Source organism: Pagrus pagrus (assembly GCF_965226575.1).
Source record: "Pagrus pagrus genome assembly, chromosome: 13".
In the NCBI taxonomy this organism is placed as follows: Eukaryota; Metazoa; Chordata; class Actinopteri; order Spariformes; family Sparidae; genus Pagrus; species Pagrus pagrus.
In genome coordinates, this window is record NC_140197.1 from 15919182 (window position 1) to 15981604 (window position 62423).

The following is a 62423-nucleotide window of genomic DNA, read 5'->3' on the forward strand; positions in this document are numbered from 1 at the left end:
AATGCAGGCCAAAGAAACTGGATTTGACATGTTTTCAATATGGAAAAAATAAATAGTATAACTATTAAATTCTAACAGCTAGCACTTGCTTATACCCCAGCCAGTCTGAACCATTAACATTGAGTTATACCACTTTAAAATGAGTATGAGCTTGTTGATTATCAATCTGGTTACTGGAAAAGCTTGAGTTTATCAACAAATCCTAAATCAAGGTTGAACCAGAGGAGCAAAGGGAGACAATGGTTGCAGCAGACTTGGGACCCAAGGACAGAGGCCTAGTCAGCCACTGGTGCAGTACCCAAAATAAATATTTGGCATTTAAAAAAAGAATTGGTTCCAGAAATATATCTGGTTAGAAGGATCAATTACAAAAGAGAATTTCGTTTAGCATGTATACGATTTGGCAATGTCCCAAATAGCCATACAGTAGGTCAGGTTTCAATAATTTGAAGAGGACACTTTTAAAGAAGATGACTGACAAAGACTGCATGATAGCATTGGCCTCTTTCAAGGGTAGTGGGGTTACAGTGAGATGCAATTCAAGAGCTCCACGCTAGACAGGAAATGTAAGTGTTAGAAGATTATATAGGGCATCTTGTCAGAGAAAGCTTTTTAGTAAAAGAAAACAAAAAACGATGACATTTCTTGGCCATAATGAAAGTGAGGCACATGAAAACAAAGGGAATTTCATAGAATGCATGAACTGGATAACTCAGTTTGCAGCAGCATCACATTATGCCCTCGAATGCCACACAAGAAATCTGTTCAATCTGAACTCGAGCTACATCCTGCACTGGAGACATTTTCACAAACAGGCTGGTGTCAAATAAGCTCAGTGCCCTCATTTTATGTTTCTCGAGCATAAAGTAGTCCACAGCTGTTGGTCTTTTAGAAACACTTTCAACTATACCTACTTCTGATTTTTCATATCATATTTGTAACTTTAAAGAGGCTAGATAGCACTCAGGAGGGGATGTAGACGACTGAGACTGCAGACAATTTCTATGAGAAAGCTCAGGCATGCTGCAGTAATGACACTGAAAAGACAACAACAACAGAAAGCAGCAGAAGAGAACGGAGGTCTATGTTGTGGAATCTCCCTGTGAGCGAATGCGACCCTTGGTACTGTACCTCCGAGCGCTGCAAAACAAAGCTGTTCTTGCTGCCTTGATTGTATGCTCAGCAAGCGATTTTCTTGTACAAAGGCTACGTTTATGAGTGGAATTCGAGCCTTCAGTTGACACAAAAAATCTCTGTCCGAGGAGTGCTTTGACGAAATCGCAAACCACTATATACACACATACACACATACAGTCATGTTCAGAAGATGGTTGCCAAGAACTACCTGATGCATAAAAACATTCCTGAAACACAAACTGTGTGTAAACTGCTTAATCCACTTATGTTCCCTTCCTAAAAAGAGTGTTAAGGCTGTACTAACAGTTCGCCGCTGCAGCTGTGAAAGCTCATTCAGTGCTCTGAGTCAGCTCCACAGCTGTTGAAGGAACACAAGTGTAGGCCGGTCACATTTTAGGAACGATGGTGATCCTCTCAATTGAAAAATGTGCTCTTGAGAAAACTGACAATGAGGCTCTTACTGACCTGTTGGTGAAGCTGCATCACAGACACTAACCCTTGGCCCAATACAGTAAGTTTATCTGGATAATGAACGTTGAAAACTAATACTGAAGAATTATACATCAAGCTATATAATTTTTAAAAAGCCACGTTAAAGTTCATATATGACCATTACCCTTTGCACAAGAGTGTACTGCCGAGCTACTGGCTCTGTGAGGCCGTATTTGGGCGAAGCGAAGCTTAACAATGTTCACCAGTGTGATAGCATGTTAGCATTTTGGACTGAGGTACATCCGTGACAGCTACTTTGCATGTGTTTATATGATTGGCCTTTAAAAGAGTTGTTTATTTAAGTATTTATTGGACTTAAAAAGCTAAGAGAGCTTGTTGAACATAGCAAAGTGGCTGCTCACACATCTCCGTGCTGGCCAGCAAGAGCTATAGGGCAGCTTGCTCTTGCTGGATTCTGCAATCCTACCAACCCCAGGTTTAATGAATAACATTATCTTATAGTGGAGAGGAGAGAAACAGGACACTGGGACTAGAAGACTAATGAAGCTGCTCTGATACTACCTCCTACTTAGACTGCCGGGGGAGATGGAGGTCCAGAGCCAGAATGGGCATCAGAACCAAGGGCGGGCGAGCCAGCAACAGAACCGCACTCAGCCTTCATGGTCATCATGACGCAGGGAAGGAGACTGAGGAGCACTTTGACGAGAAAAAGAAGAAAGAAGTAAGAGAAAATCGTGACAGTGACCGAGCGAGATGCTGGACAAGACCAAACCTCAGACTGGCTGTTAGTCTTTGTGGTAGCAAAGGTGTCAACTCATTGCTGATGTTAAGCCAAGTCAGCTCATTTTGACAGGTTAAGCCAGCAGCATGTCACAGCAAGGTGTCATTGTCTGTAGTTCAGGTTACGTTAGCTTGGCGTGCTGTTGCTGCTCTGAGTTGTGTGCAATGCTTGTACAAACTGATGACTGCCGTGTGGCAAAAATGCCTGAGCATTTTTACTTCAAGACATACGTTTTCAAGACATAACATTGCTGTGATGTGTAGAATTTTGTTTGTAGTAGCACGTAATGTTAGATTACATCAGATATATTGTTACAGACACCTGGAATTTGTATTTACGATAGTTGTGTTGCACTCAGAAATGGTCAGGGGCACCAAATCACACAAAATTCCTACATAATGTTCCTTAAATCAGCTGATCAGCTACATGTATAGAGGCTGGTTATCATAGCTATTAACTTACTGCCCTGTCATTCACCAAATAAGTTTTGCATATACAGTATTGTATTGACCTACATCCCTATGTTATCTATCTAAATCAACTTTAAATCAGGATTAAGGGTAGTGAGTTTCAGGAGAGCAATGAGAATCAAGCAATGACGTACACAAAAATGGGTTTCAGAAGCCAAAATTGAAAGGCGCGGCCCTAGTCCTAATACAAAGCAAGAGCTGAATGAGACACCTGCTAATGCGAGGACCAGCATGCCATCGAACAACAAAGGAGATGAGTTGTTGGAAAACAAGGTGAAAGGTGACGTGAGGTGACGTGAAGGGACGTGAGGTCACAATCCAAGAACTTATCAAGATGCTGATCAGACAATAACTGCATCACTGCAACCTTTGGCAAGATCTGTGCCATTTCACGGGTTTTGGAACAATTCCAGTGACTGTGGCATCAGTTGAATGATCCTTTTCCAGACTGAAGCTATGAAATCTTACCTGAGGAGCTCGATGGGACAGACCAGATCAAGAATGCTTGTGCTTGCCAGCTCGATTGAAAGAGTTACAGCAAAAAGCCTGAAGAGTGCACCAAGAGTGCACCAATGATAATGTAAAACATATTTTACTTGACTAGTCAATCAACTCTAATACTCTTATTTAGGGTTTATAAGGCCTATGTGCAGAGATTAATAATGCAGTCAGTATGCACTGTCAACAACAGGCTAATGCTTTCATATTTGAGAAGGTGCACTGTCACTAATTAACATTCAGTTTTCATCTGTGTCAAGGAAGGTCATTAAAGGTGCACTACGCAGTTTTGGGGAAAGTTCTTGACTGATGTTTTATGCCTAAACTCTTTTGTTTTCATCAACACAACAACAAACTGAATAAACTTTATAGGAAAACACAATTTCATACCGTTTTACTAGTGTATATTTGGCTTTCTAGCTTCAAACAGTGTTCTTGGGACCTTATTTTCCTCTGAGAACAGCTTGTTTATTCAGTTATGGAAAACATAAATATTCCTGAGATTACCTCATTAATATCGTATAGTATTAAAATTTTGTGTTTGAATTTTTTAATGTTATGTCTAATTGTGATTTGCTTTGGGATGATTTTCCTAAACTTCCCAAACTTGATTCTTGATTACGAAAAGGTATTAAAGAGATTACCATTATTAACTGCTTTTTGGAAATTTGTTGAATATTATTGTCACGTTGGGTTAGTTTTCAATTCATCTTGAGGTAATTATTGTGGGAATTGGTGGGTCATTTTAAAGAAAGGTCTACTACTTCTACTTACCACTAAATTTGCAGACCTGTAAAATGAAGTGTGATTTATTTTTTTGTCTAAATGTTAAAAACATGTTTCAAGCTTAACTGTAAGGTTGGCTGAATCAAGTGTATCTGGTTGTGTGAGATGCAGGAACTGGAGCTGACAGGAGGGTCTGGTAAAGAGGAAGTATTGTCTAACCGTCAGCAAACACACATAATTTTATGTAATCCAGACCACAGGAAATCTCAAGGGAAGTGGTTAATAAATAGTACAGTAGGAATTGCTTTGTCAGTGAAACATGTTTGCTTTTCTTGGTTTAAACAACACGTAGTATTTGTATTAGAGGCAGATTGTAATATATCACTGTGACGACTACTTTGACTACTGGGGAAAAGGGACACAAGTCACAGTAACTTCTGGTAAGTAATTATCATATATATTTTGAGTGAAGACAATTCAATATTTTTCTGTTTTATTATCAAAATTATCTTGGTTTATACTGCACTTAAACTAGGATGATATCTTAAGTATTAACAAAGATCAGGGTAAATGTTAGATTCACACCGTTGTTTAATAAAATAAATACGATTTACTAGAGGATACAAGCTGTAAACTATTTTTGTACGAAAGTGCTATTGAAACCTGTCACTGTGCTACTACTTTGACTACTGGGGAAAAGGGACAATGGTGACCGTCACATCAGGTAAAAAAGGCTTCTTTATTCTACATTTTGAAAATGTGATATTTAGTTTTTAATGTAGTATATTTAGACCTCAATGGCATCTTCAAGGTGGTTGTTTTTGTATGTTGGATGTGTTGACATAATACACTGTGACGTTGCTTTTGACTACTGGGGGAAAGGCACAATGGTCACGGTAACATCAGGTAAGCCAATCTTATTTGTATTTCTCTAATGTAAACATTTTGGTTTAAAACCAGTTTTAGTAGTTTTTAAGGATTCCAGTTCTGACTCAGTCGGTACATGTCTGGAATACTGTATGTTAAATGTGTTGTGTCTAGAAGACATTCAGGAAACAATTTTTAGTTCCATCTTCTGAATCCTTATTTGTTAAAGCCAATAAAAATGTGTCACAGAGTATATTGTCATAAAATCATCGACCACGGAAAGTGTAGATATCTGGGAACAGGTTTTTGTATGCAGCGGTTAATAGTTTGTTGAACTGTGACTACGCTTTTGACTACTGGGGGAAAGGCACAATGGTCACGGTAACATCAGGTAAGCCAATCTTATTTGTATTTCTCTAATGTAAACATTTTGGCTTAAAACCAGTTTTAGTAGTTTTTAAGGATTCCAGTTCTGACTCAGTCGGTACATGTCTGGAATACTGTATGTTAAATGTGTTGTGACTAGAAGACATTCAGGAAAACAATTTTTAGTTCCATCATCTGAATCCTTATTTGTTAAAGCCGATAAAAATGTGTCACAGAGTATATTGTCATAAAATCACCGACCACGGAAAGTGTAGATATCTGGGACCAGGTTTTTGTATGCAACGGTTAATAGTTTGTTGAACTGTGACTACGGTTTTGACTACTGGGGAAAAGGCACCATGGTCACCGTCACATCAGGTATGTAATTTTAACATTTATGATTCCAGAATAAAATTCCTTATCAAATTATGTTTATTTTATCATTTTCATGCAGTCAACTGTTGGTCATTGATAAGACGACCAACAATATTTTGTAGCCGGACAAGAAAGTTGTGAAAAGTGTAAAACTCCTTTCTATTAATTTCAGTTGGAAAGAAACTTTAACAATTGGTGTAAATTTTTGCTTGATTTTAACCGTCAGCAACCAAACCGAACTATATGACATGAAGTAATGGCATATTACAGTTACGAGTTTTTGTCAGAAGTTTCAATTGACTCTCTTAACTGTGACTACTGGGCTTTTGACTACTGGGGAAAAGGCACCATGGTAACAGTGACATCAGGTAAGATTTGAACAGTTTAAATTTTACAGCAGGCTACGTTTTGTACTGTGAAATGTCATGTTTAAGTCACTTCAAAAGTAAAGTGTTTTAATTCCACATGTAGTGTAAAAAGTCAAATAGCGCTATTCTCAGTTGGACTTACTGATTGATATTTATGGCCACTGTGTTCTGGGTCATTTAAACGGATTTTAAAACATTGGCTTGAATTAAATGTTTAGGAAGACATTGCGATTGACAGTAGCAGGTGTAGACTTTTCATACTAACAGTTAAGTAGATTCAACACTGTGCTACTACGATGCTTTTGACTACTGGGGAAAAGGCACCATGGTAACAGTGTCTTCAGGTAAGAATTGTCCGATTTAAAATTCACAACAGGCTACGTTTCATATTGTAAAATGTCATGTTTAGATTACTTCAAAAGTAAAGTGGTTTAATACAGTGTGTAGTGTAAAAAGTCAAACAGCAATATTCTTAGTTGGACTTGCTGGTTGATATTTATGGCCGCTGTGTTCTGGTTCATTTAAATGGATTTTAAAACATTGGCTTGAATTAAATGTTTAGGAAGACTTTGTGATTGACATTAGCAGGTGTAGACTTTTCATACTAACAGTTAAGTAGATTCAACACTGTGCTACTACGGTGCTTTTGACTACTGGGGGAAAGGCACCATGGTAACAGTGTCATCAGGTAAGAATTGTCCGATTTAAAATTTACAACAGGCTACGTTTCATATTGTAAAATGTCATGTTTAGGTTACTTCAAAAGTAAAGTGGTTTAATACAGTGGGTAGTGTAAAAAGTCAAACAGCAATACTCTCAGTTGGACTCATTGGTGAATATTGGCTCGTGTATTCTGGGTCATTTGACTCGGACTTATAATATAGTGGCGTTAATTAAATGTTGACACAGAGATTTGTGGCTGATTAACGGAAGACGTAGACTTTTAATACGAACAGTTAAGTAGATTCAGCACTGTGCTACGGTGCTGCTTTCGACTACTGGGGAAAAGGCACCATGGTAACAGTGTCATCAGGTAAGAATTGCACCGATTTAAAATTTACAACAGGCTACGTTTCATATTGTAAAATGTAACGTTTAAGTCACTTCTGAAGTAAAGACTTTAAATATAGTGTGTAGTGTAAGAAGTCAAAGTAATATTGTCAGGAGGACTCACTGGTGAATCTTTACTGTAGTCTGGTTAATATAAGTGGATTTTATAACAGTGGGTTTAATTAATTGTTAAGGTAAAGATTTTTCACTGCACACTGGAAGACGTAGACTTTTTATACTAACAGTTAAGTAGATTCAACACTGTGCTACTACAATGCTTTCGACTACTGGGGAAAAGTCACCATGGTAACAGTGTCATCGGGTAAGATTTGTACGATTTAAAATTTACAACAGGCGACGTTTCATATTGCAAAATGTAATCTTCGAGTTATATTGTTAGTTCTCAGTGTGTCAAGTGTCACTTCAAAAGTTAAGTCTTTTAATACAGTGTGTAGTGTAAAAAGTCAAATAGCGATACTCTCAGTAGGACTTACTGGTGAATATTTATGTCTACTGTATTTTGGGTAATTTAAACAGATTTTATAACATTAATTAAATGTTGAGGAAGACTTTGCGCTCGACATTAGTAGATGTAGACTTTTCATACTAACAGCCTAGTAGATTCAGCACTGTGCGGCTGGGCTGCTTTTGACTACTGGGGAAAGGGTACAATGGTAACTGTTTCATCAGGTAAGAATATTCTTTAACGTCATATATAATTGCCGATTTGACCAAAATAGTATGTTTTTCTTAGATTAACTTAAACCTTTGATCCTTCAATCTAAAAAAACCCACTAAATTACAAATGAATATTGTCAAAGATGTGCATTTACAGCAATTTACCGATATACATAGTATTACAAAAAAACTACCACAAATAATACTATTGAGGGAGGTTAACCTTTGTGCAACAAACATCAAAATAAATGGCAGAGGGAAACATAAAACTGCTTGTCTGGAGTGGACTTGAATTTCCCTCAGTCAGTGTATTATTACTTTATGTGTTCTGTTACAGTAATGATCAATTCAGTTGACTCTTCTCTATTTTGACAACTGCTTGGTAAATAATGTCTGTTGTATTTAATTTTTTGATTGATTTTTTTCTTTTGTGGTACTGTATTTACACTTGTTTTTCTTTTTTTAGCCACCTCAAAATCACCAACTGTGTTTCCCCTGATGCAATGTGGCTCTGGGACTGGAAATACGGTCACTCTTGGCTGTTTTGCAACTGACTTCACACCCTCCTCACTGACCTATGCATGGACCAAAAATGGGGCTGCCTTGACAAACTCCATTCAGTACCCTCCAGTACAGACAGGCAACTTCTATACGGGAATCAGTCAAATCCAAGTGCCGAAACAGGACTGGGATCAAAAACAGTCCTTCCAATGTGCCGTGACACATGCAGGAGGAAATCCACCAGCCGTTACTTTCCAAAAGCAAGACGAACCAGGTAAGACAGACTTATGATGATTATTTATTAATACCTTTTTAGTAGTTGATTTGAAATCTGCTTTTATAATTATTCAAAAATGTGAATGTTTTCAAATGAAATGTATTAATTATATTCAAATGTACAACAAGTTGGGTAATGATAACCGACAATAATGTCATATTTAATTGTATATTAGTAGAATACAGTTTTAAACAGGATACCCTCAGAAAGAAAGGTTACCAATTTACAATCCTATAAACAATGTACTACAAGGCTTCTTCTTGTCACTATTTATGATAATGATAAAATAAACCTCACTTGTTTGACTAATAGAGAAAAATTATTATATTCATTTGGCATGATTAATGTGAAATGCTTCATGCAAAAAAGGACAAAATGATGACATAATAATAATAGTAATAACAATAATAATAATAATACTAAGTATAAAGTTAATCTTGTAGGATTTTCTGACAAGTGTTATTAGAGGCAGATTTACCACACGTTGTATCCTGAGCTGCTGCTGATGAGTGAACTTAATGTAAAAGAAAGCAATAGGTCTAGCCATTCTGACACCGTTACACTTTATGTCTCATTTCAAGAGTATTAAAAATACAACTGTTACCAAATTAAAAAGTGTTACATATCCTTGAATATATTCAATTTCGCAGGGCTAGAAGGCAAACCAAAAAGTGAGGTGGAATAAGAAGGCTGAAGGCTTTCTCGTGTAAATTTGGCTGCTGACTCAGTGTATTTAATTCCTTACTAATGTACTGTATGTCCTCCGCACCTGTCCAAGAACAGATTATTGCAATGTGTTCTGCTTCTTTCCATCTATCTGCATACTCCTAGTTATGCAGATAGATGGAAACTTTATGTTGATCATTAACACTCAAGTTAAATCTGTGTTGCTTGCCCCGAGCAATTAATGTATATGCAGAAGCAAGCATTAAAGATCAGCTGTTCAATTATGTCATTTATTTTACTATGTAAATCTTATGTGAGGAGTATTTTATTTTTTTAATTCAAGGAGCATAATCATTAGGCATATGTGTGAGTGCAAGTCACATGACATAAAGAAGTACAGAAAAGTCATGAACTCAGTGATATTGTAGGTCTATAGTAAATGAAAATCACATGAACACTAGCAAATTGTTCACCTCTGCTTCTGCATATATATGTATTATTCCCTGCTTCCGCATACATATTTTCGTGTGTGTGTTTGTTTTTCAGAGGTGTATTATAAGCAGCCAACTCTCAGCGTGTTGGCCTCCTCTGATGAGGAAAACCAGGCTTCCTTCTCCTGCTTTGCCAAAGATTTTTCACCAAAAAGTTACAAGTTCAAATGGCTGAAAAATGATGCAGACATCACCAACAAAATAGACGAGATCGTGACACCATCTAAGGAAAGAGGGCTGGAGAATGGAACGAAAGTGTACAGTGCAGCAAGTTTTCTCTTGGTAGAGTCCAGTGAGTGGACCCCGGATACTACGTTTACATGTCTGTTTGAGGGGAAAGGTGAAAACAACCTTCCAGTATTCGTGAATTCATCTGTGACCCACAACAACCTAAGAGATCCCCCGGGTGAGTAAATTGTTCTTTAAAAATAGTTTGTAAAATTCAATTCCTATTTTTTTTTTGGCCATTTCTGTTTAATATTTGTACGTTTATTCTTTACTCAGCCGGTGGCGAATGTCCTGAAGCAGATGTGGAAATAACAATCATTGGCCCAACAATGGAGGACATGTTTTTAAACAGAAAGGGGAAGCTAGAGTGTCAAGCCAAGCAAAACAGGGAATCTATTTCGGAGATGAAATTCGAAAACGAGGACGGAAAAGACCTACTTGGTACCGCAATGACCGAGGTTAAAGTACATAAAAAAACATACAGCATTTCAATTGACATCTCATACGATGAATGGAGCCAGGGGATAAAGCGCACCTGCGTTGTTACACATTCAGAGCATATTGACCCACTGAAGAAAGTCTATGAAAGGAGATTTGGTAAGAAAATTATTCTCTTTGTCCACTAAAAGCCTTAATTTACTTCCTCTTGTCGTGCCTTCACATACATTAATGAGTGTTATTGCTAAGTGTGGTTTGTAGCAGATATTTCCTTCAGAACTGTTCTGTGTGTGGAAGGAGGCCTGATTGTTCTCTCATGCTTGCAGGAGGAAAACTTCAGCGTCCTTCAGTGTTTATGATGCCTCCGGTAGAACATACTAGAAAAGAAATGGTGACCCTGACTTGCTTTGTGAAAGACTTCTCCCCTAAAGAGGTTTACGTGTCTTGGCTTGTTGATGACGACGCTGCAGACTCAGACAAAACAGTTCAGACCACTAACCCAATAGAAAACAGTGGATCCTATTCTGCATATGGCCAGTTAACGGTCAGCCTCGAGGAGTGGAAACAGAATGACAAGGTGTATAGCTGTGTAGTTTACCACGAGTCTGTGGCTAACACAACTAGAGCTATTGTCAGGTCCATTGGGTACAGAACACTTGGAAACACCAACCTGGTCAACCTCAACATGAACGTCCCTGATACCAGTAGATGCCAGTAGATGTCATTTTGTGTCGCTGTGTCTTCTGCTGTTTGTTGTTTAAATGTTTGTTGCTTGTGATACGACATTGTGTTTGTCTTTTTAATGCAGATTGAAAATCAAAATAAAAAATGTTCTTTGCAACTCTGTTTTTGTACGTCGCATGTACTTCATGTCTTTATTGGACCATTATTGTGAGCTACATGTTATTTGTGAGTGTACTGTCACAGTGCTGTCCTAATGCAACACAAGTCAGGTGTAGATATCAGCCTGAGTGAGCTTTAAAACAGTGACAATATTTCAGACTGACTTTCTCTAGAGTAATGCACCACCACACTAACTTTAGACAAAAATTAAATCATATTTGTTCATTTTTATCTGTATATGGTGCTTTAACAATGTTTGTGTGACTTGTCTTTGTGTATGTGTGTACTCTACTGGGTCTTGCACCCCTCAACACGAAACAGATTATCGTTTAAAGTCCAATTCTGTGGTCTCTTTGTCAAATGATGAATACATGAATCAACAAGCCAAGTTATGCATGCCACATCAGTAATGGGGTCTCTCCAAAGCAATTCAGGATCATTGTAGGAACAGCTTTTTTAGATTTAACTGTCAAACTATTAGGCCTTATGGTACACTCATAACAACATGTATATATGTATATATATATAATATTTATTATTTCATACTTGGATTGACTGACTAACTAACTGATTTACTGATTAAATCCACCCTGGCCTGCGAGGTTATGATTTATATCTATAATATATTGCCAGACTAAAGGAAATTAATCGAATTTGGTTGTTCCTGAGCTATCGTTCAAATCTACAGATTTCTGTCCCAAATACTAACTGATTAATTACTGTACACTACATCCAGGGTACGAGCTTGTAATTCACAGCCGGTGGGACAGTGCGATGGAGGCAGAGGAAGATAACATGGGAGACACGGCTGTCACCTTCATCCTTCTCTTCCTCATCACTCTGCTGTTCACCATTGGAACCACTGCTTTCAAGGTAATGATGAGTTTATATGTTGGAGTGATTCACAGAGCGCAGAGAAAGAGAAAACTATTTTATGAATTCAAACAAAGTAGGGTTGGCAGTGAAGTCGTAACACAGGAGTTGGAATGACAATAGGTTCATACGGGGCAGAGTCGCGAGAGAAAAAAATGTCAGGAACATAATAATAATACCTCAGTAAGTGACATAATGCATTATGGATATTTGACTACATCTGGTTATTGTTGTAAGTGCTTGATTTACCATGCTACTGTCTTTTTACGTTTTTCCTCTAATTCTAAAAGTGATTGCAACACAAGCTCCACTGTTAATGATGAAAAACGGCAGCATTTGTGCAATTTAATATGATGAACTTCAAATAAAAGTTAGCTTTGTAAAGCATAAAGATAATACTATAGAGGTGACAAATCAACTCTGACTAAATTACATTTTTATTTTGTGTTTAATATAATCCCAAAATGTTGTTTTTTTTCTCACAAGTTGATTAATTTAAATTTAGCAAACTACAACAGGAGCATTTTATTCATGCCATATATTGATGTATTTATTTTTACAATCATCAAGATTACATGCATGCTCCAATGTCTCACTTGACAATGATAAGGTTAATCTAAATTTAAAAAGACCAGACCTCTGAAATCCAAAATAAATATTTTTCATTCCAGTTTTATTTTCCAGGATTATTTTTCATGATGCAGCAATGTACTGCTTTAGCTGTAGAAATGTAGAAATGTGATCATTTTGTTGCATATTACTAATTCACTTTTTAATGTTTTTTTTTCTGTCTTTCCAGATTAAATGAAACAAGGTGAACTTTCTGTAAAAGAAAAATCATTTTTCACACATTTTTGCTTTACAACTCATAGTATCATGTAAGTAATCGCAATTGTCTTTTTTCATTTTAATTTCAAGAGCTTTGTATCTTTTTAAAAATAAATGTTGTAATGAAGATAACCACTTATGTTGCAACTCAAACTTCTTTCTCTTGTCCATTATTTTGAAATTGTTCACACTGTCTATAGTTTCACCTTCAAATTAAATAACATTATGCTCATTATAGTAAATCTTTATAATCTTGAAATACTTTCAAATCATTTTTAATGTTATTTTATTATATATCATGTAATATGTTGCTGTTCATCACCTCCCCAGCACCTGGAATCAACAGCCCATGTTCAAAGATTTTACAGTTGGTTAGTTGTCGAGTCTATTAATATTAGAGAACTAGAACTAAAACCTTAAGCAAAGTCATTAGAAGCCCTGTGAACTTGTGTTAACTGATATGAGATATTTAAATGTGCACTCTGTTTCTCTAACTGGCATAACCACACCTCACACCTGGTGTCTGTGATGCACCGTTGCTCTTTGCATTGTTTCACTTCTGTGTTTTGGTCCTTTTTTGGGACCTGAGTGTTACTCAATGCTTCCGCTCGCTGCTCGCTCTGATCACTCTGGCCTGTCACGCTGCAACATCTGTGCAACAGACTTCTCCATCTAACTCCACCAGAATCTGTTAAACCACAACTCTGCCATCTAGCCTAAATACAAAGACTTTACACTTAGCATTGAGACAACAGCTGGTTAATTGACAGAAACGTGAAGGTAAGAGATGAAAGCAACTCATATATACAAATCACTGACAAAGTTTAGAATGAATGCGAGTTAAAAACAAAATCTCTTCTCTATCTCAGTACCGCGGGTTGTCTCTCCAAACATCACATTACACCCTGTCTGGGACGGAGAATTTCGGACCTCCCGAGTCAGACTCATCTGCACCCTAAGTGACTTCTTCCCAGAAAAACTCAGTGTGAATTGGCAACGGGACAACCGACCTCTTAACATTGGGCAAATCCAGAGGAAGCTGCAGAGTGTGGAGAGGACGGAGAAAACCTTCAGTCTGAGCAGTGAGATTGGGCCGAATATGAGAGAGTGGGAAGCTGGCTCAAGTTTTACTTGCAAGGCCACTCACAACAACGAGGATTTTACAAAAACAATAAGTATTTGTCAAAGTGAGTATGTAGAGCTACTGTCTCATAGCGCAATATGAAAATTGTTAATATATTATGAATATTTTATTTATGTGTTTTTAATGTATGTATTTATTTTTATAGTCCATACACACACCCATCCGTCCATTCATATTGAGATTCCCAGCTTCATGACAGTAATGAAGGCAACATCTGAGGTGATGGCATCATGTTCAGTCCGCACCGTGTTTAACGCCGAGGTGACCTGGCTGATGGATGGGAGACCTCCATCCAGTAACAAAGTCAAGCAGACCAGAAATGGGGCTGATTTAATAGGCACTCTGACAGTTTCCACAAGTCAGTGGAAACAACTGAGGCTTGTAAAATGTAAAGCAGAACATCGCTGCCTGTCATCCGCTGAGAAATCCATACATTTTTCAGGTAAAAAAAAGAGCTAATGCTGTTCATTCACGATTATCAAATGACTCAAAAAACATAGTTTCTCCAAGTCTGTTCTTCAGTAACTCATCATTATCAACAACATAGACATTGAGTCACAGTTACTCAGGAAGGACCCGTCAATGATTAATTAACAACCAAGTCGTTCCTGATTCATTCTTTACTCACTCCTAACAACATTTTTGTTTACCTTATTGTAAAATGGTAAAAAGAGTGCTATGGAAGTGATGGACTCAAAATAAAATATTCTGCTTTGTTTTCTCTCTCCATCATCCAGAGCCTGCAGCCACAGCTCCATCAGTGGAGATCAGGAGATCTCTACCAGATCTGCTGAAGGGAAACAGTGCTGTGCTGGAGTGTGACGTCACACAACTCTCCTCCACTGATCTGTACATCACGTTTCAAGCAGACAATTTCGACATTTCTGACAAACTGTATGTTGACCTTCCTGAAACCCCAGGCCTCCATTCAATCAGTAGACGCTTCACTGTCCTTTCACACTACTGGAATAATGACACAAGTTTCACCTGCAAAGTGAATCAAGGCTACAATCGCACATTCACATCGACTTCCACTGGGAATTTTTTTGGTGAGAGTTTTTACTGTTTCTTTAAAAAATGTTGATTTGTAAAGTTGTAAAGTCCTTTTTTTATTTAAATTAATTGATACATTGACTGATTCAGTGATTCATTAATTTATTCATTTGTTGGCATAATATTCAGTGGACCCATCGGTGCAGCTCCTTCTAGTCCCCAGTGAAGTGTCAGGACCACAGAGACTCTCATGCTCTGGATGGGGCTTCAACCCTCAGATTAAATGGTTTTCTGAGTCAACGCAAAGCTCTTCTTCAAACAATGACATCAGCATGGGTGCAGATGGACGTGTGGCAGTAACCAGTCAACTTCAGATCTCTCAGACCGAGTGGAAAACAGGGAAGGTCTTCACGTGTGAAGTGTCTGACAGGTCTCGGAACAAACAGGTCAGAAAGGACATCAGCCTCTGCTCAGGTAAATTCAAACATAAGGAGAACAACAAATCCATCCAAACCTCTACTCAGAATTATACAACCATCATATAATTAATTCTGTTTAAATCTAATGCCCCATTAATCAATCTATGTGAAATACAGTACATGAAAATAATCAAACGAAGCTGGTACATGCACAACCACCACCTTGTATCTGCTTGCAGCATTGATAAGCTAATGTGATGGCAAAACAATACCACCCTGTACCACTGAGCAGAAACAAAGTAACATTAGCATCTATTTGGAGGTGTGTTTCTTGCCACCTGGTGGACAAAAATCTAATATTCATTGATTCGCTTATAATTGAATACATTGTGATCTCGTTGATCTGCTCTGTACATGCGACATCTATTGCACGTCTGTCCGTCCTGGGAGAGGGATCCCTCCTCTGTGGCTCTCCCTGAGGTTTCTTCCGCATTTTTTTTTCCCTGTTAAAAGGGCCTTTTTTTGGGGCAAGTTTTTCCTCACTCGAATCGAGGGTCGGAGGACAGAGGGTGTCGTCTCTGTACAGATTGTAAAGCCCTCTGAGACAAACTGTGATTTGTGAATTTGGGCTATACAAAAAAAATTTGATTTGATTTGAATTTGATCTTTGTCCCACTCTTCATGAGGATGAGAATTATCTGTCAACCAACTAGTGCAGACCAAAATCTGGACCGGGGACGCTCCTTTCAGTCGTCCTCTCTAACAAACCTCATATTAGTTTACGGCTGTGATTGGCCCGTCACAAACCTGTCTAAATGGGAATGTGGACAGATGTATCTCACAGCAAATTACACATGAGCATGAGGATTCGTTTGGTTCTGAGACGAGTAACATACTGTACACCACGTTCAGCCAGACATGCTGAGACTCAAAGAGGCTGCACAGGCCTCCATTACATAAAGTTGTAAAAGGCTAAAATGCTATGCTATGTTATTGTAAGTGACCTTTTTTTAAATTACAGTCATTTCTTTCAATATTATTCAAAATACAAAATTTTGTAGGTTTTGAACATAATATCAAAATGGTCTTATGATGTGGAACAATTCTTACTTCACCAATAAATAGTTGACTCATGATTTTGTCTTGCTTAAAGATTCTTCTTCTGTGTATTTTCAACTCTCAGCTTGTTCAAGCGTCCCTCCTTCCATTCATGTGGAGATTCCCAGCTTCAAGACAGTCATGATGTCAACATCTGATGTGCAAGCAACATGTTTGGTCAGCACTGGTTTTGATGCCAAGGTGACCTGGCTGACAGATGGGACAGTCTCACAGAGTAACACAGTGAGCCAGAACAAAAACACGACTCATGTGTTCAGTAATGTGAGAGTTTCCTCCAGCCAGTGGAAACAACTGAAGCACATAACATGCAGAGCAGAACATGCCTGCTTCTCATTAGCTGAGAAGACCATAAGTGTTGCAGGTAAGGCAACTATACAACATGAAAATCAGACGTGTCGTGACAGCAAAGAACCTAAAAGAATACATTCTGCTTTGTTTTCTCTCTCCATCATCCAGAGCCTGCAGCCACAGCTCCATCAGTGGAGATCAGGAGATCTCTACCAGATTTGCTGAAGGGAAACAGTGCTGTGCTGGAGTGTGACGTCACACAACTCTCCTCCACTGATCTGTATGTGACCTTTCAAGCCAACAGTGCTGACATCTCTGAAAAACTGTATGTTGATCTTCCTCAAGCCTCAGGCCTCCATTCAATCAGTAGACGCTTCACTGTCCCTCCAAAACACTGGAAGAAAGACACAAGGTTCACCTGCACAGTGAATCAAGGCTTCTCCAGCAACTTTCAGTCAAACTCCACAGGCAAGATTTTTGGTGAGACAAGCTAATATTTTTTTCTCTCTTTAATGTTTCACACCTTGTTGATCTGTTTAAATAGACTGATTCACTGATGCACTGATTGATCTCTCATTCAGTGGACCCATCAGTGGAGCTCCTTCTAGTCCCCAGTGAAGTGTCAGGACCACAGAGACTCTCATGCTCTGGACGGGGCTTCAACCCTCAGATTAAATGGTTTTCTGAGTCAACGCAAAGATCTTCTTCAAACAATGACATCAGCATGGGTGCAGATGGACGTGTGGCAGTAACCAGTCAACTTCAGATCCCTCAGACAGAGTGGAAAACAGGGAAGGTCTTCACGTGTGAAGTGTCTGACAGGTCTCTGAACAAACAGGTCAGAAAGGACATCAGCCTCTGCTCAGGTAAATTCAAACATAAGGAGAACAACAAATCCGTCCAAACCTCTACTCAGAATTAAACAACCATCATAGAATTAATTCTGTTTAAATCTAATGCCCCATTAATCAATTTATGTGAAATACGGTACATGAAAATAATCCAAAGAAGCTGGTAGATGCACAACCACCACCTTGTATCTGCTTACAGCATTGATAAGCTAACGTGATGGCAAAAAATATCACCCTGTACCACTGAGCAGAAACAAAGTAACATTAGCATCTATTTGGAGGTGTGTTTCTTGCCACCTGGTGGACAAAAATCTAATATTCATTGATCTTTGTCCCACTCTTCATGAGGATGAGAATTATCTGATAATCAACTAGTGCAGACCAAAATCTGGACCGAGGGCGCTCCTTTCAGTCGTCCTCTCTAACAAACCTCATATTAGATAATGGCTGTGATTGGCCCGTCACAAACCTGTCTAAATGGGAATGTGGACAGATGTATCTCGCAGCAAATTACACATGAGCGTGAGGATTCGTCTGGTTCTGAGACCAGTAACGTACACCACGTTCAGCCAGACATGCTGAGACTCAAAGAGGCTGCACAGGCCTCCATTACATAAAGTTGTAAAAGGCTAAAATGCTATGCTATGTTATTGTAAGGGACCTTTTTTTAAATTACAGTCATTTCTTTCAATATTATTAAAAATACAAAATTTTGTAGGTTTTGAACATAATATCAAAATGGTCTTATGATGTGGAACAATTCTTACTTCACCAATAAATAGTTGACTCATGATTTTGTCTTGCTTCAAGATTCTTCTTCTGTGTATTTTCAACTCTCAGCTTGTTCAAGCGTCCCTCCTTCCATTCATGTGGAGATTCCCAGCTTCAAGACAGTCATGATGTCAACATCTGGGGTGCAAGCAACATGTTTGGTCAGCACTGGTTTTGATGCCAAGGTGACTTGGCTGACAGATGGGACAGTCTTACAGAGTAACACAGTGGAACCGAACAAAAACACGACTCATGTGTTCAGTAATGTGAGAGTTTCCTCCAGCCAGTGGAAACAACTGAAGCACATAACATGCAGAGCAGAACATGTCTGCTTCTCATTAGCTGAGAAGACCATAAGTGTTGCAGGTAAGACAACTATACAACATGAAAATCAGACGTGTCGTGACAGCAAAGAACCTAAAAGAATACATTCTGCTTTGTTTTCTCTCTCCATCATCCAGAGCCTGCAGCCACAGCTCCATCAGTGGAGATCAGGAGATCTCTACCAGATTTGCTGAAGGGAAACAGTGCTGTGCTGGAGTGTGACGTCACACAACTCTCCTCCACTGATCTGTATGTGACCTTTCAAGCCAACAGTGCTGACATCTCTGAAAAACTGTATGTTGATCTTCCTCAAGCCTCAGGCCTCCATTCAATCAGTAGACGCTTCACTGTCCCTCCAAAACACTGGAAGAAAGACACAAGTTTCACCTGCACAGTGAATCAAGGCTTCTCCAGCAACTTTCAGTCAAACTCCACAGGCAAGATTTTTGGTGAGACAAGCTAATATTTTTTTCTCTCTTTAATGTTTCACACCTTGTTGATCTGTTTAAATAGACTGATTCACTGATGCACTGATTGATCTCTCATTCAGTGGACCCATCAGTGGAGCTCCTTCTAGTCCCCAGTGAAGTGTCAGGACCACAGAGACTCTCATGCTCTGGATGGGGCTTCAACCCTCAGATTAAATGGTTTTCTGAGTCAACGCAAAGCTCTTCTTCAAACAATGACATCAGCATGGGTGCAGATGGACGTGTGGCAGTAACCAGTCAACTTCAGATCTCTCAGACAGACTGGAAAACAGGGAAGGTCTTCACGTGTGAAGTGTCTGACAGGTCTCTGAACAAACAGGTCAGAAAGGACATCAGCCTCTGCTCAGGTAAATTCAAACATAAGGAGAACAACAAATCCATCCAAACCTCTACTCAGAATTATACAACCATCATAGAATTCATTCTGTTTAAATCTAATGCCCCATTAATCAATTTATGTGAAATACGGTACAGGAAAATAATCCAAAGAAGCTGGTACATGCACAACCACCACCTTGTATGTGCTTACAGCATTGATAAGCTAACGTGATGGCAAAAAATATCGCCCTGTACCACTGAGCAGAAACAAAGTAACATTAGCATCTATTTGGAGGTGTGTTTCTTGCCACCTGGTGGACAAAAATCTAATATTCATTGATCTTTGTCCCACTCTTCATGAGGATGAGAATTATCTGTTAACCAACTAGTGCAGACCAAAATCTGGACCGGGGACTCTCCTTTCAGTCGTCCTCTCTAACAAACCTCATATTACTTTACGGCTGTGATTGGCCCGTCACAAACCTGTCTAAATGGGAATGTGGACAGATGTATCTCACAGCAAATTACACATGAGCATGAGGATTCGTCTGGTTCTGAGACCAGTAACGTACACCACGTTCAGCCAGACATGCTGAGACTCAAAGAGGCTGCACAGGCCTCCATTACATAAAGTTGTAAAAGGCTAAAATGCTATGCTATGTTATTGTAAGGGACCTTTTTTTAAATTACAGTGATTTCTTTCAATATTATTAAAAATACAAAATATTGTAGGTTTTGAACATAATATCAAAATGGTCTTATGATGTGGAACAATTCTTACTTCACCAATAAATAGCTGACTCATGATTTTGTCTTGCTTCAAGATTCTTCTTCTGTGTATTTTCAACTCTCAGCTTGTTCAAGCGTCCCTCCTTCCATTCATGTGGAGATTCCCAGCTTCAAGACAGTCATGATGTCAACATCTGGGGTGCAAGCAACATGTTTGGTCAGCACTGGTTTTGATGCCAAGGTGACTTGGCTGACAGATGGGACAGTCTTACAGAGTAACACAGTGGAACCGAACAAAAACACGACTCATGTGTTCAGTAATGTGAGAGTTTCCTCCAGCCAGTGGAAACAACTGAAGCACATAACATGCAGAGCAGAACATGTCTGCTTCTCATTAGCTGAGAAGACCATAAGTGTTGCAGGTAAGACAACTATACAACATGAAAATCAGACGTGTCGTGACAGCAAAGAACCTAAAAGAATACATTCTGCTTTGTTTTCTCTCTCCATCATCCAGAGCCTGCAGCCACAGCTCCATCAGTGGAGATCAGGAGATCTCTACCAGATTTGCTGAAGGGAAACAGTGCTGTGCTGGAGTGTGACGTCACACAACTCTCCTCCACTGATCTGTATGTGACCTTTCAAGCCAACAGTGCTGACATCTCTGAAAAACTGTATGTTGATCTTCCTCAAGCCTCAGGCCTCCATTCAATCAGTAGACGCTTCACTGTCCCTCCAAAACACTGGAAGAAAGACACAAGTTTCACCTGCACAGTGAATCAAGGCTTCTCCAGCAACTTTCAGTCAAACTCCACAGGCAAGATTTTTGGTGAGACAAGCTAATATTTTTTTCTCTCTTTAATGTTTCACACCTTGTTGATCTGTTTAAATAGACTGATTCACTGATGCACTGATTGATCTCTCATTCAGTGGACCCATCAGTGCAGCTCCTTCTAGTCCCCAGTGAAGTGTCAGGACCACAGAGACTCTCATGCTCTGGATGGGGCTTCAACCCTCAGATTAAATGGTTTTCTGAGTCAACGCAAAGCTCTTCTTCAAACAATGACATCAGCATGGGTGCAGATGGACGTGTGGCAGTAACCAGTCAACTTCAGATCTCTCAGACAGACTGGAAAACAGGGAAGGTCTTCACGTGTGAAGTGTCTGACAGGTCTCTGAACAAACAGGTCAGAAAGGACATCAGCCTCTGCTCAGGTAAATTCAAACAGGAGAACAACAAATCCATCCAAACCTCTACTCAGAATTATACAACCATCATAGAATTAATTCTGTTTAAATCTAATGCCCCATTAATCAATTTATGTGAAATACGGTACATGAAAATAATCCAAAGAAGCTGGTACATGCACAACCACCACCTTGTATCTGCTTACAGCATTGATAAGCTAACGTGATGGCAAAACAATATCACCCTGTACCACTGAGCAGAAACAAAGTAACATTAGCATCTATTTGGAGGTGTGTTTCTTGCCACCTGGTGGACAAAAATCTAATATTCATTGATCTTTGTCCCACTCTTCATGAGGATGTGAATTATCTGTTAACCAACTAGTGCAGACCAAAATCTGGACCGGGGACACTCCTTTCAGTCGTCCTCTCTAACAAACCTCATATTAGTTTACGGCTGTGATTGGCCCGTCACAAACCTGTCTAAATGGGAATGTGGACAGATGTATCTCACAGCAAATTACACATGAGCGTGAGGATTCGTCTGGTTCTGAGACCAGTAACGTACACCACGTTCAGCCAGACATGCTGAGACTCAAAGAGGCTGCACAGGCCTCCATTACATAAAGTTGTAAAACGCTAAAATGCTATGCTATGTAATTGTAAGTGACCTTTTTTTAAATTACAGTCATTTCTTTCAATATTATTAAAAATACAAAATTTTGTAGGTTTTGAACATAATATCAAAATGGTCTTATGATGTGGAACAATTCTTAGTTTACCAATAAATAGTTGACTCATGATTTTGTCTTGCATCAAGATTCTTCTTCTGTGTATTTTCAACTCTCAGCTTGTTCAAGCGTCCCTCCTTCCATTCATGTGGAGATTCCCAGTTTCAAGACAGTCATGATGTCAACATCTGGGGTGCAAGCAACATGTTTGGTCAGCACTGGTTTTGATGCCAAGGTGACCTGGCTGACAGATGGGACAGTCTTACAGAGTAACACAGTGGAACCGAACAAAAACACGACTCATGTGTTCAGTAATGTGAGAGTTTCCTCCAGCCAGTGGAAACAACTGAAGCACATAACATGCAGAGCAGAACATGCCTGCTTCTCATTAGCTGAGAAGACCATAAGTGTTGCAGGTAAGACAACTATACAACATGAAAATCAGACGTGTCGTGACAGCAAAGAACCTAAAAGAATACATTCTGCTTTGTTTTCTCTCTCCATCATCCAGAGCCTGCAGCCACAGCTCCATCAGTGGAGATCAGGAGATCTCTACCAGATTTGCTGAAGGGAAACAGTGCTGTGCTGGAGTGTGACGTCACACAACTCTCCTCCACTGATCTGTATGTGACCTTTCAAGCCAACAGTGCTGACATCTCTGAAAAACTGTATGTTGATCTTCCTCAAGCCTCAGGCCTCCATTCAATCAGTAGACGCTTCACTGTGCCTCCAAAACACTGGAAGAAAGACACAAGTTTCACCTGCACAGTGAATCAAGGCTTCTCCAGCAACTTTCAGTCAATCTCCACAGGCAAGATTTTTGGTGAGACAAGCTAATATTTTTTTCTCTCTTTAATGTTTCACACCTTGTTGATCTGTTTAAATAGACTGATTCACTGATGCACTGATTGATCTCTCATTCAGTGGACCCATCAGTGGAGCTCCTTCTAGTCCCCAGTGAAGTGTCAGGACCACAGAGACTCTCTTGCTCTGGATGGGGCTTCAACCCTCAGATTAAATGGTTTTCTGAGTCAACGCAAAGATCTTCTTCAAACAATGACATCAGCATGGGTGCAGATGGACGTGTGGCAGTAACCAGTCAACTTCAGATCCCTCAGACAGACTGGAAAACAGGGAAGGTCTTCACGTGTGAAGTGTCTGACAGGTCTCTGAACAAACAGGTCAGAAAGGACATCAGTGTCTGCTCAGGTAAAATGAAACCATGATTGACAGTCATGTCAATGTATCAAGTGTAGAATAAATACATTCACAAAAAATCTGAATCATCCATTGAGCATTCAAGACATTCTTTTCTCATAATCAATACTTTTGTCATGTTCTTTTTCAGTGACTCCACCATCATCTCAGATAGTCAGTGTACATGTTGAGGGACCACCACTCCAGCAGCTTCAGAACAAGGGTCAAGTGACTGTCACCTGTCTTCTGGTCGGCCCTTCTCTTAATGATTTCTCCATCACCTGGAAAGTAGGTGGGAAAGAATATTCTCCTGATGTCCATACAGGGCCACCAGTGAGTCACAGCAACGGGACACAGACTTTGAGGAGTTTCCTCAATGTGTCAGCGGAGGATTGGAACGCATATAAACAAGTGTCTTGTGAGGGAAAGCACCGGTGTTCCAGCCAGGGCTTCGAGGACCACATAGGCAAAAGCAGAGGTAGTGTTGTACATAAAAATAATTCTTCACACTTGTTTCTGATCTGTAGTGTTCAACATAGTTTAAAAAGGCAACATTGCATCAGAAACTCACCATTAAAAAAAGAAAATCTTCCAATTTTGCCTGAAAGATCAGATTTTAAAAAGCAAAATTTAAACCTTTATGTACTTTGTTTCCCATTTGTGTTTCTCAAGACCTGTATCCACCAACAGTGAAGATAATGCAACCGACTGCCTCCGAGCTGTCTGCATTAGACGTCCTCACACTTACCTGCCTAGTTTCTGGATTTTTCCCATCTAACGTCATAGTTCACTGGGAAGAGAACGGCCAGACGCTCCCATCAACTCGCTACACCAACAGTCCTGCGTGGAAATACACAGGGAGCAGCACTTATTCAATGAGCAGCAGACTGAACACATCCAAAACTGAGGACAAAGACTCTACGTATGCTTGTGTTGTCAAACACGAGTCGTCTCCAACGCCTTTTGAAAGCACTATAAAGGATGTGTTCGGTGAGCTGAGGATTCATTTTTAATAACATTGCAGTTCCCTGGTGTTGTTCATTACACTGTAGCAGAGATACCAATGCTAAGGATCACTGTCTCTCCTCTCTCTTTCGCTTAAATGATTCATGGCAACAGGGACAAACGATTTTCTATAGATATTTTTCCTTGTACGTCCTCTGTACTTTTGCCCTCGAGGACGTACAAGGAAACGTACAGGGCATTGACTGACCTTGGATTTCCTTATTGTCTTTACCGTGCTTATTTGGACATTTATTCTGCATGATTTGTGAAAATGAATGTTTAACACACATGAAAGAAACACAAAAGTCTTTGCACAGTTGCAAGTCACAGGTTGCTAACCTTAACCCCTAACCCCAGAAGTCAGCAAAGTTATTTAAGCTTCTCAACTTTTTAAGTAAATAACAGTATTGGATTGGACTCCCAGTATTAAAGGACTCAGATCGGGATTTTTCTCAGGTCTGTGTTTCTCAATATCAGTAATGTGCGCACAAATGTACAGAATAAAAAAAAACATATCACCTTCAGAACATTAGCTCTCAATTTTACTTTAATCTCCAAGACATATTCGTCACATGTGACTTGAACGTTATTCCAGAAACTCCTTGCCATCTATTTGATTTCTAGCAACTACTTCCTCATTTATTCCTCATTCGTTCCTCAGTACCTTTTATGATTATTTTCCACAGCCGAAGTGACCCACAGCAAACCTTCAGCCACCCTGCTCCAGGGCTCCGGTGAACTTGTGTGCCTGGTCTCTGGCTTCAGCCCTGCACCCATAAACATCACTTGGCTTCTTGATCACACCCAAAAACTGTTGGACTACAACACTAGTGAACCCCACAAAGGCCCAAAAGGAAAGTTCAGCATCCAAAGCCAGCTCCGTCTGACCCAAGTCAACTGGTTGCCTGGAGCAGTCCTCACCTGCAGGGTGACACATGCCAACACCACCCTGTCCCTGAATATAACTAAAGCAGGTGCTGGTGTGTTCATTGATCCATGTCTTTCTCGCACATTAAATATAAGGTAAACCACCTATTACCACATTTCTCATTTTTTCACAGACAACTTGGAGCACTGTGATTTCTTTGATGATATCACAGAGGCTGATGTGAACCAAGACGTGGATGTGGAAAGCTGGTATATGGCTTTCACTTTCCTCCTGTTTTTCCTCATCGCCATCATCTATGCTGTCATTGCTACTATAATTAAGGTAAACAAAACAGCAGTAGTAGTTTGGGGATTTTAAAGTAATCTTCCAATAAAGTATTACTGCTATGGTTTTAATATCTCTGCTATGTTTAGTGTTGTCATTTCTCTAGAATCTTAAGATGTTTTGTACAACACAAACCTGTCTCCAGATCCTGACACATTCTCTTTGTTTCCTCCTTTCAGACTAAATGATGATGATCACAGGACAGGTCCCGTTTTATAATCCAAACGTGGCTTTGTTGGAAGGATTTTTGATGGCATATGGCCTTAGTACTTTTAAAGTGTAATAAGTTGTGTTTCTTTTTTAATATTTCTATTATTATTTTTGACATTATGACATTCAAACGCCATTGTAACTCACAAATGCTCCTTCACTGTGCTCATTCTTCCATTTAAAAATAAAGATTGAAATATGGAAAAACAGTTTGTCATCATTTGCCTCATTGCTTACAATAAACAACTAGCTGATAGGATTGCTGTCTTGACGTGGGGTTTAAGGAAATGACTACATGTGCAAATTCACTGTAGGAGAAACATTCAGAACAGAGGTAAAGAGGTAAACCCAAAAACTTAAGATGCATATGCTGAGGTGTCATTAACACTGAGGACACTGAGGACATGTCCCCACTAAGCATCATTAGTTAAAATGAAAAATACACTTTAGGTGCTCTCCATCAGCACCTACAGTTGAAACTGGCTGCTGGAGCTGATATGTACAGTATTAACTACAGTTTGGCAACAGAATGCAACATGTGCAGGGAAGCTGTTCATTAGATATTAGATGTGATTAGCATTTAAAATCACAACGTATTAGGCGAACAAGCTAGCTGGAGTCTAGCTAGCAAGAATAACCCATAAGGTTTGTAAACAATGTGTCTTACTCGCTGTATTTTACAGTGAGCCTACATGATAAGATAATGACTTACAGTCCAGTGCAGTGTGCACTTTTTCCTCCGTGTTTCCTCTTTGACAGAGCAGTTTTGGTTGCTGTTATTTATAGCACTTTTTAAAAAAAAGAAAAAGTGTAGTTTGAAAGTGTGCCTTTCAGATTAATGAGCCTGTGGCGACCCCTAGTGGATGAGATTGAAATGGGAGGTATTAGAGTTTAATTGTGTGAAATTTGTCATTTTTTTTGTGTTGGATTTTAAGAGTGAATAAAAATGTAATTGTGTATGTTTTAAAAGTGGTATTTTGTGTGATATGTGATATTTTCTATTTATTGAAATAAATATACCTTCTGTTTAGAATGAGTCATGATTGGTTAAACTTGACTCATCGACTCTTGTGAACTCTGTTTCTCTACATTAAAGTGTAGCACTTAAACAAGAAGTAGTTTAACTTCAGGGTGTAATTTATTTATCTATTCTTCAGAATTGTCTATTCTGGTCTCATACGATATCCTTAGTCTAAATTTGTATATAATGAGGACAGTTCAAAGAGTGTCACTTTCTGCTGAAAGAATTTTTTTATATTTACCCCTTTATATAGTTTATTCTATATTTTAAATCACATTACATTTTTTAAATAATGCATTATACAAAGAAATACTGAGACTATAGAGCTTTTTCTTTGATTTTTTTTAGCATTTATAATCAAAGTGAATTTACTTGAATCCACATACTGTATGTTGTGTATGGAGATAAATAAAAAACTTTATGCAAAAAGTTTTATTTATGTATGTTGAGAACATTATAATGAAAAATGCTGAATTCAAATTGAAGAGAAAATGTGGAGAGCATATTGACTTGTTGATAGTTTCTGTATCTGAAAATAAAGAAAAGTAAAGACAAGTCTCAGCAGGAAAAGAACATTTGCTTTTTGTTTCATTTGGTCATGATAAAAGCAATATTACTCAAAACTATAAACCACAAAGCATGATGTTTTATTAAGAGTGTTTTTGTTCATATCTGACAGAACCACACACAGATAAAGGTCAAATGTGTCAATCATGACAAACAAAGTTGCGAGCTGTCTAGTTTTCAGGCTGATGGATGCAGTTTTTTGCATTTTGTCTCACAGGTTTCAGTTTCTGAGCAGCTGTTTTTCCTCTCGAGGCGCCAAGTTGTCTGTATTCAAACATCTGCAACCACTGAAACCATTAAATCTTATGCAAACCAGCAGCACAGACTCAAGTTTTCATACTATTTACATTGATTTTTCAACCACTGTCTTGTTTAATGATGCAGTAGTTTTGTCTCTCATTTATATTAGTTGAATGTCATCTGTCCATGGTTTCACTGCACAATGCAGATCAATAACAATGACTATATGCAAAACCTCATTCCAGACCTTTGATAATTTTGGCTTATTAGCTAGTTAGTTAGTTACAGTCTGTCTGTTGCTAAGCACAGAAATATTCTTGTTTTATCAAAAAGTTAAGGCTGTTTAAGCAGAGGGAATTACGACAATCAAAGTAACAACCTAATTCTGAGATTTAAAAATGTTTTCTCCTGTACTTTTATATAAAATTTTTCTCTATCACTTGTGAAAAGTAATAAACAAAGCTGAGGAAAAATGAATAAAAAGTGCAACATTTTAACACATTTAATTGCGCTGAGAGCTTTACCTGTCAAAGTCTGTCCCTTCTAGCACTTCATTCCGCAACAACGTTGATTCATTTCATGTGATTGGATCTTTACATTATTTGGTAAACTAATATGAAAAAGCACCATAAATAAAAATCAGTTGTTAATCCCAGTGCAGGAAACAGCAGCGACCACAGGTATATAGCCTCGCTTTCCACTAAGAAGGATTTATGGTGCTGACATGGATATGTGTTGAATAAAACTGTCATCGGGAACAGCAGACATACATGTTCATTCCCCAGCACCTGGAATCAACAGCCCATGTTCAACTCAATATGTAAATTCAGAGATTTTACATATTGGAGCCTATTAATAATAGAGAACTAGAACTTAAGCAAAGTCATGAGAAGCCCTGTGAGCCCTGTGTGGTAACCTGTGTTAACTGTTATGAGATATTTAAATGTGCACTCTGTTTCTCTTACTGGCATAACCACACCTCACACCTGGTGTCTGTGATGCACCGCTGCTCTTTGCATTGATTCACTCGTGTTTTGGTACTTTTTTGGGACCTGGATCTTACTCAGTGCTTCTGCTCGCTGCTTGCTCTGATCACTCTGGCCTGTCACGCTGCTACATCTGTGCAACAGACTTCTCCGTCTGACACCAGCAGACGCTAGAAAAGCACAACTCTGCCATCTAGCATAAATACAAAGACACTGCATCTACTAATCTATATACACTTTCCCAGGTTTAATGAGTTAAATTAAGTTAAGTTAATGTCATTTTCTGTCAAGTTTTGTCTAAGGCACACCTGGCAGGTGGATAAAAGGAAAAAGACTCCCTAACATTTTAACATTGTGCTCAAGTTTTGAGAGAAATAAGCCTCTTGTGTGCACAGAGAAATTCTTCAAACTTTTACTTCAACTCAAATAGGATTAAAAACAAAAGTGCTATATGTATATTTATCAGTGTACTAATAGAATTCTTAATGTTAAGTTATAGCTTTTAGTTTTGCGGGCCCCAAGACTTTCAGACCCATGTCACCGCCCATATTAAAACAATTTCTGGGTGTGTCGCTGTCAGTGATTCATTCATTTATTCATTTCTTGACAAAATATGTAGCGGACCCATCAGTGAAGCGCCTCCTAGTCCCCAGTGACCACAGAGATTGCTCTGGTTGGGGCTTCAAGCCTCAAATTAAGTGGTTTCCTGAGTCTCAGCAAATATATTCAAATGATGACATCAGCATGGGTGCAGATGGACAAGAGGCACTAATCAGTCAGCTTCATCTCCCTCAAACAAAGTAGAAAACAAGAAGGTCTTCACTTGTGAATTATCTGACTATCTATCATTTATACATAAAGGTTTATCTATCTATTTCTAACTAAAATTAACTATTAATCATTTCTTGTAAACAAACCCTCACATCCCTCGTTCATAAAGCTAAGATCATGGCAAACAAATGACCTTTGTGTTTCTGGGTGTATGGTCCAATGCTCACTGCCTTCTAGATGTTGCAAGTCATCACCAGTGGATGAACATCACAGACATTTCAGTTACATGAGGGAGCAAGACAAGGATGCCCATTTTCACCCTTCAATTAACTTTGATTTGCATTTAATGTGTTTATATGAAAACTCTCCACAATCCCTTTGTTTTCTCTTTTTAGACAACATGATGATGATGATCACAGAACAGATCCCTCTTTACAATCCAAATGTGGTTGTTGGAGGATTTTTTAATGGCACATGGCTTATTTAGAGGACCAAACAAAGGAATATGGGAAGAAACTCAATTCTTTTGTAAAATTATGATGCTTAAATCAAACGACTCATTGTGTCTGTGGTGGAGACACACACGGATCCTCTGACCTCAAGGAGGAAGGATGTCAGGACAGACAAGGAACAGACCAAGACAAGAAATCCAGCCACATCCTCTGCCATCAACCTGTCATAAATTCACCACATTCCTCTGCTTCATTTCTCTGGTTTCCCTCTGCTTCTCTCCTTTTATTTGCCATAAATATCTGAAATTGTAAGTAGCATCAGTTGAATTTTTCTTTTCCAGACAGAAGCTTATGAAATCTGACCTGAGGAGCTCGATGGGACAGACCAGATCAAGAATGCCTGTGCTTGCCAGCTGGATGGAAAGAGTTACAGCAAAAAGCCGCCTGAAGAGTGCACCAATGGCCTAAGATGAATAATGCAGTCAGTATGCACTGTCAACAACAGGCAAATGCTTTCATATTTGAGAAGGTGCACTGTCACTAATTATCATTCAGTTTTCATCTGTGTCAAGGAGTGCTATCTCACATTAAAGGTACACTACGCAGTTTTGGGGAAAAGATTTTTAATCAGAAGAGAAAGTTCTTGACTGACTTTTTATGCCTGAATTAACTAAATAAACAAACGTTCTTTTTTGTTTTCATCAACACAACAACAAACTGAATAAACTTTATGGGAAAACAATTTCATACTGTTTTACTAGTGTATATTTGGCTTTCTAGCTTCAAACAGTGTTCTGGGGACCTTATTTTCCTCTGAGAACAGCTTGTTTATTCAGTTATGGAAAACATAAATATTTCTGAGTTTGCCTCATTAATATCGTATAGTATTAAAAAATTTTGTTTGAATTTCTTAATGTAACGTCTAATTGTGATTCAGTTTGGGATGATTTTCCTAAACGTCCCGAACTTGATTCTTGATTACGAAAAGGTATTAAAGAGATTACCATTATTAACTGCTTTTTGGAAATTAGTTGAATATTATTATCACGTTGGGGTAGTTTTCAATTCATTTTGAGGTAATTATTGTGGGAAAGGGAGGGTAATTTTAAAGAAAGGTCTACTACTTCTACTTACCACTAAATTTGCAGACCTGTAAAATGAAGTGTGATTTATTTTTTTATGTTTTTTGAATGTTAAAAAAAATGTTTAAAGCTTAACTGTAAGGTTGGCTTAATCAAGTGTATCTGGTTGTGCGGTATGCAGGAACTGGAGCTGACAGGAGGGACTGGTAAAGAGGAAGTATTGTCTAACTGTCAGCAAACACACATAATTTTATGTAATCCAGACCACAGGAAATCTCAAGGGAAGTGGTTAATGAATAGTACAGTAGGAATTGCTTTGTCAGTGAAACATGTTTGCTTTTCTTGGTTTAAACAACACGTTGTATTTGTATTAGAGGCAGATTGTAATATATCACTGAGACGACTTCTAGAAACTAATAATCAAATATATAATCAAATATATTTTGAGTGAAGACAATTCAATATTGTTCTGTTTTACTATCAAATTTATCTTGGTTTATACTGCACTTAAACTAGGATGAAATTTGAAGTATTAGCAAAAGATCAGGGTAAATGTTAGATTCACACCGTTGTTTAACAAGATAAATACGATTTACTAGAGGATACAAGCTGTAAACTATTTTTGTACGAAAGTGCTATTGAAACCTGTCACTGTACTACTACTTTGACTACTGGGGAAAAGGAACAATGGTGACCGTCACATCAGGTAAAAACAGCTTCTTTATTCTACATTTTGAAAATGTGATATTTAGTTTTTAATGTAGTATATTTAGACCTCAACGGCATCTTCAAGGTGGTTGTTTTTGTATGTTGGATGTGTTGACATAATACACTGTGACGTTGCTTTTGACTACTGGGGGAAAGGCACAATGGTCACGGTAACATCAGGTAATCCAATCTTATTTGTATTTCTAAAACCAGTTTTAGTAGTCTTTAAGGTTCCAGTTCTGACTCAGTCGGTACATGTCTGGAATACTTCATGTTAAATGTGTTGTGACTAGGAGACATTCAGGAAAACAATTTTTAGTTCCATCTTCTGAATCCTTATTTGTTAAAGCCGATAAAAATGTGTCAGAGAGTATATTGTCATAAAATCATCGACCACGGAAAGTGTAGATATCTGGGAACAGGTTTTTGTATGCAACGGTTAATAGTTTGTTGAACTGTGACTACGCTTTTGACTACTGGGGGAAAGGCACCATGGTCACAGTCACATCTGGTATGTAATTTTAACATTCATGATTCCAGAATAAAATTCCTGATCAAATTATGTTTATTTTATAATTTTTATGCAGTCAACTGTTGGTCATTGATAAGACGACCAACAATATTTTGTAGCTGGACAAGAAAGTTGTGAAAAGTGTAAAACTCCTTTCTATTAATTTCATTTGGAAAAAAACTTTAACAATTGGTGTAAATTTTAGTTTGATTTTAACCGTCAGCAACCAAACCGAACTATATGACATGAAGTAATGGGATATTACAGTTACGAGTTTTTGTCAGAAGTTTCAATTGACTCTCTTAAACTGTGACTACTGGGCTTTTGACTACTGGGGAAAAGGCACCATGGTAACAGTGACATCAGGTAAGTTTGAACAGTTTAAATTTTACAGCAGGCTACGTTTTGTACTGTGAAATGTCATGTTTAAGTCACTTCAAAAGTAAAGTGTTTTAATTCCACATGTAGTGTAAAAAGTCAAATAGCGCTATTCTCAGTTGGACTTACTGATTGATATTTATGGCCGCTGTGTCTTGAGTCATTTAAATGGATTTTAAAACATTGGCTTGAATTCAATGTTTAGGAAGACTTTGCGATTGACATTAGCAGGTGTAGACTTTTCATACTAACAGTTAAGTAGATTCAACACTGTGCTACTATGAAGCTTTTGACTACTGGGGAAAAGGCACCATGGTAACAGTGTCTTCAGGTAAGAATTGTCCGATTTAAAATTTACAACAGGCTACGTTTCATATTGTAAAATGTCATGGTTAGGGCACTTCAAAAGTTAAGTGGTTTAATACAGTGTGTAGTGTAAAAAGTCAAACAGCAATACTCTCAGTTGGACTTACTGGTTGATATTCATGGCCACTGTATTTTGGGTCATTTAAATGGATTTTAAAACACTGGCTTGAATTAAATGTTTAGGAAGACTTTGCGATTGACATTAGCAGGTGTAGACTTTTCATACTAACAGTTAAGTAGATTCAACACTGTGCTACTACGGTGCTTTTGACTACTGGGGAAAAGGCACCATGGTAACAGTGTCATCAGGTAAGAATTGTCCGATTTAAAATTTACAACAGGCTATGTTTCATATTGAAAATGTCATGTTTAGGTTACTTCAAAAGTAAAGTGGTTTAATACAGTGTGTAGTGTAAAAAGTTAAACAGCAATACTCTCAGTTGGACTCATTGGTGAATATTTGTGGCTTGTGTATTCTGGGTCATTTAAATCGGACTTATAATATAGTGGCTTTAATTAAATGTTGAGACAGAGATTTGCGGCTGATTAACGGAAGACGTAGACTTTTAATACGAACAGTTAAGTAGATTCAGCACTGTGCTACGGTGCTGCTTTCGACTACTGGGGAAAAGGCACCATGGTAACAGTGTCATCAGGTAAGAATTGCACCGATTTAAAATTTACAACAGGCTACGCTTCATATTGTAAAATGTAACGTTTAAATCACTTCTGAAGTAAAGAGTTTAAATACAGTGTGTAGTGTAAAAAGTCAAAGTAATATTGTCAGGAGGACTCACTGGTGAATCTTTCCTGTAGTCTGGTTCATATAAGTGGATTTTATAACAATGGGTTTAATTAATTGTTAAGGTAAAGATTTTTCACTGCACACTGGAAGACGTAGACTTTTTATACTAACAGTTAAGTAGATTCAACACTGTGCTACTACAATGCTTTCGACTACTGGGGAAAAGGCACCATGGTAACAGTGTCATCAGGTAAGATTTGTACAATTTAAAATTTACAACAGGCGACGTTTCATATTGCAAAATATAATCTTCGAGTTATATTGTTAGTTCTCAGTGTGTCAAGTGTCACTTCAAAAGTTAAGTCTTTTAATACAGTGTGTAGTGTAAAAAGTCAAATAGCGATACTCTCAGTAGGACTTACTGGTGAATATTTATGTCTACTGTATTTTGGGTAATTTAAACAGATTTTATAACATTAATTAAATGTTGAGGAAGACTTTGCGCTCGACATTAGTAGATGTAGACTTTTCATACTAACAGCCTAGTAGATTCAGCACTGTGCGGCTGGGCTGCTTTTGACTACTGGGGAAAGGGTACAATGGTAACTGTTTCATCAGGTAAGAATATTCTTTAACGTCATATATAATTGCCGATTTGACCAAAATAATATGTTTTTCTTAGATTAACTTAAACCTTTGATCCTTCAATCTAAAAAAACCCACTAAATTACAAAGGAATATTGTCAAAGATGTGCATTTACAGCAATTTACCGATATACATAGTATTACAAAAAAACTACCACAAATAATACTATTGAGGGAGGTTAACCTTTGTGCAACAAACATCAAAATAAATGGCAGAGGGAAACATAAAACTGCGTGTCTGGAGTGGACTTGAATTTCCCTCAGTCAGTGTATTATTACTTTATGTGTTCTGTTACAGTAATGATCAATTCAATTGACTCTTCTCTATTTTGACAACTGCTTGGTAAATAATGTCTGTTGTGTTGAATTTTTTGATTGATTTTTTTCTTTTGTGGTACTGTATTTACACGTGTTTTTCTTTTTTTAGCCACTCCAAAATCACCAACTGTGTTTCCCCTGATGCAATGTGGCTCTGGGACTGGAAACACGGTCACTCTTGGCTGTTTTGCAACTGACTTCACACCCTCCTCACTGACCTATGCATGGACCAAAAATGGGGCTGCCTTGACAAACTCCATTCAGTACCCTCCAGTACAGACAGGCAACTTCTATACGGGAATCAGTCAAATCCAAGTGCCGAAACAGGACTGGGATCGAAGACAGTCTTTCCAATGTGCCGTGACACATGCAGGAGGAAATCCACCAGCCGTTACTTTCCAAAATATAGTACCAGGTGAGACAGACTTATGATGATTATATATTAATACCTTTTTAGTAGTTGATTTGAAATCTGGTTTTATAATTATTCAAAAATGTGAATGTTTTCAAATGAAATGTATTAATTATATTCAAATGTACAACAAGTTGGGGTGATAACCGATAATAATGCCATATTCAATTGTATATTAGTAGAATACAGTTTTAAACAAAATACCCTCGGTAAGAAAGGTTATCAATTTACAATCCTATAAACAATGTACTACAAGGCTTCTTCTTGTCACTATGTATGATAATGATAAAATAAACCTCACTTGTTTGACTAATAGAGAAAAATAATTATATTTATTTGGCATGATTAATGTGAAAATGCTTAATGCAAAAAAAGGACAAAATGATGACATAATAATAATAGTAATAATAATAATAATAATAACAATATTAATAATAATAACAATGATAATAATACATATACAAGTTCATCTTATGGGATTTTCTGACAAGTGTTATTAGAGGCAGATTTACCACACGTTGTATCCTGAGCTGCTGCTCACGTGTGAATTTAATGTAAAAGAAAGCAATAATAGGTCTAGCCATTCTGACACCATTACACTTACCATCTCATTTCAAGAGTATTAAAATACAACTGTTACCAAATTAAATAGTGTTACATATCCGTGAATATATTCAATTTCGCAGGGCTAGAAGGCAAACCAAAAAGTGAGGTGGAATACGAAGGCTGAAGGCTTTCTCGTGTATATTCGGCTGCTGACTCAGTGTATTTAATTCCTTACTAATATACTGTATGTCCTCCGCACCTGTCCAAGAACAGATTATTGCAATGTGTTCTGCTTCTTTCCATCTATCTGCATACTCCTAGTTATGCAGATAGATGGAAACTGTATGTTGATCATTAACACTCAAGTTAAATCTGTGTTGCTTACCCCGAGCAATCAATGTATATGCAGAAGCAGGCGTTGAAGATCAGCTGTTCAATTATGTAATTTCTTCTAATATGTTAATCTTATGTGAGAAGTATTTAATTTTTTAATTCACGGAGCATAATCATTAGGCATATGTGTAAGTACAGGTCACATGACATAAAGAAGAACAGAAAAGTCATAAACTCAGTGATATTGTAGGTCTATAGTAAATGAAAATCACATGAACACTGTAGCACATTGTTCACCTCTGCTTCTGCATATATATGTATTATTCCCTGCTTCCGCATACACATTTTCGTGTGTGTGTTTGTTTTTCAGAGGAGATTTATATTTCGCCAACTCTCGGCGTGTTGGCCTCCTCTGATGAGGAAAACCTGGCTTCCTTCTCCTGCTTTGCCAAAGATTTTTGACAATGAAAAGGTTAATCTCACTTCAAATAGAATATAGAATCTTTATTTTGTCAGTTATTTTTACATGCAACATGCAAACACACCTGAAATGTGTCCTCAGCATTTGACCCATACCTAGCTATACATTGTAAGTACACACACACACTGCAAACTACGAGCAGTGGGCTGCCATGTCAGGCACCCGGGGAGCACATGGGGGCTTCAGTGCCTTGCTCAAGGGCACCTCGGCAGTAACCCAGGAAGTAAACTGGCACCTCTTCAGCTACCAGTCCACTTCCATATTGTGGTCTGTAGCTGGACTTGAACTGGCCACCCTCCGGTCCGCAAGCCAAGTCTCCACCGACTGAGGTACTGCCGCCCCAGAACATGCTATTTTATTATATATCATGTAATATGTTGCTGTTCATCACCTCCCCAGCACCTGGAATCAACAACCCATGTTGAACTCAATATGTAAATTCAAAGATTTTATAGTTGGTTAGTTGTCGAGTCTATTAATATTAGAGAACTAGAACTAAAACCTTAAGCAAAGTCATGAGAAGCCATGTGAACATGTGAAGCCACTTAATTGACAGAAATGTGAAGGTAAGAGATGAAAGCAACTCATATATACAAATCATTGACAAAGTTTAGAATGAATGCGAGTTAAAAACAAAATCTCTTCTCTATCTCAGTACCGCGGGTTGTCTCTCCAAACATCACATTACACCCTGTGTGGGAGGGAGAATTTCAGACCTCGCCAGTCAGACTCATCTGCACCCTAAGTGACTTCTTCCCAGAAAAACTCAGTGTGAATTGGCAACGGGACAACCGACCTCTTAACATTGGGCAAATCCAGAGGAAGCTGCAGAGTGTGGAGAGGACGGAGAAAACCTTCAGTCTGAGCAGTGAGATTGGGCCGAATATGAGAGAGTGGGAAGCTGGCTCAAGTTTTACTTGCAAGGCCACTCACAACAACGAGGATTTTACAAAAACAATAAGTATTTGTCAAAGTGAGTATGTAGAGCTACTGTCTCATAGCACAATATGAAAATTGTTAATATATTATGAATATTTTATTTATGTGTTTTTAATGTATGTATTTGTTTTTATAGTCCATACACACACCCATCCTTCCATTCATATTGAGATTCCCAGCTTCATGACAGTGATGAAGGCAACATCTGAGGTGATGGCATCATGTTCAGTCCGCACCGTGTTTAACGCCAAGGTGACCTGGCTGATGGATGGGAGACCTCCATCCAGTAACAAAGTCAAGCAGACCAGAAATGGGGCTGATTTAATAGGCACTCTGACAGTTTCCACAAGTCAGTGGAAACAACTGAGGCTTTTAAAATGTAAAGCAGAACATCGCTGCCTGTCATCCGCTGAGAAGTCCATACATTTTTCAGGTAAAAAAGAGCTAATACTGTTCATTCATGATTGTCTATTGACTCAAAAAACATAGTTTCTCCAAGTCTGTTCTTCAGTAACTCATCATTATCGACAATATAGACATTGAGTCACAGTTACTCAATGATTAATTAACAACCAAGTCGTTCCTGATTCATTCTTTACTCACTCCTAACCAAAGTTTTGTTTACCTTATTGTAAAGTGGTAAAATGAGTGCTATGGAAGTGATGGACTCAAAATAAAATATTCTGCTTTGTTTTCTCTCTCCATCATCCAGAGCCTGCAGCCACAGCTCCATCAGTGGAGATCAGGAGATCTCTACCAGATTTGCTGAAGGGAAACAGTGCTGTGCTGGAGTGTGACGTCACACAACTCTCCTCCACTGATCTGTACATCACGTTTCAGGCAGACAGTGTCGACATTTCTGACAAACTGTATGTTGACCTTCCTGAAACCCCAGGCCTCCATTCAATCAGTAGACGCTTCACTGTCCTTTCACACTACTGGAATAATGACACAAGTTTCACCTGCACAGTGAATCAAGGCTACAATCGCAAATTCACATCGACTTCCACTGGGAATTTTTTTGGTGAGAGTTTTTACTGTTTCTTTAAAAACTGTTGATTGGTAAAGTCAGTGCTTTTGTTATTTAAATTAATCCATACCTTGATTGATTCAGTGATTCATTAATTTATTAATTTGTTGGCATAATATTCAGTGGACCCATCAGTGGAGCTCCTTCTAGTCCCCAATGAAGTGTCAGGACCACAGAGACTCTCATGCTCTGGACGGGGCTTCAACCCTCAGATTAAATGGTTTTCTGAGTCAAAGCAAAGCTCTTCTTCAAACAATGACATCAGCATGGGTGCAGATGGACGTGTGGCAGTAACCAGTCAACTTCAGATCCCTCAGACAGAGTGGAAAACAGGGAAGGTCTTCACGTGTGAAGTGTCTGATAGATCTCTGAACAAACAGGTCAGACAGGACATCAGCCTCTGCTCAGGTAAATTCAAACAGAAGGAGAACAACAAATCCATCCAAACCTCTACTCAGAATTATATAACCATCATATTAATAATCCTTTTTAAATCTAATGCCCCATTAATCAATTTATGTGAAATACGGTACATGAAAATAATCCAAAGAAGCTGGTACATGCACAACCACCACCTTCTATTTGCTTACAGCATTGATAAGCTAACGTGATGGCAAAACAATATCACCCTGTACCACTGAGCAGAAACAAAGTAACATTAGCATCTATTTGGAGGTGTGTTTCTTGCCACCTGGTGGACAAAAATCTAATATTCATTGATCTTTGTCCCACTCTTCATGAGGATGAGAATTATCTGATAATCAACTAGTGCAGACCAAAATCTGGACCGGGGACGCTCCTTTCAGTCGTCCTCTCTAACAAACCTCATATTAGATAACGGCTGTGATTGGCCCGTCACAAACCTGTCTAAATGGGAATGTGGACAGATGTATCTCACAGCAAAATACACATGAGCGCGAGGATTCGTTTGGTTGAGTAACGTACACCACGTTCAGCCAGACATGCTGAGACTCAAAGAGGCTGCACAGGCCTCCATTACATAAAGTTGTAAAAGGCTAAAATGCTATGCTATGTTATTGTAAGTGACCTTTTTTTAAATTACAGTCATTTCTTTCAATATTATTCAAAATACAAAATTTTGTAGGTTTTGAACATAATATCAAAATGGTCCTATGATGTGGAACAATTCTTACTTCACCAATAAATAGTTGACTCATGATTTTGTCTTGTTTCATGATTCTTCTTCTGTGTATTTTCAACTCTCAGCTTGTTCAAGCGTCCCTCCTTCCATTCATGTGGAGATTCCCAGCATCGAGACAGTCATGATTCCAACATCTGAGGTGCAAGCAACATGTTTGGTCAGCACTGGTTTTGATGCCAAGGTGACCTGGCTAATGGATGGGAAAGTCTCACAGAGTAACACAGTGAGCCAGAACAAAAACACGACTCATGTGTTCAGTAATGTGAGAGTTTCCTCCAGCCAGTGGAAACAACTGAAGCACATAACATGCAGAGCAGAACATGCCTGCTTCTCATTAGCTGAGAAGACCATAAGTGTTGCAGGTAAGACAACTGTACAACATGAAAATCAGACGTGTCGTGACAGCAAAGAACCTAAAAGAATACATTCTGCATGTTTTCTCTGTCTCTCACTCTGTTGATCATTATCAAGTTAAATCTGTGTTGCTTGCCCCAAGCAATCAATGTACATGCAGAAGCAAGCGTTAATGATCAGCTGTTCAATTATGTCAGTTTTTTACTATGTAAATCTTATGTGAGAAGCAGAGGTGGGAATTGTGGAGTCATCAAGTCATCTCCATGCCATGTATTTGTTCTGCTCATGCACTAAATCAGCTGAGTCCAATCAGCACAGCTCTTCAGCCAGGAAGGTGAGCTAATTAGTGAATGCACCTGGTTCAGTGACTGAGCAGAACAAATACATGGCATGGAGATGACTTGATGACTCCACAAAGTGTTTTATTTTTTAATTCAAGGAGCATAATCATTAGGCATATGTGTGAGTGCAAGTCGCATGACATAAAGAAGTAGAGAAAAGTCATAAACTCAGTGATATTGTAGGTCTATAGTAAATGAAAATCACATGAACACTGTAGCACATTGTTCACCTCTGCTTCTGCATATATATGTATTATTCCCTGCTTCCGCATACATATTTTCATCTGTGTTTGTTTTTCAGTGGACATTAATATGTCGCCAACTCTCAGCGTGTTGGCCTCCTCTGATGAGGAAAACCAGGCATCCTTCTCCTGCTTTGCCAAAGATTTTTCACCAAAAAGTTACAAATTCAAATGGCTGAAAAATGATGAAGACATCACCAACAAAATAGACGAGATTGTGACACCGTCTAAGGAAAGAGAGCTGGAGAATGGAACGAAAGTGTATAGTGCAGCAAGTTTTCTCTTGGTAGAGTCCAGTGAGTTGCCCCCGGATACTAAGTTTACATGTCTGTTTGAGGGGAAAGGTGAAAACAACCCAGTATTCGTGAATTCATCTGTGACCCACAACAAGGAAGTATCCATCCAACGTGAGTAAATTTTTCTTTAAAAATAGTTTGTAAAATTCAATTCCTATTGTTTTTTGGCCATTTCTGTTTAATATTTGTACGTTTATTCTTCACTCAGCCGTTAGTGAATGTCCTGAAGCAGATGTGGAAATAACAATCAATGGCCCAAAAATGGAGGACATGTTTTTAAACAGAAAGGGGAAGCTAGAGTGTCAAGCCAAGCAAAACAAGGAATCTATTACGGAGATGAAATTCGAAAACGAGCAAGGAAAAGACCTACTTGGTACCGGAATGACCCAGGTTAAAGGAAATAAAAAAACATACAGCATTTCAATTGACATCTCATACGATGAATGGAGCCAGGGGATAAAGCGCACCTGCGTTGTTACACATTCAGAGAATATTGACCCACTGAAGGAAGTCTATGAAAGGACTTTTGGTAAGAAAACTATTCTCTTTGTCCACTAAAAGCCTTAATTTACTTCCTCTTGTCGTGCCTTCACACACATTAACGAGTGTTATTGCTGTTGTGTGTGTGGAAGCCGGCCTGATTGTTCTCTCATGCTTGCAGGAGGAAAACTTCAACGTCCTTCAGTGTTTATGATGCCTCCGGTAGAGCATACTAGAAAAGAAACGGTGACCCTGACTTGCTTTGTGAAAGACTTCTCCCCTAAAGAGGTTTACGTGTCTTGGCTTGTTGATGACGACGCTGCAGACTCAGACAAATCAGTCCACACCACAAACCCAATAGAAAACAGTGGATCCTATTCTGCATACGGCCAGTTAACGGTCAGCCTCGAGCAGTGGAAACAGAATGACAAGGTGTATAGCTGTGTAGTTTACCACGAGTCCGTGGCTAACACAACTAGAGCTATTGTCAGGTCCATTGGGTACAGAACATTTGGAAACACCAACCTGGTCAACCTCAACATGAACGTCCCTGATACGTGCAAGGCCCAGTAGATGTCATTTTGTGTCGCTGTGTCTTCTGCTGTTTGTTGTTTAAATGTTTGTTGCTTGTGATGCGACATTGTGTTTGTCTTTTTAATGCAGATTGAAAATCAAAATAAAAAATGTTCTTTGCAACTCTGTTTTTGTACGTCGCATGTACTTCATGTCTTTATTGGACCATTATTGTGAGCTACATGTTATTTGTGAGTGTACTGTCACAGTGCTGTCCTAATGCAACACAAGTCAGGTGTAGATATCAGCCTGAGTGAGCTTTAAAACAGTGACAGTATGTCAGACTGACTTTCTCTAGAGTAATGCACCACCACACTAACTTTAGACAAAAATTAAATCATATTTGTTCATTTTAATTTGTACATGGTGCTTTAACAATGTTTGTGTGACTTGTCTTTGTGTATGTGTGTACTCTACTGGGTCTTGCACCCCTCAACACAAAACAGATTATCGTTTAAAGTCCAATTCTGTGGTCTCTTTGTCAAATGATGAATACATGAATCAACAAGCCAAGTCATGCATGCCACATCAGTAATGGGGTCTCTCCAAAGCAATTCAGGATCATTGTAGGAACAGCTTTTTTAGATTTAACTGTCAAACTATTAGGCCTTATGGTACATTCATAACAACATGTAATATATATATGCATATATATGTATATATATATCTATCTCTTTATATATATATATATCTCTCTCTCTATATATATATGTGTGTATATATATATATATATATATATATAAATATATATATTTCATACTTGGATTGACTGACTAACTAACTGATTCACTGATTAAATCCACCCTGGCCTGCGAGGTTATGATTTATATCTATAATATATTGCCAGACTAAAGGAAATGAATCGAATTTGGTTGTTCCTGAGCTATCGTTCAAATCTACAGATTTCTGTCCCAAATACTAACTGATTAATTACTGTACACTACATCCAGGGTGCGAGCTTGTAATTCACAGCCAGTGGAACGGTGCGATGGAGGCAGAGGAAGATAACATGGGAGACACGGCTGTCACCTTCATCCTTCTCTTCCTCATCACTCTGCTGTTCACCATTGGAACCACTGCTTTCAAGGTAATGATGAGTTTATATGTTGGAGTGATTCACAGCGCGCAGAGAAAGACAAAACTATTTTATGAATTCAAACTAGGTAGGGTTAGAGAGGGGTGAGGTGACAAATCAACTCTGGTATGCTTTAGTTATGTCTTAACAAATATTTAACATTTTGAGTCTGAACAATAATCATATCAAATTGTATGGCTATGACTAAATTACATTTTATTTTGCTGTTATTTTGTGTTTAATATAATCCCAAAATGTTGTTGTTTTTTTCTCACAAGTTGATTCATTTAAATTTAGCAAACTACAACAGGAGCATTTTATTCATGCCATATATTGATGTATTTATTTTACAATCATCAGAAGATTACATGCATGCTCCATTGTCTCACTTGACAATGATAAGGTTAATCTAAATTTAAAAAGAGCAGACCTCCTAAATCCAAAATAAATATTTTTCATTCCAGTTTTATTTTCCAGGATTATTTTTCATGATGCAGCAATGTACTGCTTTAGCTGTAGAAATGTAGAAATGTGATCATTTTGTTGCATATTACTAATCACTTTTTTATGTTTTTTTTTCTGTCTTTCCAGATTAAATGAAACAAGGTGAACTTTCTGTAAAAGAAAAGGCATTTTTCACACATTTTTGCTTTAAAACTCATAGTATCATGTAAGTAATCGCAATTGTCTTTTTTCATTTTAATTACAAGAGCTTTGTATCTTTTTGAAAATAAATGTTGTAATGAAGATAACCACTTATGTTGCAACTCAAACTTCTTTCTCTTGTCCATTATTTTGAAATTGTTCACACTGTCTATAGTTTCACCTTCAAATTAAATAACATTATGCTCATTATAGTAAATCTTTATAATCTTGAAATACTTTCAAACCATTTTTAATGTTATTTTATTATATATCATGTAATATGTTGCTGTTCATCACCTCCCCAGCACCTGGAATCAACAGCCCATGTTCAACTCAATATGTAAATTCAAAGATTTTACAGTTGGTTAGTTGTCGAGTCTATTAATATTAGAGAACTAGAACTAAAACCTTAAGCAAAGTCATGAGAAGCCCTGTGAACTTGTGTTAACTGATATGAGATATTTAAATGTGCACTCTGTTTCTCTAACTGGCATAACCACACCTCACACCTGGTGTCTGTGATGCACCGTTGCTCTTTGCATTGTTTCACTTCTGTGTTTTGGTCCTTTTTTGGGACCTGAGTGTTACTCAATGCTTCCGCTCGCTGCTCGCTCTGATCACTCTGGCCTGTCACGCTGCAACATCTGTGCAACAGACTTCTCCATCTAACTCCACCAGAATCTGTTAAACCACAACTCTGCCATCTAGCCTAAATACAAAGACTTTACACTTAGCATTGAGACAACACAGCTGGTTAATTGACAGAAACGTGAAGGTAAGAGATGAAAGCAACTCATATATACAAATCACTGACAAAGTTTAGAATGAATGCGAGTTAAAAACAAAATCTCTTCTCTATCTCAGTACCGCGGGTTGTCTCTCCAAACATCACATTACACCCTGTCTGGGACGGAGAATTTCGGACCTCCCGAGTCAGACTCATCTGCACCCTAAGTGACTTCTTCCCAGAAAAACTCAGTGTGAATTGGCAACGGGACAACCGACCTCTTAACATTGGGCAAATCCAGAGGAAGCTGCAGAGTGTGGAGAGGACGGAGAAAACCTTCAGTCTGAGCAGTGAGATTGGGCCGAATATGAGAGAGTGGGAAGCTGGCTCAAGTTTTACTTGCAAGGCCACTCACAACAACGAGGATTTTACAAAAACAATAAGTATTTGTCAAAGTGAGTATGTAGAGCTACTGTCTCATAGCGCAATATGAAAATTGTTAATATATTATGAATATTTTATTTATGTGTTTTTAATGTATGTATTTATTTTTATAGTCCATACACACACCCATCCGTCCATTCATATTGAGATTCCCAGCTTCATGACAGTAATGAAGGCAACATCTGAGGTGATGGCATCATGTTCAGTCCGCACCGTGTTTAACGCCGAGGTGACCTGGCTGATGGATGGGAGACCTCCATCCAGTAACAAAGTCAAGCAGACCAGAAATGGGGCTGATTTAATAGGCACTCTGACAGTTTCCACAAGTCAGTGGAAACAACTGAGGCTTGTAAAATGTAAAGCAGAACATCGCTGCCTGTCATCCGCTGAGAAATCCATACATTTTTCAGGTAAAAAAAAGAGCTAATGCTGTTCATTCACGATTATCAAATGACTCAAAAAACATAGTTTCTCCAAGTCTGTTCTTCAGTAACTCATCATTATCAACAACATAGACATTGAGTCACAGTTACTCAGGAAGGACCCGTCAATGATTAATTAACAACCAAGTCGTTCCTGATTCATTCTTTACTCACTCCTAACAACATTTTTGTTTACCTTATTGTAAAATGGTAAAAAGAGTGCTATGGAAGTGATGGACTCAAAATAAAATATTCTGCTTTGTTTTCTCTCTCCATCATCCAGAGCCTGCAGCCACAGCTCCATCAGTGGAGATCAGGAGATCTCTACCAGATCTGCTGAAGGGAAACAGTGCTGTGCTGGAGTGTGACGTCACACAACTCTCCTCCACTGATCTGTACATCACGTTTCAAGCAGACAATTTCGACATTTCTGACAAACTGTATGTTGACCTTCCTGAAACCCCAGGCCTCCATTCAATCAGTAGACGCTTCACTGTCCTTTCACACTACTGGAATAATGACACAAGTTTCACCTGCAAAGTGAATCAAGGCTACAATCGCACATTCACATCGACTTCCACTGGGAATTTTTTTGGTGAGAGTTTTCACTGTTTCTTTAAAAAATGTTGATTTGTAAAGTTGTAAAGTCCTTTTTTTATTTAAATTAATTGATACATTGACTGATTCAGTGATTCATTAATTTATTCATTTGTTGGCATAATATTCAGTGGACCCATCGGTGCAGCTCCTTCTAGTCCCCAGTGAAGTGTCAGGACCACAGAGACTCTCTTGCTCTGGATGGGGCTTCAACCCTCAGATTAAATGGTTTTCTGAGTCAACGCAAAGCTCTTCTTCAAACAATGACATCAGCATGGGTGCAGATGGACGTGTGGCAGTAACCAGTCAACTTCAGATCTCTCAGACCGAGTGGAAAACAGGGAAGGTCTTCACGTGTGAAGTGTCTGACAGGTCTCTGAACAAACAGGTCAGAAAGGACATCAGCCTCTGCTCAGGTAAATTCAAACATAAGGAGAACAACAAATCCATCCAAACCTCTACTCAGAATTATACAACCATCATATAATTAATTCTGTTTAAATCTAATGCCCCATTAATCAATCTATGTGAAATACAGTACATGAAAATAATCAAACGAAGCTGGTACATGCACAACCACCACCTTGTATCTGCTTACAGCATTGATAAGCTAATGTGATGGCAAAACAATACCACCCTGTACCACTGAGCAGAAACAAAGTAACATTAGCATCTATTTGGAGGTGTGTTTCTTGCCACCTGGTGGACAAAAATCTAATATTCATTGATTCGCTTATAATTGAATACATTGTGATCTCGTTGATCTGCTCTGTACATGCGACATCTATTGCACGTCTGTCCGTCCTGGGAGAGGGATCCCTCCTCTGTGGCTCTCCCTGAGGTTTCTTCCGCATTTTTTTTTCCCTGTTAAAAGGGCCTTTTTTTGGGGCAAGTTTTTCCTCACTCGAATCGAGGGTCGGAGGACAGAGGGTGTCGTCTCTGTACAGATTGTAAAGCCCTCTGAGACAAACTGTGATTTGTGAATTTGGGCTATACAAAAAAAATTTGATTTGATTTGAATTTGATCTTTGTCCCACTCTTCATGAGGATGAGAATTATCTGTCAACCAACTAGTGCAGACCAAAATCTGGACCGGGGACGCTCCTTTCAGTCGTCCTCTCTAACAAACCTCATATTAGTTTACGGCTGTGATTGGCCCGTCACAAACCTGTCTAAATGGGAATGTGGACAGATGTATCTCACAGCAAATTACACATGAGCATGAGGATTCGTTTGGTTCTGAGACGAGTAACATACTGTACACCACGTTCAGCCAGACATGCTGAGACTCAAAGAGGCTGCACAGGCCTCCATTACATAAAGTTGTAAAAGGCTAAAATGCTATGCTATGTTATTGTAAGTGACCTTTTTTTAAATTACAGTCATTTCTTTCAATATTATTCAAAATACAAAATTTTGTAGGTTTTGAACATAATATCAAAATGAGCTTATGATGTGGAACAATTCTTACTTCACCAATAAGTAGTTGACTCATGATTTTGTCTTGCTTCATGATTCTTCTTCTGTGTATTTTCAACTCTCAGCTTGTTCAAGCGTCCCTCCTTCCATTCATGTGGAGATTCCCAGCTTCAAGACAGTCATGATGTCAACATCTGATGTGCAAGCAACATGTTTGGTCAGCACTGGTTTTGATGCCAAGGTGACCTGGCTGACAGATGGGACAGTCTCACAGAGTAACACAGTGAGCCAGAACAAAAACACGACTCATGTGTTCAGTAATGTGAGAGTTTCCTCCAGCCAGTGGAAACAACTGAAGCACATAACATGCAGAGCAGAACATGCCTGCTTCTCATTAGCTGAGAAGACCATAAGTGTTGCAGGTAAGGCAACTATACAACATGAAAATCAGACGTGTCGTGACAGCAAAGAACCTAAAAGAATACATTCTGCTTTGTTTTCTCTCTCCATCATCCAGAGCCTGCAGCCACAGCTCCATCAGTGGAGATCAGGAGATCTCTACCAGATTTGCTGAAGGGAAACAGTGCTGTGCTGGAGTGTGACGTCACACAACTCTCCTCCACTGATCTGTATGTGACCTTTCAAGCAAACAGTGCTGACATCTCTGAAAAACTGTATGTTGATCTTCCTCAAGCCTCAGGCCTCCATTCAATCAGTAGACGCTTCACTGTGCCTCCAAAACACTGGAAGAAAGACACAAGTTTCACCTGCACAGTGAATCAAGGCTTCTCCAGCAACTTTCAGTCAAACTCCACAGGCAAGATTTTTGGTGAGACAAGCTAATATTTTTTTTCTCTCTTTAATGTTTCACACCTTGTTGATCTGTTCAAATAGACTGATTCACTGATGCACTGATTGATCTCTCATTCAGTGGACCCATCAGTGCAGCTCCTTCTAGTCCCCAGTGAAGTGTCAGGACCACAGAGACTCTCATGCTCTGGATGGGGCTTCAACCCTCAGATTAAATGGTTTTCTGAGTCAAAGCAAAGATCTTCTTCAAACAATGACATCAGCATGGGTGCAGATGGACGTGTGGCAGTAACCAGTCAACTTCAGATCTCTCAGACAGAGTGGAAAACAGGGAAGGTCTTCACGTGTGAAGTGTCTGACAGGTCTCTGAACAAACAGGTCAGAAAGGACATCAGCCTCTGCTCAGGTAAATTCAAACATAAGGAGAACAACAAATCCATCCAAACCTCTACTCAGAATTATACAACCATCATAGAATTAATTCTGTTTAAATCTAATGCCCCATTAATCAATTTATGTGAAATACGGTACATGAAAATAATCCAAAGAAGCTGGTACATGCACAACCACCACCTTGTATCTGCTTACAGCATTGATAAGCTAACGTGATGGCAAAACAATATCACCCTGTACCACTGAGCAGAAACAAAGTAACATTAGCATCTATTTGGAGGTGTGTTTCTTGCCACCTGGTGGACAAAAATCTAATATTCATTGATCTTTGTCCCACACTTCATGAGGATGTGAATTATCTGTTAACCAACTAGTGCAGACCAAAATCTGGACCGGGGACACTCCTTTCAGTCGTCCTCTCTAACAAACCTCATATTAGTTTACGGCTGTGATTGGCCCGTCACAAACCTGTCTAAATGGGAATGTGGACAGATGTATCTCACAGCAAATTACACATGAGCGTGAGGATTCGTCTGGTTCTGAGACGAGTAACATACTGTACACCACGTTCAGCCAGACATGCTGAGACTCAAAGAGGCTGCTCAGGCCTCCATTACATAAAGTTGTAAAAGGCTAAAATGCTATGCTATGTTATTGTAAGTGACCTTTCTTTAAATTACAGTCATTTCTTTCAATATTATTCAAAATACAAAATTTTGTAGGTTTTGAACATAATATCAAAATGGTCTTATGATGTGGAACAATTCTTACTTCACCAATAAATAGTTGACTCATGATTTTGTCTTGCTTCAAGATTCTTCTTCTGTGTATTTTCAACTCTCAGCTTGTTCAAGCGTCCTTCCTTCCATTCATGTGGAGATTCCCAGCTTCAAGACAGTCATGATGTCAACATCTGGGGTGCAAGCAACATGTTTGGTCAGCACTGGTTTTGATGCCAAGGTGACCTGGCTGACAGATGGGACAGTCTTACAGAGTAACACAGTGGAACCGAACAAAAACACGACTCATGTGTTCAGTAATGTGAGAGTTTCCTCCAGCCAGTGGAAACAACTGAAGCACATAACATGCAGAGCAGAACATGCCTGCTTCTCATTAGCTGAGAAGACCATAAGTGTTGCAGGTAAGGCAACTATACAACATGTAAATCAGACGTGTCGTGACAGCAAAGAACCTAAAAGAATACATTCTGCTTTGTTTTCTCTCTCCATCATCCAGAGCCTGCAGCCACAGCTCCATCAGTGGAGATCAGGAGATCTCTACCAGATTTGCTGAAGGGAAACAGTGCTGTGCTGGAGTGTGACGTCACACAACTCTCCTCCACTGATCTGTATGTGACCTTTCAAGCCAACAGTGCTGACATCTCTGAAAAACTGTATGTTGATCTTCCTCAAGCCTCAGGCCTCCATTCAATCAGTAGACGCTTCACTGTCCCTCCAAAACACTGGAAGAAAGACACAAGGTTCACCTGCACAGTGAATCAAGGCTTCTCCAGCAACTTTCAGTCAAACTCCACAGGCAAGATTTTTGGTGAGACAAGCTAATATTTTTTTCTCTCTTTAATGTTTCACACCTTGTTGATCTGTTTAAATAGACTGATTCACTGATGCACTGATTGATCTCTCATTCAGTGGACCCATCAGTGCAGCTCCTTCTAGTCCCCAGTGAAGTGTCAGGACCACAGAGACTCTCATGCTCTGGATGGGGCTTCAACCCTCAGATTAAATGGTTTTCTGAGTCAACGCAAAGATCTTCTTCAAACAATGACATCAGCATGGGTGCAGATGGACGTGTGGCAGTAACCAGTCAACTTCAGATCCCTCAGACAGAGTGGAAAACAGGGAAGGTCTTCACGTGTGAAGTGTCTGACAGGTCTCTGAACAAACAGGTCAGAAAGGACATCAGCCTCTGCTCAGGTAAATTCAAACATAAGGAGAACAACAAATCCGTCCAAACCTCTACTCAGAATTAAACAACCATCATAGAATTAATTCTGTTTAAATCTAATGCCCCATTAATCAATTTATGTGAAATACGGTACATGAAAATAATCCAAAGAAGCTGGTAGATGCACAACCACCACCTTGTATCTGCTTACAGCATTGATAAGCTAACGTGATGGCAAAAAATATCACCCTGTACCACTGAGCAGAAACAAAGTAACATTAGCATCTATTTGGAGGTGTGTTTCTTGCCACCTGGTGGACAAAAATCTAATATTCATTGATCTTTGTCCCACTCTTCATGAGGATGAGAATTATCTGATAATCAACTAGTGCAGACCAAAATCTGGACCGAGGGCGCTCCTTTCAGTCGTCCTCTCTAACAAACCTCATATTAGATAATGGCTGTGATTGGCCCGTCACAAACCTGTCTAAATGGGAATGTGGACAGATGTATCTCACAGCAAATTACACATGAGCGCGATTATTCGTTTGGTTCTGTAACGTACACCACGTTCAGCCAGACATGCTGAGACTCAAAGAGGCTGCACAGGCCTCCATTACATAAAGTTGTAAAAGGCTAAAATGCTATGCTATGTTATTGTAAGGGACCTTTTTTTAAATTACAGTCATTTCTTTCAATATTATTCAAAATACAAAATTTTGTAGGTTTTGAACATAATATCAAAATGAGCTTATGATGTGGAACAATTCTTACTTCACCAATAAGTAGTTGACTCATGATTTTGTCTTGCTTCATGATTCTTCTTCTGTGTATTTTCAACTCTCAGCTTGTTCAAGCGTCCCTCCTTCCATTCATGTGGAGATTCCCAGCTTCAAGACAGCCATGATGTCAACATCTGAGGTGCAAGCAACATGTTTGGTCAGCACTGGTTTTGATGCCAAGGTGACCTGGCTGACAGATGGGACAGTCTTACAGAGTAACACAGTGGAACCGAACAAAAACACGACTCATGTGTTCAGTAATGTGAGAGTTTCCTCCAGCCAGTGGAAACAACTGAAGCACATAACATGCAGAGCAGAACATGCCTGCTTCTCATTAGCTGAGAAGACCATAAGTGTTGCAGGTAAGACAACTATACAACATGAAAATCAGACGTGTCGTGACAGCAAAGAACCTAAAAGAATACATTCTGCTTTGTTTTCTCTCTCCATCATCCAGAGCCTGCAGCCACAGCTCCATCAGTGGAGATCAGGAGATCTCTACCAGATTTGCTGAAGGGAAACAGTGCTGTGCTGGAGTGTGACGTCACACAACTCTCCTCCACTGATCTGTATGTGACCTTTCAAGCCAACAGTGCTGACATCTCTGAAAAACTGTATGTTGATCTTCCTCAAGCCTCAGGCCTCCATTCAATCAGTAGACGCTTCACTGTGCCTCCAAAACACTGGAAGAAAGACACAAGTTTCACCTGCACAGTGAATCAAGGCTTCTCCAGCAACTTTCAGTCAAACTCCACAGGCAAGATTTTTGGTGAGACAAGCTAATATTTTTTTCTCTCTTTAATGTTTCACACCTTGTTGATCTGTTTAAATAGACTGATTCACTGATGCACTGATTGATCTCTCATTCAGTGGACCCATCAGTGCAGCTCCTTCTAGTCCCCAGTGAAGTGTCAGGACCACAGAGACTCTCATGCTCTGGATGGGGCTTCAACCCTCAGATTAAATGGTTTTCTGAGTCAACGCAAAGCTCTTCTTCAAACAATGACATCAGCATGGGTGCAGATGGACGTGTGGCAGTAACCAGTCAACTTCAGATCTCTCAGACAGACTGGAAAACAGGGAAGGTCTTCACGTGTGAAGTGTCTGACAGGTCTCTGAACAAACAGGTCAGAAAGGACATCAGCCTCTGCTCAGGTAAATTCAAACATAAGGAGAACAACAAATCCATCCAAACCTCTACTCAGAATTATACAACCATCATAGAATTAATTCTGTTTAAATCTAATGCCCCATTAATCAATTTATGTGAAATACGGTACATGAAAATAATCCAAAGAAGCTGGTACATGCACAACCACCACCTTGTATCTGCTTACAGCATTGATAAGCTAACGTGATGGCAAAACAATATCACCCTGTACCACTGAGCAGAAACAAAGTAACATTAGCATCTATTTGGAGGTGTGTTTCTTGCCACCTGGTGGACAAAAATCTAATATTCATTGATCTTTGTCCCACTCTTCATGAGGATGTGAATTATCTGTTAACCAACTAGTGCAGACCAAAATCTGGACCGGGGACACTCCTTTCAGTCGTCCTCTCTAACAAACCTCATATTAGTTTACGGCTGTGATTGGCCCGTCACAAACCTGTCTAAATGGGAATGTGGACAGATGTATCTCACAGCAAATTACACATGAGCATGAGGATTTGTCTGGTTCTGAGACCAGTAACGTACACCACGTTCAGCCAGACATGCTGAGACTCAAAGAGGCTGCACAGGCCTCCATTACATAAAGTTGTAAAAGGCTAAAATGCTATGCTATGTAATTGTAAGTGACCTTTTTTTAAATTACAGTCATTTCTTTCAATATTATTAAAAATACAAAATTTTGTAGGTTTTGAACATAATATCAAAATGGTCTTATGATGTGGAACAATTCTTACTTCACCAATAAATAGTTGACTCATGATTTTGTCTTGCTTCAAGATTCTTCTTCTGTGTATTTTCAACTCTCAGCTTGTTCAAGCGTCCCTCCTTCCATTCATGTGGAGATTCCCAGCTTCAAGACAGTCATGATGTCAACATCTGGGGTGCAAGCAACATGTTTGGTCAGCACTGGTTTTGATGCCAAGGTGACTTGGCTGACAGATGGGACAGTCTTACAGAGTAACACAGTGGAACCGAACAAAAACACGACTCATGTGTTCAGTAATGTGAGAGTTTCCTCCAGCCAGTGGAAACAACTGAAGCACATAACATGCAGAGCAGAACATGCCTGCTTCTCATTAGCTGAGAAGACCATAAGTGTTGCAGGTAAGACAAGTATACAACATGAAAATCAGACGTGTCATGACAGCAAAGAACCTAAAAGAATACATTCTGCTTTGTTTTCTCTCTCCATCATCCAGAGCCTCCAGCCACAGCTCCATCAGTGGAGATCAGGAGATCTCTACCAGATTTGCTGAAGGGAAACAGTGCTGTGCTGGAGTGTGACGTCACACAACTCTCCTCCACTGATCTGTATGTGACCTTTCAAGCCAACAGTGCTGACATCTCTGAAAAACTGTATGTTGATCTTCCTCAAGCCTCAGGCCTCCATTCAATCAGTAGACGCTTCACTGTCCCTCCAAAACACTGGAAGAAAGACACAAGTTTCACCTGCACAGTGAATCAAGGCTTCTCCAGCAACTTTCAGTCAATCTCCACAGGCAAGATTTTTGGTGAGACAAGCTAATATTTTTTTCTCTCTTTAATGTTTCACACCTTGTTGATCTGTTTCAATAGACTGATTCACTGATGCACTGATTGATCTCTCATTCAGTGGACCCATCGGTGGAGCTCCTTCTAGTCCCCAGTGAAGTGTCAGGACCACAGAGACTCTCTTGCTCTGGATGGGGCTTCAACCCTCAGATTAAATGGTTTTCTGAGTCAACGCAAAGATCTTCTTCAAACAATGACATCAGCATGGGTGCAGATGGACGTGTGGCAGTAACCAGTCAACTTCAGATCCCTCAGACAGACTGGAAAACAGGGAAGGTCTTCACGTGTGAAGTGTCTGACAGGTCTCTGAACAAACAGGTCAGAAAGGACATCAGTGTCTGCTCAGGTAAAATGAAACCATGATTGACAGTCATGTCAATGTATCAAGTGTAGAATAAATACATTCACAAAAAATCTGAATCATCCATTGAGCATTCAAGACATTCTTTTCTCATAATCATTACTTTTGTCATGTTCTTTTTCAGTGACTCCACCATCATCTCAGATAGTCAGTGTACATGTTGAGGAACCACCACTCCAGCAGCTTCAGAACAAGGGTCAAGTGACTGTCACCTGTCTTCTGGTCGGCCCTTCTCTTAATGATTTCTCCATCACCTGGAAAGTAGGTGGGAAAGAATATTCTCCTGATGTCCATACAGGGCCACCAGTGAGTCACAGCAACGGGACACAGACTTTGAGGAGTTTCCTCAATGTGTCAGCGGAGGATTGGAACGCATATAAACAAGTGTCTTGTGAGGGAAAGCACCGGTGTTCCAGCCAGGGCTTCGAGGACCACATAGGCAAAAGCAGAGGTAGTGTTGTACATAAAAATGATTCTTCACACTTGTTTCTGATCTGTAGTGTTCAACATAGTTTAAAAAGGCAACATTGCATCAGAAACTCACCATTAAAAAAAGAAAATCTTCCTAATTTTGCCTGAAAGATCAGATTTTAAAAAGCAAAATTTAAACCTTTATGTACTTTGTTTCCCATTTGTGTTTCTCAAGACCTGTATCCACCAACAGTGAGGATAATGCAACCGACTGCCTCCGAGCTGTCTGCATTAGACGTCCTCACACTTACCTGCCTAGTTTCTGGATTTTTCCCATCTAACGTCATAGTTCACTGGGAAGAGAACGGCCAGACGCTCCCATCAACTCGCTACACCAACAGTCCTGCGTGGAAATACACAGGGAGCAGCACTTATTCAATGAGCAGCAGACTGAACACATCCAAAACTGATGACAAAGACTCTACGTATGCTTGTGTTGTCAAACACGAGTCGTCTCCAACGCCTTTTGAAAGCACTATAAAGGATGTGTTCGGTGAGCTGAGGATTCATTTTTAATAACATTGCAGTTCCCTGGTGTTGTTCATTACACTGTAGCAGAGATACCAATGCTAAGGATCACTGTCTCTCCTCTCTCTTTCGCTTAAATGATTCATGGCAACAGGGACAAACGATTTTCTATAGATATTTTTCCTTGTACGTCCTCTGTACTTTTGCCCTCGATGACGTACAAGGAAACGTACAGGGCATTGACTGACCTTGGATTTCCTTATTGTCTTTACCGTGCTTATTTGGACATTTATTCTGCATGATTTGTGAAAATGAATGTTTAACACACATGAAAGAAACACAAAAGTCTTTGCACAGTTGCAAGTCACAGGTTGCTAACCTTAACCCCTAACCCCAGAAGTCAGCAAAGTTATTTAAGCTTCTCAACTTTTTAAGTAAATAACAGTATTGGATTGGACTCCCAGTATTAAAGGACTCAGATCGGGATTTTTCTCAGGTCTGTGTTTCTCAATATCAGTAATGTGCGCACAAATGTACAGAATGAAAAAAAACACATCACCTTCAGAACATTAGCTCTCAATTTTATTTTAATCTCCAAGACATATTCGTCACATGTGACTTGAACGTTATTCCAGAAACTCCTTGCCATCTATTTGATTTCTAGCAACTACTTCCTCATTTATTCCTCATTCGTTCCTCAGTACCTTTTATGATTATTTTCCACAGCCGAAGTGACCCACAGCAAACCTTCAGCCACCCTGCTCCAGGGCTCCGGTGAACTTGTGTGCCTGGTCTCTGGCTTCAGCCCTGCACCCATAAACATCACTTGGCTTCTTGATCACACCCAAAAACTGTTGGACTACAACACTAGTGAACCCCACAAAGGCCCAAAAGGAAAGTTCAGCATCCAAAGCCAGCTCCGTCTGACCCAAGTCAACTGGTTGCCTGGAGCAGTCCTCACCTGCAGGGTGACACATGCCAACACCAGCCTGTCCCTGAATATAACTAAAGCAGGTGCTGGTGTGTTCATTGATCCATGTCTTTCTCGCACATTAAATATAAGGTAAACCACCTATTACCACATTTCTCATTTTTTCACAGACAACTTGGAGCACTGTGATTTCTTTGATGATATCACAGAGGCTGATGTGAACCAAGACGTGGATGTGGAAAGCTGGTATATGGCTTTCACTTTCCTCCTGTTTTTCCTCATCGCCATCATCTATGCTGTCATTGCTACTATAATTAAGGTAAACAAAACAGCAGTAGTAGTTTGGGGATTTTAAAGTAATCTTCCAATAAAGTATTACTGCTATGGTTTTAATATCTCTGCTATGTTTAGTGTTGTCATTTCTCTAGAATCTTAAGATGTTTTGTACAACACAAACCTGTCTCCAGATCCTGACACATTCTCTTTGTTTCCTCCTTTCAGACTAAATGATGATGATCACAGGACAGGTCCCGTTTTATAATCCAAACGTGGCTTTGTTGGAAGGATTTTTGATGGCATATGGCCTTAGTACTTTTAAAGTGTAATAAGTTTTGTTTATTTTTTAACATTTCTATCATTATTTTTGACATTATGACATTCAAACGCCATTGTAACTCACAAATGCTCCTTCACTGTGCTCATTCTTCCATTTAAAAATAAAGATTGAAATATGGAAAAACAAAGTTTGTCATCATTTGCCTCATTGCTTACAATAAACAACTAGCTGATAGGATTACTGTCTTGACGTGGGGTTTAAGGAAATGACTACATGTGCAAATTCACTGTAGGAGAAACATTCAGAACAGAGGTAAAGAGGTAAACCCAAAAACTTAAGATGCATATGCTGAGGTGTCATTAACACTGAGGACACTGAGGACATGTCCCCACTAAGCATCATTAGTTAAAATGAAAAATACACTTTAGGTGCTCTCCATCAGCACCTACACTTGAAACTGGCTGCTGGACCTGATATGTACAGTATTAACTACAGTTTGGCAACAGAATGCAACATGTGCAGGGAAGCTGTTCATTAGATATTAGATGTGATTAGCATTTAAAATCACAACGTATTAGGCGAACAAGCTAGCTGGAGTCTAGCTAGCAAGAATAACCCATAAGGTTTGTAAACAATGTGTCTTACTCGCTGTATTTTACAGTAAGCCTACATGATAAGATAATGACTTACAGTCCAGTGCAGTGTGCACTTTTTCCTCCGTGTTTCCTCTTTGACACAGCAGTTTTGGTTGCTGTTATTTAGAGCACTTTTTAAAAAAAAAGAAAAGTGTAGTTTGAAAGTGTGCCTTTCAGATTAATGAGCCTGTGGCGACCCCTAGTGGATGAGATTGAAATGGGAGGTATTAGAGTTTAATTGTGTGAAATTTGTCATCTTTTTTGTGTTGGATTTTAAGAGTGAATAAAAATTGAATTGTGTATGTTTTAAAAGTGGTATTTTGTGTGATATGTGATATTTTCTATTTCTTGAAATAAATAAACCTTCTGTTTAGAATGAGTCATGATTGGTTAAACTTGACTCATCGACTCTTGTGAACTCTGTTTCTCTACATTAAAGTGTAGCACTTAAACAAGAAGTAGTTTAACTTCAGGGTGTAATTTATTTATCTATTCTTCAGAATTGTCTATTCTGGTCTCATACGATATCCTTAGTCTAAATTTGTATATAATGAGGACAGTTCAAAGAGTGTCACTTTCTGCTGAAAGAATTTTTTTATGTTTACCCCTTTATATAGTTTATTCTATATTTTAAATCACATTACATTTTTTAAATAATGCATTATACAAAGAAATACTGAGACTATAGAGCTTTTTCTTTGATTTTTTTTAGCATTTATAATCAAAGTGAATTTACTTGAATCCACATACTGTATGTTGTGTATGGAGATAAATAAAAAACTTTATGCAAAAAGTTTTATTTATGTATGTTGAGAACATTATAATGAAAAATGCTGAATTCAAATTGAAGAGAAAATGTGGAGAGCATATTGACTTGTTGATAGTTTCTGTATCTGAAAATAAAGAAAAGTAAAGACAAGTCTCAGCAGGAAAAGAACATTTGCTTTTTGTTTTATTTGGTCATGATAAAAGCAATATTACTCAAAACTATAAACCACAAAGCATGATGTTTTTGTTCATATCTGACAGAACCACACACAGATAAAGGTCAAATGTGTCGATCATGACAAACAAAGTTGCGAGCTGTCTAGTTTTCAGGCTGATGGATGCAGTTTTTTTGCATTTTGTCTCACAGGTTTCAGTTTCTGAGCAGCTGTTTTTCCTCTCGAGGCGCCAAGTTGTCTGTATTCAAACATCTACAACCACTGAAACCATTAAATCTTATGCAAACCAGCAGCACAGACTCAAGTTTTCATACTATTTACATTCATTTTTCAACCACTGTGTCTTGTTTAATGATGCAGTAGTTTTGTCTCTCATTTATATTAGCTGGATGTCATCTGTCCATGGTTTCACTGCACAATGCAGATCAATAACAATGACTATATGCAAAACCTCATTCCAGACCTTTGATAATTTTGTTAGTAGGCTTATTAGCCCATTAGTTAGTTACAGTCTGTCTGTTGCTAAGCACAGAAATATTCTTGTTTTATCAAAAAGTTTAGGCTGTTTAAGCAGAGGGAATTACGGCAATCAAAGTAACAACCTAATTCTGAGATTTAAAAATGTTTTCTCCTGTATTTTTATATAAAATTTTTCTCTATCACTTGTGAAAAGTAATAAACAAAGCTGAGGACAAATGAATAAAAAGTGCAACATTTTAACACATTTAATTGCGCTGAGAGCTTTACCTGTCAAAGTCTGTCCCTTCTAGCACTTCACTCCGCAACAACGTTGATTCATTTCATGTGATTGGATCTTTACATTATTTGGTAAACTAATATGAAAAAGCACCATAAATAAAAATCAGTTGTTAATCCCAGTGCAGGAAACAGCAGCGACCACAGGTATATATCCTCGCTTTCCACTAAGAAGGATTTATGGTGCTGACATGGATATGTGTTGAATAAAACTGTCATCGGGAACAGCAGACATACATGTTCATTCCCCAGCACCTGGAATCGACAGCCCATGTTCAACTCAATATGTAAATTCAGAGATTTTACATATTGGAGCCTATTAATAATAGAGAACTAGAACCTTAAGCAAAGTCATGAGAAGCCCTGTGAGCCCTGTGTGGTAACCTGTGTTAACTGATATGAGATATTTAAATGTGCACTCTGTTTCTCTTACTGGCATAACCACACCTCACACCTGGTGTCTGTGATGCACCGCTGCTCTTTGCATTGATTCACTTGTGTTTTAGTACTTTTTTGGGACCTGGATCTTACTCAGTGCTTCTGCTCGCTGCTTGCTCTGATCACTCTGGCCTGTCAAGCTGCTACATCTGTGCAACAGACTTCTCCGTCTGATACCAGCAAACGCTAGATAAGCACAACTCTGCCATCTAGCATAAATACAAAGACACTGCATCTACTAATCTATATACACTTTCCCAGGTTTAATGAGTTAAATTAAGTTAATGTCATTTTCTGTCAAGTTTTGTCTAAGGCACACCTGTCAGGTGGATAAAAGGAAAAAGACTCCCTAACATTTTAACATTGTGATCAAGTTTTGAGAGAAATAAGCCTCTTGTGTGCACAGAGAAAGTCTTCAAACTTTTACTTCAACTCAAATAGGATTAAAAACAAAAGTGTTTATCAGTGTACTAATAGAATTCTTAATGTTAAGTTATAGCTTTTAGTTTTGCGGGCCCCAAGACTTTCAGACCCATGTCACCGCCCATATTAAAACAATTTCTGGGTGTGTCGCTGTCAGTGATTCATTCATTTATTCATTTCTTGACAAAATATGTAGCGGACCCATCAGTGAAGCGCCTCCTAGTCCCCAGTGACCACAGAGACTGCTCTGGATGGGGCTTCAAGCCTCAAATTAAGTGGTTTCCTGAGTCTCAGCAAAGATATTCAAATGATGACATCAGCATGGGTGCAGATGGACGAGAGGCACTAATCAGTCAGCCTCATGTCCCTCCAACAGAGTGGAAAACAAGAAGGTCTTCACTTGTGAATTATCTGACAAATCTATTTATAACCAAAATTAACCATTAATCATTTCTTGTAAACAAACCCTTATATCCCTCGTTCATAAAGCTAAGATCATGGCAAACAAATGACCTTTGTGTTTCTGGGTGTATGGTTCAATGCTCACTGCCTTCTAGATGTTGCAAGTCATCACCAGTGGATGAACATCACAGACATTTCAGTTACATGAGGGAGCAAGACAAGGATGCCCATTTTCAACCTTCAATTAACTTTGATTTGCATTTAATGTGTTTATATGAAAACTCCACAATCCCTATGTTTTCTCTTTTTAGACAACATGATGATGATGATCACAGAACAGATCCCTCTTTACAATCCAAATGTGGTTGTCGGAGGATTTTTTAATGGCACATGGCTTATTTAGAAGACCAAACAAAGGAATATGGGAAGAAACTCAATTCTTTTGTAAAATTATGATGCTTTAATCAAACGACTCATTGTGTCTGTGGTGGAGACACACACAGATCCTCTGACCTCAAGGAGGAAGGATGTCAGGACAGACAAGGAACAGACCAAGACAAGAAATCCAGCCACATCCTCTGCCATCAACCTGTCATAAATTCACCACATTCCTCTGGTTCATTTCTCTGGTTTCCCTCTGCTTCTCTCCTTTTATTTGCCATAAATATCTGAAATTGTAAGTAGCATCAGTTGAACTTTTCTTTTCCAGACAGAAGCTTATGAAATCTGACCTGAGGAGCTCGATGGGACAGACCAGATCAAGAATGCCTGTGCTTGCCAGCTGGATGGAAAGAGTTACAGCAAAAAGCCGCCTGAAGAGTGCACGAATGGCCTAAGTAAAACATATTTTATTTGACTAATCAATCAACTCTAATACTCTTATTTAGGGTTTATAAGGCCTATGTGCAGAGATGAATAATGCAGTCAGTATGCACTGTCAACAACAGGCAAATGCTTTCATATTTGAGAAGGTGCACTGTCACTAATTAACATTCAGTTTTCATCTGTGTCAAGGAGCGCTGTCTCACATTAAAGGTGCACTACGCAGTTTTGGGGAAAAGATTTTTAATCAGAAGAGAAAGTTCTTGACTGACTTTTTATGCCTAAATTAACTAAATAAACAAACGTTCTTTTGTTTTCATCAACACAACAACAAACTGAATAAACTTTATGGGAAAACAATTTCATACTGTTTTACTAGTGTATATTTGGCTTTCTAGCTTCAAACAGTGTTCTTGGGACCTTATTTTCCTCTGAGAACAGCTTGTTTATTCAGTTATGGAAAACATAAATATTTCTGAGTTTACCTCATTAATATCATATAGTATTAATATTTTGTGTTTGAATTTCTTAATGTAACGTCTAATTGTGATTCGCTTTGGGATGATTTTCCTAAACTTCCCAAACTTGATTCTTGATTATAAAAAGGTATTAAAGATATTACCATTATTAACTGCTTTTGGGAAATTAGTTTGGGGTAGTTTTCAATTCATTTTGAGGTAATTATTGCTAGAATTGGTGGGTAATTTTAAAGAAATTTCTACTACTTCTACTTATCACTAAATTTGCAGACCTGTAAAATGAAGTGTGATTAATTTTTTGATCTAAATGTTAAAAATGTTTCAAGCTTAACTATAAGGTTGGCTGAATCAAGTGTATCTGGTTGTGTGAGATGCAGGAACTGGAGCTGACAGGATGGTCTGGTAAAGAGGAAGTATTGTCTAACCATCAGCAAACACAAATAATTTTATGTAATCCAGACCACAGGAAATCTCAAGGGAAGTGGTTAATGAATAGTACAGTAGGAATTGCTTTGTCAGTGAAACACGTTTGCTTTTCTTGGTTTAGTATTTGTATTAGAGGCAGATTGAAATATATCACTGTGATGACTACTTTGACTACTGGGGAAAAGGGACACAAGTCGCAGTAACTTCTGGTAAGTAATAATCATATATACTTTAAGTGAAGACAATACTGCACTTAAACTAGGATGAAATGTGAAGTATTAAAAGATCAGGGTAAATGTTAGATTCACACCGTTGTTTAACAAAATAAATACGATTTACTAGAGGATACAAGCTGTAAAGTATTTTTGTACGAAAGTGCTATTGAAACCAGTTCTGACTCAGTCGGTACATGTCTGGAAAACTGTATGTTAAATGTGTTGTGACTAGAAGACATTCAGGAAAACATTTTTTAGTTCCATCTTCTGA

At 38.7% G+C, this 62423-nt stretch overlaps 3 protein-coding genes and 1 gene segment (V, D, J or C); all 4 read left to right on the top strand.

The window, feature by feature from the left end:
* The first annotated feature begins 4419 nt into the window (after positions 1-4419).
* On the top strand, positions 4420-43677 carry LOC311268272 (uncharacterized protein). 12 transcript variants are annotated; one of them, XM_084371815.1, is made up of 11 exons: positions 32554-32606; positions 34802-35107; positions 37120-37437; positions 37540-37836; positions 38116-38427; positions 38557-38841; positions 39661-39957; positions 40592-40939; positions 41037-41357; positions 42832-42968; positions 43548-43677. In XM_084371815.1, exons 1-11 carry the CDS (start codon positions 32588-32590, stop codon positions 43554-43556), a joined length of 2649 nt encoding a protein of 882 aa, XP_084227941.1. In that variant the 5' UTR covers positions 32554-32587; the 3' UTR covers positions 43557-43677. The 12 variants fall into 12 exon arrangements, with proteins under 12 accessions (XP_084227940.1, XP_084227948.1, XP_084227947.1 ...); XM_084371814.1 differs by lacking the exons at positions 32554-32606; positions 42832-42968; positions 43548-43677 and adding exons at positions 4420-4505; positions 41490-42009; XM_084371822.1 differs by lacking the exons at positions 32554-32606; positions 42832-42968; positions 43548-43677 and adding exons at positions 4745-4789; positions 41490-42009.
* On the top strand, positions 7015-11216 carry LOC311268274 (Ig mu chain C region membrane-bound form-like). The segment is given in 5 exons: positions 7015-7074; positions 8236-8544; positions 9760-10110; positions 10209-10529; positions 10697-11216.
* Positions 13767-26054, top strand: LOC311268673 (uncharacterized protein). Its single transcript, XM_084372428.1, has 21 exons — positions 13767-14101; positions 14204-14500; positions 14796-15107; positions 15241-15525; positions 16654-16950; positions 17046-17357; positions 17459-17743; positions 18569-18865; positions 18961-19272; positions 19374-19658; positions 20484-20780; positions 20876-21187; positions 21289-21573; positions 22397-22693; positions 22789-23100; positions 23202-23486; positions 23626-23952; positions 24147-24464; positions 25166-25453; positions 25541-25689; positions 25872-26054. The coding sequence occupies exons 1-21, from the start codon at positions 14014-14016 to the stop codon at positions 25878-25880; spliced, it is 5649 nt and encodes a 1882-aa protein (XP_084228554.1). The 5' UTR covers positions 13767-14013; the 3' UTR covers positions 25881-26054.
* A 384-nt stretch (positions 43678-44061) lies between the features above and the next one.
* On the top strand, positions 44062-56737 carry LOC311267351 (uncharacterized protein). Its single transcript, XM_084370404.1, has 20 exons — positions 44062-44783; positions 44886-45182; positions 45478-45789; positions 45923-46207; positions 47336-47632; positions 47728-48039; positions 48142-48426; positions 49258-49554; positions 49650-49961; positions 50063-50347; positions 51166-51462; positions 51558-51869; positions 51971-52255; positions 53082-53378; positions 53474-53785; positions 53887-54171; positions 54311-54637; positions 54833-55150; positions 55852-56375; positions 56558-56737. Exons 1-19 carry the CDS (start codon positions 44696-44698, stop codon positions 56190-56192), a joined length of 5544 nt encoding a protein of 1847 aa, XP_084226530.1. The 5' UTR covers positions 44062-44695; the 3' UTR covers positions 56193-56375; positions 56558-56737.
* The last annotated feature ends 5686 nt before the right edge of the window (positions 56738-62423 follow it).

Coding starts and splice junctions, on each gene's coding strand:
- LOC311268673 (XM_084372428.1), top strand. CDS start 14,014: ATGAGAGAGTGGGAAGCTGGCTCAAGTTTTACTTGCAAGGCCACTCAC. Junction 17,358..17,458: donor CTCCACAGGCAAGATTTTTG/GTGAGACAAGCT, acceptor TCTCTCATTCAG/TGGACCCATCAGTGGAGCTC. Junction 20,781..20,875: donor GAAGACCATAAGTGTTGCAG/GTAAGACAACTA, acceptor TCCATCATCCAG/AGCCTGCAGCCACAGCTCCA.
- LOC311268272 (XM_084371822.1), top strand. Junction 38,842..39,660: donor GGACATCAGCCTCTGCTCAG/GTAAATTCAAAC, acceptor TTCAACTCTCAG/CTTGTTCAAGCGTCCCTCCT. Junction 39,958..40,591: donor GAAGACCATAAGTGTTGCAG/GTAAGACAACTG, acceptor TTTGTTTTTCAG/TGGACATTAATATGTCGCCA.
- LOC311267351 (XM_084370404.1), top strand. CDS start 44,696: ATGAGAGAGTGGGAAGCTGGCTCAAGTTTTACTTGCAAGGCCACTCAC. Junction 46,208..47,335: donor GGACATCAGCCTCTGCTCAG/GTAAATTCAAAC, acceptor TTCAACTCTCAG/CTTGTTCAAGCGTCCCTCCT. Junction 51,463..51,557: donor GAAGACCATAAGTGTTGCAG/GTAAGACAACTA, acceptor TCCATCATCCAG/AGCCTGCAGCCACAGCTCCA.